Source organism: Polypterus senegalus, unplaced genomic scaffold, assembly GCF_016835505.1.
Source record: "Polypterus senegalus isolate Bchr_013 unplaced genomic scaffold, ASM1683550v1 scaffold_1660, whole genome shotgun sequence".
Lineage (NCBI taxonomy): Eukaryota > Metazoa > Chordata > Cladistia > Polypteriformes > Polypteridae > Polypterus > Polypterus senegalus.
In genome coordinates, this window is record NW_024384163.1 from 1 (window position 1) to 62,155 (window position 62,155).

The 62,155-nt window shown below is 38.8% G+C and overlaps 1 protein-coding gene across 1 annotated transcript; it reads left to right on the forward strand.

Annotated features, from left to right (window-relative positions):
• The first annotated feature begins 5,934 nt into the window (after positions 1–5,934).
• LOC120521840 (CUB and zona pellucida-like domain-containing protein 1) lies at positions 5,935–41,632 on the forward strand. Its single transcript, XM_039743162.1, has 11 exons — positions 5,935–6,068; positions 6,192–6,330; positions 8,611–8,926; positions 12,827–12,968; positions 16,247–16,405; positions 16,497–16,558; positions 20,616–20,794; positions 23,402–23,802; positions 33,945–34,041; positions 34,140–34,323; positions 40,902–41,632. The coding sequence occupies exons 1-11, from the start codon at positions 5,980–5,982 to the stop codon at positions 41,048–41,050; spliced, it is 1,917 nt and encodes a 638-aa protein (XP_039599096.1). The 5' UTR covers positions 5,935–5,979; the 3' UTR covers positions 41,051–41,632.
• The last annotated feature ends 20,523 nt before the right edge of the window (positions 41,633–62,155 follow it).

Here is a 62,155-nt window from a genome sequence, read left to right on the forward strand (position 1 = left end):
TACATTGACTGTTTCATTTTGTTCTGAAAATTCCGCTACAAAGTGCAATGCTTTTTTTTTTTGCTTGCCCCTTATCAACACTACTTTTTGCAATCACCATTGAGCCACTGGCAGTTCACTGTCGAAATGCTTATCAGATAAAGGGGATTATCGGAGAAGGACTTGAACAGAAAATTTATCTCTATGCAGATTATATGGTACTGTACTGTATGTAGCAGTCTTAATAGCACTTACAGAATTTAAAAAAGATTTCTGGTCTCAGAATTAATTTGACTTAAAGTGTGCTCTTTCCAGTGAATTCTCAAGCACACAATATTCGATTGGACACCTTCCCTTTTATCATTGCAGATCGTAAACATTACAAGCAAACATAAAGCTCTCTATCAACAAAATTTGTTGTCTGTATGGAAAAAATGAAGCAAGACTTGCATAGATGGTCAACCCTTAATCTCACTCTAGCTGGAAGAATTAACACTGTTAAGATGAATATCCTCCCTAAGCTTCTCTTTTTATTTCTAAAAATTCCAATATACATCAATAAATCGTTCTTTAAGAAATTAGATTCAACCATAACCTCATTTATTTGGAATTCAAAACATCCACATATCCAAATAGCGACCCTACGAAGGGCAAAGGCAGAAGGTGGCATGGCTCTACCTAACTTTCAATTTTACTACTGGGCAGAAAAAACACACAACATATTAAAACCTGGACATTGACACAAATAGATGAACATACAAAGGCTTGGTCTGCAATAGAAATAGAATCCTTCAGTTCCTCTTTATATTCCTTGCTTTGTACCTCATTAAATGCAAATTATACCCAATATACTAATAACCCAATAGTGCTTCACTCACTCAGAATATGAACCAAATTAGGAAGCATTTTAAGATAGAGAATCTTTTATCAGTGGCACCTCTGCATGATAACCACCTTTTTCAACCCTCACAAACATATGCAGTTTTTAATGTCTGAGATTAAATCACTTAGGGATCTGTACATAGACAACGTCTTTGCATCCTATGAACAATTACATTGTAGCTGCGTTTTTCCAAAGTTACCAAAGCTCAGCAGCTGTAACTCAAAAAATGGGATTTAACAAAAGCCTGACGCGCAGAAATGATTCCAAAGACAAACATCTTCGTTTTTAAAAGTTTAGTTAAGTTTCAAAGTAATACAGTTCACACAAAAGGAAAATTAAAATAGCAATAAAAGGGAAAAATTCTTGTTAAGAAAAGTTCAGTTCTAAGCTTAATCTTGTTACATCTCAAATCGTTACTATTTACTTATCATTTCTGAACCATTTCAAAACGGTCAGAAAACTATGCTTATCCCATCTCTGAGTAGAAAATGGGTCTTTTAAGCCCCTACATACTGGGACCTGTTCTAAACACAACTGAGCTTATTATCACACTGTTTCTCGGTTATAGCAAGAAGGTTCTATCTCTTACTGACTCATAGGGGGAAAAGACTATACCATTGTCTATGACTATGGAAGAAATTTATATTCTATTCAAATTAAGCAAACATTAATATGAGTTTAACTAAAAACTTTCTTAAACTGACTCTTACAATATTCTAAATGTAACTTTTCAGCAACACATTTCTTTCACTATCTTCAAATTAGAAACTTTGTTAAACAGAACCTGCCCGATTTTCCTCAGAAAAAATAAAATTCTCACTTAGAGGATCTGTGCAGAAATTTTTCAAAACCTGGCAGGATCTAATCAATAACATTTTATAATAAGCTTTTAAAGCACTGAGGAAGCAGATTCTCTCCCTATTCTCTTTTTTTATTCTTTTTCTTCTCCATTTATTCACTTATTCATTTATCTGTTTACTTATTTTTACTAGGTTTAAGTTTTATTGTGCTGCCCATGCTCTCTTTCTCAGGGGTCGGGGGTTGATTAGTTTTCAATCTTATTCTTGTAAAACTGATCTATTTGTATGGAATGTTGTGTGATTTCAATAAAACAATAAAATTAAAAAAAAAAAAACTTTGCAAACGAGAGAGGCTGTTGAGAGTTGCTGAGAATTTTTGGGTTTTCTGTGGTGTGAGAGTTAATTAAAACATACATTTTGCCCCTATAATCTTGGGTTTTGGTTGGCACTAAGAAATCTTGCGGGAATTTTTAAAGCTTTTGTCCCTTAAGAAGAGTTTTTTGCTTTTTTTCACCTGCACAGGAGCAAAAGTAGCGGGTGTTTGGAGGTGTGTTTGGAAATGTTCCTTGTTCTTGTAGCTGTTTTTGTTTTCTGTATTTGCATCTACCATCGAGGAAGCAGGGTAGAAAGCAGCAGTAACTGATACAGGCATCTATAAGTAAATAACTGCATTGAAACAATAAATAGTTAATAAGTAACTGAAAGTAAAAAAAGAAGTCTGCTGCTGACATCAAAGCAATAAAGGGGAAGGCTCAGCGGTGTGTAGGTAGGTGGCCAGATCAGGCACAAGGTGTTTTAGGAGCAGATAAGATAATAAGAAATGAACTGGCAGCAGATATTCACTTATCAGGTTTTATTTCTTTATTCATTTTGGATCGAACAGTTCCTAGTGGTCCAGAGGTAGAACAGTTAAGTGGACGACGGGGGCAGTTCAGAGGGTGAATATTACAGGAGCTTAAGGGGACAGAAGGTGTAAAATAGCAACAGCAGTTCTATAATCTATTTTCTTTGGCTAAATTTTTTTAGTTTAACCATTTTTGTCAAATCATTTCATTTCAACTTAAAAAAATTAAACAGTTAAGGCAGTTTTAGTAATCCTGAATCAAATTTTAACAATGAGGCCAGTGCAATGCAAGTCCTGTTGGATGTTGTACTTTTTAGACGACTGCTTGGAGGAGCCTGTAGTCGTCTGTGAGGGTGACTTCTGAAGGAGATGCCAGCTGATGCAGCACCTCAAGTGCAGGGTCACTGAACTGGAGGAGGAGTTGGCTAGCCTGCACAGCAGTAGAGAATTGGTCGACCTGGCACACTTGGTGTCCTTTATAGAGATAGTGTGCACCCCTAAGATGACATGGGAGGAGATTCCATACCAGACAAGTAAAGATAGGTGGGTCACAGTCACATAGTGTAAGGTAAAAGGTGCATATTCTCCGGAGCCATCAACCCGAAAATTAGAAGTGTCAAACCGTTGTCAGGTCCTAGCGGAGCTGGATGGTGTCTCTGAAGATTATGAGGTGATAGGCAGGGATGAGGAGCCCCAACGGGTCACCTCAAAACCAGTTCTCAGAAAGAGAGAGATAGTGATAGCTGGGGGCTCAATCAGTAGGGGGATTGAAGTGCAGGTTTGCTCCAGAGACAGAGAGTCTCGCACGGTGTGTTGCTTACACAGGTGGGGGACTTCCCTGGAAGGGTGGATCCAGTTGTAATTATCCAGGTTGTAACAAATGAAATGCATAAGGGTAGTTTGTCAGTTCTGTGATCCAAATTTAAAGAGTTAGGTGCCAGCCTGAGGAGCAGAACTGACAAGCTAGTCTTCTATGAAGTTCTGCCTATGCCACGTGTCAGTCCAGGTTAAGCTGAAGAGATTAGAAGGCTTAACGCATGGCTCAAATATTGGTGTAGGGTAGAAGGGTATAGGTTTATGGGGCATTGGGACTCCTTTTGGAACAGATGGGACCTGTTGTGCAATGATCGGTTTAACCTGAACTGGAGGGGCAGCAATGTATTGGGGAGGATTGTTTAAATTAGGGAATGGGTGGCCAGGGAGTTTAGGACAGGCCAAGTTTAGAACTATACATGTAGGAACAAACAATAATGTAAACATAAAAATGCATAGTGATGTGAATTCTAACCCAACATTTAAATATAGAAGGAGTAACACTTTAAAAATAGTTTGCCTTAATTCTAGAAGTATCAAAAATTAGGCAAGTGAGTTGGAGTTGTATGTATCAGAGCATAATTATATTAGAGCAACAATGGAAACTTGGCTAAATAACAAAGATATGGATGAGTGTAACATAGAAGGATACATATTGTTAGGAAGGATAGACAAAAAAGAAAAGGTGGTGGAGTTACTGTTTATGTCAAACAGAAAAGTCTACTTCAGTTGGACGATGAGCCCCATCTTAGTGAGGACATGTGGCTTCACCTGGAAAGCATTAGGGAAAGAAGCCTTAATTTAGGAGTGTGTTATAGACCACCCAATGCAGACAGTAAATTCAACAAACAACTTTTTATTCATATTAAAAAGGCAAGTTTACAAGAGGATATTATAGTCATGGGGGACTTTAATTATCCAAATAATAACTGGAATAACCTTGCAGATGGAGGAGCACAAGAGCAGGAGTTTTTAGAAGTAATCTGTGACTGTTTTTTAACACAGCGTGTTAAAGCTCCAATGTGGGGTGAAGCCTGTCTGGATTTAGTATTTTGTAATAATCAGGATAGAACTGAAGGTATAGAGGTGATTGAACCACGACGGTCAAGTCACCATACTCTAATACAGTTCTCATTGTTTTGTAAGAGTGCAGATGCAAAGATTAAAATTGTTAAGTTGAACTTTGGTAGGGCAGATTTTGAGCAGATGTTTCAAAGTCTAAGGAGGATAGACTGGGAAAAGCTTTTAAAGGTGGAGACAGTCGAGAGCAGTGGAACAGGTTTAAACATGCTTTACATATAATGCAGGACAGGTACATACCTAAATTTGGAATTAATAGGAAAGTTTTCAAAACTCCACAGTCTGTTAATAAAGAGTTAAAAAAAAGAAGCTACAAGGGACAAAAACAAACGAATAAGGCATATAAGACTAATAACTCCAAAGTTACTCGTAGGGCATTTGAGAACATGAGGGCAACCATTAAGAAGGATATCAGGGAGGCTAAAAGACAGTTGGAGAGGAATATAGCAGATAAGGCGAAAGAAGACTCTAAGAGATTCTTTCAGATTTTAGTAATAAAAGAATAGTCAAGGAGGAGGTGAAGTGCATAAGAAATAGTAAAGAGGAATTAAAAGATATAGACAGTGAAATAATGGATGCTCTAATCTTGCATTTTTCTGAGGTTTTCACAAGTTGATAACCTCCAGCAGTAACAGGGACTACTAAGGAAGTACTGAGGGATTTAGAAATTGTAGAGGGAGAAGAGCTGCTCAGATTAAATAGATTGAAATCAAACAAATCACCAGAATCAGATAATACTTATCCTCAAGTTCTTACCCTTGATGTACATTTTAGGACGTCACTGCACACTAGGGAGATTCCAAAGTGCTGGAAAATGGCAAACATTATCCTGTTATATAAAAAGGGTGATCGGGTAGATCCAAACAACTATAGGCCAAAAAGCTTAACGTGCATCACAGGAAAATTAATTGAAGGAATTATTAAGGATAAGATTGAGCAGCACATGACAAGTACATGAGTTATTAGGAACAGTCAGCATGGGTTCAGTAGAGGGAGGTCATATTTTACTAATATGCTGGAATTCTATGAGGAAGCATCAAAAAGATACAATCAAAGTGGAACAGATGATATCATTTATCTTGATTTTCAAATGGCATTTGATAAGGTGAGGAGAGGTTGGGCATCAAATTAAAAGAAGTGGGAGTTCAGTGTTATGTTTGTAGATGGGCACAGATTTGACTATTGATTACAATAAAGTATCTATCTATCTATCTATCTATCTATCTATCTATCTATCTATCTATCTATCTATCTATCTATCTATCTATCTATCTATCTATCTATCTATCTATCTATCTATCTAATTATTGTGTTCTCTGCTAAACTTATGAGAGCTACCTGTGTTAGAAAACCAGAAAGAAAACCAATTGTCAAAAACACATGAATACAAAATAGACAATTTCTTTCTTTCTTTCTTTCTTTCTTTCTTTCTTTCTTTCTTTCTTTCTTTCTTTCTTTCTTTCTTTCTTTCTTTCTTTCTTTCTTTCTTTCTTTCTTTCTTTACTTATTTATTTGTTTGTATTTTTAACAGAGAATACAGCTGCTGTTGGGTCAACAATTTATATGGATACCCTAGCTGGATGCTTTTAACTCACGTGGACCTGGGCGCCAGATCCGACACTGGAATTCCCAACAGATCTCCAGTCACAACACTCCCCCCAAAGCTAAGGTTTGGAATTAAACAAAATATACATTTATCAATTATTTTTCTTTCTTTCTTTCTTTATTTGGTAGGATGTTCATGGTAAAATTATCTATAATGTGTCTAACATGTGTTTCTAATCATATCAAGGGTCCCACAAAACTGCCCCACCACCTACTCACTGCTGGCTCATGATCCCGATGGTGACCTCGTGAAATGCAGATATGGACAATCATACAATAGTGAGTGCTACACCTGTGCTCAGCAAACTGGCTTTGGACTAAATGAGGTAAGAGAGCTGAAGGAAATTGGAAAATAAATAAATATACAGAGAAAGAAACAAATAAATAAATATGACCCCCAGGGAGTGATAACTTCAGGAATAGATGAGGTTTAGTGCTGGGAAATGCACTTCGGAAAAGCCATTCTGCAAACAGTAACAAAGCCAAAACAGCATAGTAACTACAACAACAAGAAAATGTTTGCTTAGTTAAACATACCAAATATACTTCATATGGTAAGAAGTGCAGTGATCTCCACTGAGATGGCTCTACTTAGCATTGTTGACTCATTACAGTAGGCTACACCTAGCAGCTCTGTCCTCATCCTGCTAGATCTCTTCACTGCCATTGACAATTCTGAAATTCAATGTTTAGGAATTTCCCCAGTATACAGTGAACATCCTTACATCCTTCACATCTTCTGCAACTCTGTGATGACTAGTATGGTGTGATGGGATGGTATTATCACATCAAGTGAAGCCCACTGAATCAACAAGCCAATTAAAAGGGCAGATTCAGTTATGCAACACACTCTGAGCCTCCTGGAGGAAGAAAAAGAAGAGAGAATGAAGACAACACTGAGTGCCATTATGAACAGTGCTGCACATCCTCACTCTGATACACCAACACAGAAGACATTCAGCCAATGCATCATCCAGCAGCAGCATTTCAAGAGGGTCCTTTATACCAACAGCAATACACCTTTAAAGTGCCTTACTGAGACTGTGACAGCTAAGTTAGACGTTTTCTTTCTTTTTCATTTTGTTGCTTTTTAGTCATTCTGGTGTATGCTCAGACCATAGCGTGTGTACATTTATATTTTTTAAATATGTATATATATTTACATTTTATTGTAATATTTTTTATTTATAGTAAAAATCCAGCTTTAACCCTGGGGACAAAAACGTTTTATCTATCTATCTATCTATCTATCTATCTATCTATCTATAAAAGCAGCTGGTGTGAATTTTTCACCTCATTTTTACTATTGTGACATTTGTCGAGCATTGCTCCAGTATTTCCAAATCCCTCCCTCTTTACTCCAGCCCCCATGAGAATATGTAAAAGTTAGGATATTAAACGCCAATGTCACGTACTGATATGGGGCTTCAAAATGCACATTTTTGATTACTAGATGGCACTGCATTACTTTGAAATTTCCATCCACCCATTTTCCAACCTGTTGAATCCGAACACAGGGTCACGGGGGTCTGCTGGAGCCAACACATGGCAAAAGGCAGGAACCAATCCCAGGCAGGTCGCCAACCCACCGCAGGACACACACACCCACACTAGGGACAATTTAGAATCACCAATCCACATGTCTTTAGACTGTGGGAGGAAACCCACACAGACACAGGGAGAACATGCAAACTCCACACGGGGAGGACCCGGGAAGCGAACCCGGGTCTCCTAACTGTGAGGCAGCAGCGCTACCACTGCGCCACCATGCCACCCGCACTATGAAATTTGGAACTTAAAATTGCAATATTATGTAATTCTTAAGGTTCATATTTAACTTTTTTGTTTAATTATTTTGAAAGTGCTGTCTGAAGCGATCGCCTTGTCACCTCAGTCCACATGCTGGTCAAGCCTGGCAGGTGTTGGTGGGGAGACATGACATGATATTTGGCGGGGGCGAAATGACCCCTATGGAGCCTGATCTGAGTGTCTGTGCATCATGAAAAGTGGTTTTCCTGTGTGATGCTCGTTTTGTTTGAATATCGCATATCTGTGTATGGTAAATATTCTCTGTTTAAGACAGGCATATCCTAAGTAATTGCATTCTCAATTATTTATTTATTGCATATTCGATATTACCAGAATAAGGTTTTGATGTTCAGCCAACACTGAAGTGGTAACGCAACCCTCGATTTTAACTGAATATGTCACAAACACTGATCAGACTGTTTGACTTGTCAGTAAATTACCAAATATACTGGGCAACTTGAGTCAGGGGATTTACTGTGTAAGAGTGCAGATCTGTAATCTGGCCATCTGATAATGAAGAACAGAATCCATAAGTCCTCAGCGCCATGCCTGCTCTAGTTTATGGTAGATAGATAGATAGATAGATAGATAGATAGATAGATAGATAGATAGATAGATAGATAGATAGATAGATAGATAGATAGATAGATAGATAGATAGATAGATAGATACTTTATTAATCCCAAAGGGAAATTCACAGAACATGTTCTTAACACCTGACTGCATTCTAAAAACTGCACATTGTATGAAACTTTATAGGTGAATTGTGTTCTTTGTTTTATTTTTTATTTTTTCAGATTTCTTGCGAACTTTCTTACTATGGCACACAAACTGGGGTGTACATGTTTGAACTTGTCATGGAAGATTTTCCGCAGCGGTACATTCAGTTACAATACAGTGATGGCTCGTCAGTGGGCAAAGCCCCCCTATATTCAACCTCAAGCAACGGGGGGTGGTGGAATGGACAGTCCACAACAGCAGCTCCTTCCACATCAACTCCAAGCAACTGGGGTTGGTGGTGGAATGGACAACCCACAGCAGTAGTTCAAACCACTTATACGACTACAAACCAAGACCCACTAAGTAAAATACCCATCCAGTTCCTTGTGGAAGGTCAGTCAATTTTTCTATTTGCTCAGTTTCTATTTTATTTAATTGCTTGTGTAGTTCACCTAAACTTGAAAAGGAATGCATATATTCAAACTAAAAGTATAAATTGCGATTTTATTTTAGCATCATACATTCAAAAATGAGTATGTGGATATAGTATCATGGTGAAATTCAAACAGACACAAAATCAAAGCTAATTAACTTGGAGGTGCAGTGCAATCAAACCATTGCACACCCAGCTCCATGACATAACAGAGAGTAACATTTGGGTGGCAGTGATGATTATGTTGGATTTGGCTGACGTCTTAATTCAAGTCTACTATGACCGACAAAGTAAAATACTTTAAAAGTAAAAAGGGCTTGAAAGTAGATGTGTCTGTGAAACTCAGAAAATCAGGCCTATGGCCCACACACACAATAAAGGCCAAGTCTATAAATTCTGAAAAGGAAGATGGGTGCTGTAAATCTCAGGCCCAGGTGAGATGACAGAATAATCTTTAGGATACATTTTATTAAAAAACAAGAAAAATATGTATATATATATCAAAGAAGGTACAAAACAAAATGTTACCTTCTTTGGGGTGACTCAAAAATGAACAACATCAAAAATACTGTTTTTGCATCCAAGCTTTTACACAAATCCTCCGAGAGACAAATAAAGTTCTATCTAAAAATACTAATAATTCTTCCATGAAGAATCATGCAATTTATTGCAGTTACAGAAAGGTAATTAGGGTAAGGACCTGCTTTCTCTCCATTTGGACCTCCAAGTTTTGATTTGGTGCTGCTCTTTTTTGACATATCTTGGCTCTAAACTTGGCTCTTCTTCTTTCATATTTCCCCTTATGCTCTTTGTCACTTGGTTCTCATTAAAGTTTGTCTTGCTCTTTATTAACCTTTTTTTTTTCATTACATGTTTAGCACTTAGTTGCTCTCTTCACGGGTTGTAAAGCTGCTACAGTGCCTTCCATATTGTTTGTGACAAAGACACATTTGTTTTGATTTACCCCCTCTGATCCACAGTTTAAAATTACAAATCAAACAATTCACATAATTAAAGTGTATGTTGCAAACTTTCATTTAAAGGAATCTGCAGACATTTTGGTCACATGACACTTTTTGTATTCAATCTCATAATGTTTGTGACACAGCAATGGCAGGTCTATTAAAGCCAGTGTCATATTTAGGACTTTGTCACGTATCCCTCACTTAAAGTGACTGCTTGAAGTCTGCGATTCATAGACATTAGGAAGGGCTGAGGGTCTTCTTTGGTGATGCTCTGCTAGATAGATAGATAGATAGATAGATAGATAGATAGATAGATAGATAGATAGATAGATAGATAGATAGATAGATAGATAGATAGATAGATATTTTTTTTTATTTTTAAAAACAAACTTTATTGACAAAAACATCAAATATACAACTTACACATTATTATAAATATATTTACATGTTCATTTTTTTTTTTTTTTTTTTTGAAAAAGATAGATAGATAGATAGATAGATAGATAGATAGATAGATAGATAGATAGATAGATAGATAGATAGATAGATAATGGAAGGCACTACATAGATAGATAGATAGATAGATAGATAGATAGATAGATAGATAGATAGATAGATAGATAGATAGATAGATAGATAGATAGATAGATAGATACTTTATTAATCCCAAGGGGAAATTCGCATACTCCAGCAGCAGCATACTGATAAAAAACAATATTAAAATAAAGAGTGATAACAATGAAGGTATAACAGACAGACAATAACTTTGTGTAATGTTAACGTTTACCCCCCCCACCGGGTAGAATTGAAGAGTCGCATAGTGTGGCGGAGGAATGATTTCCTCAGTCTGTCAGTGGAGGAGTCTGCCAAGCCATCTTCAGCTCCTGCTTGTTTTGGTGTGCTTGTCCTCTTAAGTTTTTTTTTCAGCATATGAAAGGCCTGATCATCCATCCATCCATCCATTATCCAACCCGCTATAGCCTAACTACAGGGTCACAAGGGTCTGCTGGAGCCAATCCCATCCAACACAGGGCACAGGGCACAGGGCACAAGGCAAGAAACAAACCCCGGGCAGGGTGCCAGCCCACCACAGAGCACACACACATACACACCAAGCACACATTAGGGACAATATAGAATCGCCAATATACCTAACCTGCATGTCTTTGGACTGTGGGAGGAAACAATACCTAATCAATCGGACTTAAATTAGTTGGCCATTCAAGGGTTTTTATTATTTTTTAGCTTTGAAAAGTCTTGTGTTGCTTCAGCAGTATATTTGGATCATTATCTTGTTGAATAATATAAATCTCTCCAATGAATTTGGAGGCAGATCAGATGTTTCCACACACCGCAGAATTCATTGTGCCACTGTGGTCAGCAGTTACATCTTCAATGAACAGAAGTGTGCCAGGACCTGTTTAACAGATGAGGTGGTCTACTTTAGATCTTGGGTGGTTTTCCTTTACTTTTCTCCACATTTTGCTCTTGCCATCACTCTGATCAGGTTCCTCTTTGTCTCATTTGTGCACAAAACATTTTCCCAGAATTCTGCAGGCTCATTGAAGTCCTTTTTCATAAACTGTAATCTGGCCATCCTGTTTTTGTGATTAACTAGTGGTTTGCATCTTGCAGTGTGGCCTTTCTATTTCTGCTCATGTAGTCTTGTGCTGATAGTCGTCTCTGACACATCCACATCAGCCCCCTGAAGACTGTCTCTGGTCTGTCAGACAGGCATTTGGGGCTTTTTCTTAACCATAATGAGTATTCTTCTGTCCTCGGCAGTGAAGGTCTTCTTTGGCCTACTGGGACCTTTGTGATTACTGAGCCCACCAGTGTGTTCTTTCTTCTTCATGATATTCCAGACAGTTGATTTTGGTCATCCTAAGATTTTACCGATGTGTCCAATGGTTTTATTCTTTTTTCTCAGCCTCAGAATGGCTTCCTTCACTTTTCATTGGCACATCTCTTGTCCTCAAGTTGAACAATGGCAACTGTAGACTCAAAATGGGTAAAAGTAAACCAAAGTATCTTATGAAGCCATGAAACCCACTTGTGGGCTATGGACAAATGTATATCCACTTTTCAATCAGCAGAACCAAACACATGTTACTTAAAAATCATAGGAGGGCTTGAAGTGGTACCTTACTGAAATAGGGCCTAGAAGACAAAGGGAAAGTTTAAGTTGAGCAGCTCTTCTCCCCTCTACAATTTCTAAATCACTCAGGACCTCCTTAGTAGTCCCTGTTATTACCTCGAGTTTATCTACATCCTAACATGTGATGACCTCAGAAAATTGTGACTTTAGAGGATCTGCTATTTCACTGCCTGTATGTTTTAATTTCCCTTTACTATTCCTGATGCACCTCACCTCCTCTTTGGCTGTTCTTGTACTACTAAAATACTGAAAATCTCTTTGCATCATCTTTCTCCATACCTATTATATTCTGCCCTAAATGCCTTTATTATCCTTTTTAATAGTTGCCCTCATTTGTTCATACGCCTTACGATTCACATTGGAGTTACTAATCTCGTACATCTTATTTGTCTGTTTCTTCCTTTGCATCTCCTTTTTCAACTCTTTATTAACCCACTGCAGTGTTTTTTTTTTATTTCCTACTAATTCCAAATTTAGGTATGTACCTGTTCAACATTATACAGTATGTAAAATATTTTTAAACCATTTCTACTACTCCTCAACTGTCTCCACACTTAAAAGTTTATCCCAGTCCATCTCTTTAAAATTTTCCACATCTGCTCAAAGTTTGCCTGCCAAAGTTAAACTTAACACTTTTAGTCATTGCATCTGCATTTTACAGTTTTAGATTTTTCTTTTATCCAGGCACTATCCACTGAATTTTAATTTTCTTTCCTTCTTCTTTTTGTCTTTTCCAGTTATTTCTTCAGTGCCCAGCTGCAACTTTGGGGATTACAGGCCTCAGTATTTGAGCCCTACACCTTTCAATGGACAAATTAAAAAAGCCTCCGTCAATAATCAGTTTCAGTTTACCATCAGAGCACAAGCATCATATGCTGTGTAAGTTACTTGGACCTTTGTTCTTTTGTCACCTTCAAAATAAAAAAATGTTCCATAGTGGACTGCCACACCAGTCTATCTACTGTACATGATTTATAACACCTTTTAGAATAAGTTCAATCTACATAAATAATAATAATAATAATAATAATAATAATAATAATAATAATAATAATAATAATAATAATACATTCTATTTATATTCTCTTTGCTTTCATTTTTTTGTTGTTTAGTTACTAGGTTTCCCTTCTGGTTTCCTATACCAAACACCTGAGTCTGTTTTTTCCATTGCCCCAAGTGGTAGTATCCTTCCAAAACAACCCTTAAATCTTTTGTGAAGTGGTAAACACTGCTCTCTTATGGAACTACCATCCCAGGCTCAAAATATGTACCTTCTTATTGCCAAGGTAAAGTGTGCCCACTGTCTCATGTAAATTCTGTGTAGGCTAACCTGGGCAACGAAGGACTACCGGATCAAGAAAAATGAAAAATGTCTGGGTATCCATGTTTTTCAAAAACAACACTCTTGATAGGCCAATCGAGTCCTCTCTGTACACAAGCTATGTCCACGGAACAAAGTTTTCATTTAATAATGCCGTTTGAAAACAAAACAATCTCCGTCCACATTTGCATTTTCACTTTTTTTATTAAAGTATCTCCGTTCCCACAGAAATGACCAAAAATGCATACAATGTAGACATTCACCTACACTGGGCAAGCATGCATCAGCAGAAAAATCCTTGACAGAAACGAAACACCACTAACTATATTATTTATCACAAAACTGTAGCAATCAGTAAATTGCTTGCCATTTGAGCATTCAAACTGAACAAAGGACAATTTACAGTAAATGCATACAGCTAAGCAAGACAGCAAGTGCTATGGAGAGAAACTCTTCTGTGTCCGCTATGTAGGAACATTTTTTCTTCCGTTTAGGGTGATATCTGGGACTGAGGTTTGTAATGAGCAGAATCCAAACAGGGAAGAACTAAATAATAATAATATTTTTTTACATATATATAGTGCTTCCCTCACTGCTCAAAATGCTTTCCATAGTTAAGTGGGGAGCCACTTCAACCACCACTAATGTGTAGCATCCACGGTACAACACCCTATTACTGTGGATAGGACTAGCGAGCTTTGTTGGGCTGAATGGTCTTTTCTTGTTTAGCTTGTTCTAATGTTTGAATGTTTTTGTCAAAGCTGCACTTTTATGTGTGTCGTGACAACGCTTGCGTGTTTGTTAGAGCCGGTGATAGTGAGTCCCAGTGTAGAGAATCTTTTGCAGAAAATTGCGGAGTGACTGGCAATTGTCACCACTCAAGACTTTGGATAAGATCATTGTGTGTATGTGTTAATCTTCAAGGATGAGAGTACAGTCATATGAAAAAGTTTGGGAATCCCTCTCAATCTGCATAATAATTTACTCGCCTTTCAACAAAACAGACAACAGTGGTATGTCTTTCATTTCTTAGGAACATCTGAGTACTGGGGTGTTTTCCGAACAAAGATTTTTATTGAAGTAGTATTTAGTTGTATGAAATTAAATCAAATGTGAAAAACTGGCTGTGCACAAATGTGGACCCCTTTGTGATTTTGCTGATTTGAATGCCTGTCACTGCTCAGTGCTGATTACTTGCAAAACCAAATTGGTTGGATTAGCTCGTTAAGCCTTGAACTTCATAGACAGGAGTGTCCAATCATGAGAAAAGGTATTTAAGGTGGTCAATTGTAAGTTGTGCTTCCTTCCCTTTGACTCTCCTCTGAAGAGTAACAGACAGCATGGGATCCTCAAAGCAACTCTCAAAAGATCTGAAAACAAAGATTGTTGAGTCTCATGGTTTAGGGGAAGGCTACAAAAAGCCATCTCAGAGGTTTAAACTGTCAGTTTCAACTGTAAGGAATGGAATCAGGAAATGGAAGGCCACAGGCACAGTTGCTGTTAAACCAACTCAGCAGGTCTGGCAGGCCAAGAAAAATACAGGAGCGGCATATGAGCAGGATTGTGAGAATGGTTACAGACAACCCACAGATCACCTCCAAAGGCCTGCAAGAACATCTCACTGCAGACTGTGTATCGGTACATCATTCTACAATTTAGCGCAATTTGCACAAAGAACATCTGTATGGCAGGGTGATAAGAAAGAAGCCCTTTCTGCACTCACACCACAAACAGAATAGCTTTTTGTATGCAGATGCTCATTTAGACAAGCCAGATTCATTTTGGAACAAAGTGCTTTGGACCGATGAGACAAAAATGGAGTTATTTGTTGAAAACAAAAAGCGCTTTGCATTGCGGAAGAAGAACACCGCATTCCAAGAAGAACACCGCCTGCCTGCTGTCAAATTTGGTGGAGATTCCATCATGCTGTGGGGCTGTGTGGCCAGTTCAGGGACTGTGGCCCTTGTTAAAGTTGAGGGTCAGAGGACTTCAACCCAATATCAATAAATTCTTCAGGATAATGTTCAAGCATCAGTTACAAATTTGAAGTTACGCAGGAGTTGGATATTCCAACAAGACAATGACCCAAAACACAGTTCGAAATCTACAAAGACATTCATGCAGAGGGAGAAGTACAATGTTCTAGAATGGCCATCACAGTCCCCTGACTTGAATATCATCAAAGATATATGGGATGATTTGAAGCAGGCTGTCCATGTTCAGCAGCCTTCAAATTGAACTGAACTGGAGAGATTTTGTATGAAAGAATGGTCAACAATACCTCCATCCAGAATCCAGACACTCATCACAGGCTATTGGAGGACAGCGTCGAGAGGCTGTTAGATTTGCAAAAGGAAGCTCAACTAAGTATTGATGTCATATCTCTTTTGGGGTGCCCACATTTATGCACCTGTCTAATTGTGTTATGATGCATATTCCACGTTTTCTGTTAATCCAATAAACTTAATGTCACTGCTGAAATACTACTGTTTCCATAAGGCATGTCACATATTAAAAGGAAGTTGCTACTTTGAAAGTTGAGCCAATGATAAATAAAAATCCAAAGAATTAAGAGGGGTTCCCAAACTTTTTCATATGACAGTAGATGAACCCAATAAACATTCCTGATTAAGTCTCACAAATTTCACGATAATGCACCATTCAACCTTATGACTGCTGCTGTCAGGACAGGCTGTACCTTCCCATAATACTATGGAATGATCAGGACTGAAAAATGAATGAATGAATGAATGAATGTGTTTGTGTGACAGGTTGCTAAAGTTTCCATTCACTTATACAAACGTTGTCGGTATTTCCTTTTTCTCCTTTATTCTAGCATACAAAACATCATGATCAGTGGCCCTCTGAATATAACAAAATCATACCAGTATGATTACCAGACACAAACTGGAAAAGCAGAAGTGACATGGACACCTTCTGAAAATGACCAAGGCGAGTCCGTCCCCATTTGTTTCTATGCTGAGACTCAAGAAGGGTAAGAAATGAGTTAAAAACTAAAAAACTGAAGGTAACGTAAAGATGAGCTCAAATGGCACTGGTCTCATTTTATTGTTTTTGTCTTTCAGATACCAGTCTGAGCTGAGATGCATTGTAGTGAAAGTAGGAAGACGTGAATTTCTCCCATTGAGTAAGTGCAGCAGAATAGTAAAAGAAGTTTATTGTTATTACTTTGGATTTTTGTTTTAATATAACAATTTAAGTTTAGATCACACCACACAGCAATCTGTAAAACAGCAAGCATTCAATCGATGTGCCACTCCCAAAAATTAACATTAGGGTGAATTAAGACGGGGTATCCAACTCTGATCCTGGAGGGCCATGGTGGCTTCTAGTTTTCCTTCCTTCCACTTTCTTCATCAGGGACCAATTTCTGCTGTTAGTTAACTTCTGTTTTCTTCATTTTAATTACTGTGTTTTTAAAGACTCCAATCCCTGAAATATGTTTTTTCCTTAAATGGCAGCCAAACAAATGTAAGATGTGAAGTGTGTAAACAAATGGCCAGCTATCTCCAACCTATTTCTCTCCATCCAGTTTCTTAATTAGAAGAACATTGTAGTTGTTAATTAAACTCGTTTTTAACCTCCATGGCTTGCTGGTGCTCTCATTCTGACACAGTAGACATTTCCAAAATGGTAGATGGTAGGAGAAACATCAGAATTTTTATAGACCTGAGCAGATCAACATAACTGAGGCCTTCACCTTTCTTTAATTTCAGATATTGTATGATAGTCACGGGTTATTTGGTCATGCAATGGCTCACGTTGTGCCCCATTATTGTTTGACTGTTAATTAAGGGAATAAAAACAATTAAATAATAATACATTTAATTTATTCATAGGCGTCTTTCTAAATACTCAAGGACACCAAACAATAGATGAAACACACATTATAAACAAAGAGTCTGCATCTTAAATAGCAAGTCAATTACAAATAAGACAAATGAAGTTAATTAGCAGCAAAAACTGGTCACTAATTAAGAAAATGGTTACAATGAAAACCTGCAGCCACGGCGGTCCTCCAGGATCATAAATTGGACGCCCCTGCATTAAGACATAATCATTCCCACTCCTACCCATCTTATTATGTCTTATTATTAGAACTGTTATTATTGACTGAATGTCAAGTCTAAAAAGATGTCAATAGAAGCTCTCAATAAATGTGAAAAAATGTATTCAATTTACCTGGGATCCAGTCCAGGCTTGGTTCCTGCTTTGTTCCCAGTGTGAATGGAAAAAGCTCTCTGTCCATATTTATCCAGCATGTCAGAATTTCACTTAAGGTCTGACTAGAATAAGAATTTTTCCTCAGAGTAGGACATGAGAAGTAGCTACGAAGTATCCTACACCCTCTCCTGGCTAGGAGTGTGAGTTTGTGTTTGATAATGAATGACGTTTACAATTTTAGGACACTCCAAGCCACAAAATGGCACTCATGGTGACATTTTTAAGTTTTCTGATTCTAATGCTAAGGCTGCATCTCAAAGATAATATTTATTATATTAAAAAAAAAAATAGCATTCAAAGTACTAGAAGAAGAAGAAGGCAACAGTAACGAGGTAGGATAGTAGGCTAAGCAGCACGTAACTCTTGATCTTGATCACAACAAGAACAATTCTGTAACCGGAATGGACAGACAGAAAACAACTTCTAAATCTAATAATGCTCCTGCTTATTTAACAATGAATGATTCTCAGTCTTACCTTCAGAAGAGTCGCCTTCTCGCTGATGTGGCCACAGGAAGCACCTCATAATGTAACAGTTATTGAAACTTGCCATGACTATAAGTCACATTCACTCCTCTAGTGTTTCCTGTCGTCTTACTTTGTCAAATGCCAGATCTCTCCCCATGACCCTCCACCTTATCTACTATGAGATTTTATTTATCTAATGCCTTGGGAAACACTGCCTGACTTCATGAATTTTTTCAGGCTTGTAAAGTGTAACACAAATGTTCCAGCAGCTCATGGAACGAAGAGCTCAACATACACAATAGGAATTCAGAAAATACGCAGTTGTTAAGAAGAGGGGTTAGTGCTGGGGCCGCTTCTATTTTTAATTATATATAAGTGATCTGGAGAGGAATATAAATAACAAGCTGGTTAAATTGGAAGATGGTACCAAGATAGATGGATTACCAGGTAATCTCAAATCTTTTGAATCTTTGCTGAGGGACTTGGACAGCATACAGGCTTGGGCAGATTTGTGGATCATTAAATTTAATGTAAGAAAATGTAAATTATTACATGTAGGAAGTAAAAATGTGAAATTTGAATATACAGTGGGAGGTCTGAAAATTGAAAGTACACCTTATGAGAAGGATCTAGAAATCATGGTGAACTCGACACTATCAACTGCCAGACAGTGTTCAGATGCCATTAAGAAGGCAAACAGAATGTCAGATTGATTTGTGGAGCACAAGTCCAAGGAGGTTCTGCTCCACTTTATAACACACTGATGAGGCCTCATCTGGAGTACTGGGTGCAGTTTTGGTCTCCAGGCCACAAAAATGACATAACAGCACTAGAAAAGGTCCAGAGAAGAGCGACTAGGCTGATTCAGGGCTACAGGGAATGAGTTAGGAAGAAAGATTAAAAGAGCTGAGCTTTTACAGTTTAAGTAAAAGAAGATTAAGAGGAGACCTGACTGAAGTGTTTAAAATTATGAAGGGAATTAGTTCAGTGGATTGAGACTGGGTGGCTGCTGCCTACCGTATGCCAAGAACGACGGTATCTACTATTGAGAAAAACAAAGACTTTATTAAAAAGTAAAGTGAGGTTAAATTTTCATTTATTTCATCTAATTGCTTTTGTATTTATGTATTTTATTATTAAGCAGTGTTTAAATTATTTTATACAACCCCATCAATGTATAATATGCGAATGACAATAGGATTTTCTTTCATGGGAACAGATAAATCATTTTCCCTTTACTTCTTATGGAAAAAATTCATTTGGTATACAGTATGTCCTGTTTGGTATAAGTCAAAGGGTCTGGAATGGATTAAGGACATATACTGAGGTACCACTGTATTGTTTACCATTGTAAAATACCCAGGGGTCCCAGTCATATGGTACATACCCATTCTATCACTCTGAAATATCTCTGATTGGACACCCCCCAGCCCAGGTTTTGAGGTTCGCACCTAACCCTTTTGCTCTAACACCGTCCCTGACTTTCAGGTGTGTCATTTTGTCTACCTCAGGTGTTGGGCTATTTATTTGGTCAAATTCACTATTTTTAAGCTTTCCTTGAGCTAGAAATTTTTACGGACCTGGCAACCTTGGTAGAGACAAGACACAAATGTAACCAGACCAAGACACTAAGTGACAATGTCCAGTTTCTAGCGGACCAGAGGACTTCTGGCCTTTTGTCATATCCCCAATGGGTCTTCCTTTTTCCCCAGTAGACAATTCCGTGATACCACCTGGTGCCTAAGATCACTTTCAATCTTTTGTTGTTCATTTTTGGCCACACTCAAGGACTTTGGTGGCGTTCAGGCACTGTTGTATTATTAATCAGGCAGTTAATTAGGCAGACCGGACAGCAAGGGACCTTGTGTTTTTCGTTTTGCAGAAGGGCTCAACGCTGTTAAGTCAACTCAGGAGTTGTAAGAGTGACTTGACGTAACACCTGTCATTTCCAACAAGTTTAAAATAATAAATTCAAAATTGAGAAAGTATTCCGACTGGTTATTGGAATATTACAGGCACCCATGACATTTGTTGGGCCACTGTCCTTCTCACGTCATGGAGAACATTGCATTGTATGTTTTCAGCCCATCCTTAAACCTCTTTTGTTTACTTGCACCACGCTTCTGGTGCAACCAGTATAAATACAGAGCATACTGCTCCCTAGTAGCTGGCTACTATATTACATTGGAATATGGTTCTCTTAAGTGCACCATTCTAGTAGTGCCTGGAGTCCATCTCAGCAGCATCAGGCATAAGGCAGGAGTTCATCATCACTTACTCACAGCGGGTTCAATTTTACAGCAGCTAACCTAATTTCCACATCTTGGGAATAAGTGAGGAACAATGGAGTTTACCTTGGTATTTGAGCACAGTCTACTGGAGTTATACTTTTCAATTAAATCAATATGAAAGAGTAAATTATTTTATAATTATGCAAATTATGCAAAATTTACATAGGTGATCACATTTGTTAAATATGAATATCTCTTGCAGATATTGAGGCCAGCATTGTGTGCACCAAGACGACGATGTCCGTGTTTGTGCTGAAGTCTTCGGCCCCAGGCCTTAATGAACAATACTTGCGACTTAATGACCCCCATTGCTCACTGACATCAAACTCAACACATCTGATCGCAAGTGTGTCGCTGAACTCCTGCGGTACTCGTTATCAGGTAAGGGCCTGGGCAGCAGACTATTGAGAATGTTTTCGGAAAGGGTGTGCTGTGCAAATGAAGTCCAAAATATACCAGAACAAGTGAGATTTTATGTAAGTTGAAGAGAATCAGAGACCAGTATCATGGGCCTCAATAATAATCGTCTGATTCTTCAGATACTCAAGTCAGTCACAGATTCTTTTCTTGACCTTCTTCAGTTTGCTCACCAAGCTAGTTGAAGGTGTAGCTAACATGGCTCTTCATTACATTTGATGCAAACTGGTAATTCAGCCCATCAAGCCTTCCATTCCTGTTTACTTGATTTCTGCAAACTAACATCAACTTTAGTTCTGAAGGTCACCAAAATGCTAATGTCTACCACACTATGTGCTTTACTTATTCACATGTTTCAACAGTTGTGTGTAACAAAAGCCATTCTAACTTTTGTCTAGAACCTACCCTTAACAAGCTTCCAATTGTGTTCCTGTGTTCTTGTCGTAGACCTCAAGTCATAGCTGGAATCCACTGTACTAATTGAACGCTTCAGACATGTTACACTGTTTTCGGTTTTCTTAAATTTAGATGGTTCAATCACTGCTTGATTGCCATACCTGCACTTCTTTTTTTTAGTATTGTTAGTAAATGTATGCATACTGGTGCTTACCGGCACTTCGCCCTACTACCTCCAAGGGGTAAACCCCCTTCCAATTTCAAATACATTTTATTAGTTCCGTGGTATCAGTACACTTTCACATCTCCAAATACATCAACACTCATACCTCCTGTTCTCCAAAATAATTTAACAATTTATTTGCGTCAGAGCAGTTCAGGAGCTTCCATAACTTCTTCAGGTGCACAATGCTGCCAGTTTCTTCCGTGCTTCTGTATTTCTTCAGAGTGCTGTGGCGGCTTCTTTGAAGAAGTCCTCAAGATCTGATAGGAGATCTCTCACTATATCATGAATGTCAAACTCCAGCCCTGGAGGGCCGGAGTGTCTACAGGTTTTCATTCTAACCATTTTCTTCATTAGTAACCAGTTTTTTGCTACTAATTTAGTTTTAATTGACTTGACTCAGGCCCCTTAGTTGTCGCTTTTTCCGTAATTAGCAGCCAAACTGTAAAGAGACACAAAAAGAGCCACCACATGACCAGCTCACCTGTGCCCATCATACAATATCTGAAAATAAAGAAAAGTGAAGGTTGATCTCTCAGCTCACCAAAACATTCTGATGGTGTTCTTAGAAAAGACAGAAAATCAACAGTTTTGGAAATGTCTGCTGTGGCAGAATGAGAGCAGCAATTAAATAAAGGGCTTTATTAACAACAAGAATTGGCTTCTCATTAAGAAACTGGTTGGAGGGAAATTGGTTAGAGTCTGATATTCTAATGTAGCTGGTCGTCTGTTGGCTTGTTTTACATCTCATTTCTGTTTGGCTGTCATTTAACGAAGAAAATAATCAATTCTGAGGACTAAATCCTTAAAAACAGGGCTGTTAAAATGAAAGGAAAAGGAGTTAAGTAGCAGAGAAAACTGCTCGCTGATTAGGAAAAGGGTTAGAATGAAAACCTGCAGCCTCTAGCATTGCCCTGTGGGTCCGCCCGCGTATTAGTGAAAAAGGACAGAGAGGAGGGCCACTCCTGACATCACGCTTCCCCCTCCCCTTTGCCCGCAGCCTCTGTCTCGGATTAGCGTGAATATATTGCTCCTGCAAGCGAACTATGATAGTTAGCGCAATGAGAGAAGTCGCAAAATCAACCGGAAAACCTGACCTAAATCCGTTAAGTAGTTCTCTTGTGAAAAGCGGACAGACAAACAGACAGATACACATTGGATTTTAAATATAGAGAGAGATATATAGCTTGTGTGAAATTTACACTGTGAGGAGACATTCTTTACAAAGTCTAGTCTCTGACTAGGCCTTTAATATGCTTCGGTGCCTGCTAGGTTAATTCTTTTATTAGAAAAAGGTGGGCATATTATAAACGCGAAGTATTGACTTTTAGACAGTTAGCTATGTAATTTAGTAATGAGTCACAGAGAGACAATTATACTTCGCACAACACATCTACTGACATGAAGCAGAAGACTTGACAACCTTTAAGAAAAATCTGGACAGCTTAGCTATTAGCTAAACAAACAGACTTGATGGACAGAAAGGTCTCCTCTCACAAATTTCTACGTTTCTTTGTGTTTCTTATGTAGCTCCTCACTGATTTTCATACTTTTTGTTCTCCTCTCCACCTACCATTTCCTTGTTATTATTTTTTCCACCAATCAGCCTGGTCAGGACGTTTCCTAAATAATATTGGGTAATTTTCTTAAGGTCATAGATAGCCAAATTCTTCAGGACATATTATATATACTGTATTGCAAACTCCAGAGAAATGCATACCAAACATGCAAAGGCAAAGCATGTTGGTGACACCGCTACAATGGAACACAACAGGATGTCATAGCAGCCCAGGAGAAAATCAACCTAAACCACTTGCTACAAATTGAAAAAATGCTGCAAAATAACAGTAAACTTGTCATTTTGAATTATTTTCTTCTGTTTGGGTGTTGTGCTTTCATAAAACCTCTTGGAAAATATTTAACTCGTACCATTTGTTTTGTTTTGTTTTAAGGAAAATGATACAGAGATCATTTTTGAGAATGAGATTACAACATTTGATCATTCCAGTCAAGTCATAAGCAGAAAAAACGAGATTGAGATTCCTTTCCATTGTTCTTACCCTAAAATAGGGAAAGCATCTGCTTCCTTCTCTCCTCACAAAGCCAACTACATGTTCTCTGAAGCCGGCTTTGGCTCCTTCACCTTTGTGTTTGAATTTTATGAGAGCAGCGACTACAGAAGCATCATCAGCCCCAGCGAGTACCCGATTGAGGTGGATCTTGGCGAGATGATGTACATGGAAATCAGTGTGGACTCACCGCTTGACAACATCATGTTGTTTGTTCAGGACTGTAGAGCCACGCCTCATGACGACCCCAGTGACCCAACCTACTATGACATCATTACGGACGGGTAAATGTCACCTTATTTTCAATCTGTTCAATTTTTTGATAGACTGGTGTTAAGTTAAAAAATGTATACTCTTTAGGATGGTCTCTTAATCAAATCTACAATAATAAAGGATATTGACAATTAGTTAATATCCTACTTTGGTTTTAAGAACTTTGAACCACTACACCTCGTAAAACTCAATAAACTTGTTGACATTTAAGAGTAAAAGTAAATTGAAGGGAAGTGAAACCAACACAGAAAGCAGGTGCAATAAAAAAAAACAGAGAATGCATGAAGATTTGAGGCACCCCCGTATAATTTGAGAAATAAAATAACAAAGCAATCTACATTCGTTTAGTAGTTACGTCTTTTCAGACGTGATTATAACCATAGAATTCCTGCAGATGGTGTTGGAACCAATTAAGAGGTCGATAGTGAGGAAGAGGTGGGATTAGGCATTCAGAAACTGGAAGTGATATGAAGACTTGTCTCGCTGTTGATCATCAGATATATGGTTGAAAACATAGGAGAGGCACTAGGCAACAGCGCCAACCCACGGTTGGAGGTGGAATTACAGTCAAATGAGCCATTAGGTTGTTTCCCAGGTACACATGTTGGATTTAGTTCTTAAAAGAAAGGATAGTAAGTGTTGTGACAATCACATCACATTGTCTACATTATGGGAGACATTTTTGAGGTTATTTGCCATTTTGTGGTTTATTGTACCATATATTTTAAACATTGACACAACCTGTGATATTATTGCACATCTGCTATTTATAGGAATTCTCCATCCAAAAGTGATATTTTTTTCCATGTTGTTTACCCCCGTGTGGTTTGTAGTGATGGCTGAGAAAAAATTTTAATCTCATGTTTTTGTGGAGAATGGACATAAAGTTTCTGATTTAATAATAATAATAATAATATTAATAATAATATGCAGTTTGCATGTTCTCCCCGTGTCTGCTTGGGTTTCCTCCCACAGTCTAAAGACATGCAGGTTAGGTGCATTGGCGATTCTAAATTGTCCCTAGTGTGTGTGTGTGTGTGTGTGTGTGTGCGCCCTGCAGTGGGTTGGCACCCTGCCCGGGGTTTGTTTCCTGCCTTGCCCTGTGTTGGCTGAGATTGGCTCCAGCAGACCCCCGTGACCCTGTGTTAGGATATAGTGGGTTGGATAATTGATGGATGGATAATAATAATAATAATAATACATTTTATTTATATAGCGCCTTTCCCATGTTCAAGGCACTTCACAGAGTTTAAGAACTGTATACAGTATATGGCATTGTACTAAACCAGATAAATAAATAAAGAAGAGTAAGATTGTAATTCAGAGAAAAAAAGCCTAACAGACAACATAATTGATGGTCTCACACACACACATACAGGTTACATGAGCATCTTGACATGGAGGTAAACTGAGAGAAGGGTAATGAAGTCAAGTAGAGCTAAAAGTCTTCCTGAACAGATGAGTTTTGAGTTGTTTTTTAAACGAATTCATGGAGTCAGCTGACCTGATTCATTTTGGTAGGTCATTCCAGAGTCTGAGCACTCTCTATACACTTGAAGGCCTTGTCACCCATGGAGTGTAGATTAGTGTGGGGCACAACAAGATTACCAAAGTCAGAGGACCTTAGTGGGCGGACAGGCACATAGTGATGGAGAAGGTCACTGATGTAGTTTGGCGTGAGGTTATTTAAGGCTTTGTAGGTTATTAGTAGGATTGTATATTCAATTCTGTAAGACACAGGGAGCCAGTGAAGATGGAGCAGGATGGGTGTGATGTGCTCGCTGCTGCTGATCCATGTAAGGACTCTTGCAGTCAAGTTTTGAATAAGCTGGAGCTGTGATATAAGAGTAGAAGTGGCACCTGCCAGCAGGGAATTACAATAATTAATGTGGGATGTGATAAAAGCAGGGACAAGTTTCTCAGCATTAGAAAAGTAGAGGAAGGAGTGAACACGGAATATGTGACGGAGGTGAAAGTAAGAAAGTTTCTTAATGTGATTTATGTGGGCAGAATAAAAAAGGGAGGAATCAAAACTGACACCAAGATTCTTTGCAGTTGAGGCAGGTCTGATGAGATCACCGTCAAAATGGACTGGGAAGGAGCTCATTTTATTAAGTTGTACTTTAGTCCCAGTTTGCAGGAGTTCAGTTTTGTTGCAATTTAATTTTAAAGAGTTCTGCTCCATCCATGTTTTAATTACACTGAGGCAGGTTGTGAGCTGAGAGAGCTCTGATGAAGTTCCACTTTTAACATTGAAGTAGAGTTGAGTATCATCTGCATAAAAATGATAGCCCAGTCCATAGCTATGAATAATATGGCCAAGGGGAAGCATATAAATACAGAAGAGAAGAGGGCCAAGGACAGAGCCCTGAGGAAATCCTTGTGTGACTGGCGCTGTGCTGGACCTGCTGTTGCCAAGACTAACAAACTATTGTCTATCAGTCAGATAGGACTTGAACCACTGGATGGCAGTGCCAGAGATATCCCAGCATGTTCTCCATTCTGGACAGTAGAATGTCATGTTTGACGTGAGTGTCAAATGCTGCACTGAGGTCTAATAGAATTAATATGCTGGTTTGTCCAGAGTCTGCTGCCATAAGCAAATCATTGGTTACCCGTAGCAGAGCCGTTTCACAGCTATGCTGCGCCCTGAAACCAGACTGAAAGGGTTCCATCAAATTATTAGAAGTTAAGTAGTTGTTGAGTTGGGAAGCTACAACATGCTCAAGAATATTTGACAGAAAAGGTAAGTGGAAAATAGGCTGAAAATTATTAAGATTGTCAGCATCAAGACCAGACTTATTTAACATTGGGGTTACAGAAGCGGTTTTAAAAGTGAGCAGCACAAAGCCAGTGTCAAGGATGAGTTTATTATTGTTCTAACAGTCAGGATTATGGCATGATATAACAGGAGCCAATGGTGATCACTGCTGCACAACAGCAAACAATATTAAAAACATCCATGAAAAAAATCTCATATTACTCAAGTCATACAATCGGCATGTCATAATCATATGCTCGTAGCATGTAAAACCTATATATTTTTTGCACATATATGGTAAACCAGCTGTCCTCCACAGCTCCACCCACGGAGCAATACAACAGGACAAACTTTAAAAATCAATAACAAAATAAAAAGAAATGTAATTCTGGCCAAGTGGAAGTTAGGTATGCTCCATCGTCAAACTTTGCCACTGCATTTGATCGTGTTCAACTCTGACGGGAGAGCGTCCCACGTGTGGGGAGAAAAGCATGTTGGCGTGATATTTCTGGCAATTAGCAGCTACCCTCTAAAACACACGTAGCTCTGATCTGCCTCTCAAAAATGTCAAACGTCACTCTTTAACAATCTCTAGATGACAATGTCTGTTGAACAAACGGGCATCGCTAGCTAAGCAGAGGCAAGGTACACTCAGACACGTGGTGAGAGGTAGGCCGACTCAAACAGAGGCTGGTGCATAATTGAGGAGTGCCCCGCCACACTCCTGTCAGCCCACAGTCTTTCTCTCGGATTCGCATAAATAAATCGCTACCACAAGTGAACTATGATAGCGTGATTGCGAAATCAACTGGATTATTCAAGCAAATGATCTAAATCTATTAAGAAGTTCCCTCGTGAAATGTGGACAGACATACATACATAAAGACAGAGGTTGGATTTATATATATATATATATATATATATATATATATATATATATATATATATATATATATATATATATATATATATATATATATATATATATACTGTATATATGTATATGTATGTATATATGTATATTTATATACACTCACCTAAAGGATTGTTAGGAACACCATACTAATACGGTGTTTGACCCCCTTTCACCTTCAGAACTGCCTTAATTCTACGTGGCATTGATTCAACAAGGTGCTGAAAGCATTCTTTAGAAATGTTGGCCCATATTGATTGGATAGCATCTTGCAGTTGATGGAGATTTGTGGGATGCACATCCAGGGCACGAAGCTCCCGTTCCACCACATCCCAAAGATGCTCTATTGGGTTGAGATCTGGTGACTGTGGGGCCATTTTAGTACAGTGAACTCATTGTCATGTTCAAGAAACCAATTTGAAATGATTCGAGCTTTGTGACATGGTGCATTATCCTGCTGGAAGTAGCCATCAGAGGATGGGTACATGGTGGTCATGAAGGGATGGACATGGTCAGAAACAATGCTCAGGTAGCCCGTGGCATTTAAACGATGCCCAATTGGCACTAAGGGGCCTAAAGTGTGCCAAGAAAACATCCCCCACACCATTACACCACCACCACCAGCTTGCACAGTGGTAACAAGGCATGATGGATCCATGTTCTCATTCTGTTTACGCCAAATTCTGACTCTACCATTTGAATGTCTCAACAGAAATCGAGACTCATCAGACCAGGCAACATTTTTCCAGTCTTCAACTGTCCAGTTTTGGTGAGCTCGTGCAAATTGTAGCCTCTTTTTCCTATTCGTAGTGGAGATGAGTGGTACCCGGTGGGGTCTTGTGCGTGTTGTGGCGTCAGAAATGCTTTGCTGCATACCTCGGTTGTAACGAGTGGTAATTTCAGTCAAAGTTGCTCTTCTATCAGCTTGAATCAGTCGGCCCATTCTCCTCTGACCTCTAGCATCAAGAAGGCATTTTCGCCCACAGGACTGCCGCATACTGGATGTTTTTCCCTTTTCACACCATTCTTTGTAAACCCTAGAAATGGTTGTGCGTGAAAATCCCAGTAACTGAGCAGATTGTGAAATACTCAGACCGGCCCGTCTGGCACCAACAACCATGCCACGCTCAGAATTGCCTAAATCACCTTTCTTTCCCATTCTGACATTCAGTTTGGAGTTCAGGAGATTGTCTTGACCAGGACCACACCCCTAAATGCATTGAAGCAACTGCCATGTGATTGGTTGATTAGATAATTGCATTAATGAGAAATTGAACAGGTGTACCTAATAATCCATTAGGTGAGTGTATATATGTATATATACATGTATGTATATATATATACTCAGCAAAAAAAGAAACGTCCTCTGACTTTCAACTGTTTTTACTTTCAGTAAACTTAATGTGTAAATATTCGTATGAACACTAAAAGAGTCAACACCATAAGACATAAACTAAAAATGTTTCACAATGTGTCCCTGAATGAAGGGAGGCTTAAAATCAAAAGTACCAGTCAGTATCTGGTGTGGCCACCAGCTGCTTGAAGTACTGCAGTGCATCTCCTCCTCATGGACTGGACCAGATTTGTCAGTTCTTGCTGTGAGATGTTACCCCACTCTTCCACCAAGGCACCTGCAAGTTCCTGAACATTTCTGGGGGGAATGGCCCTAGCCCTCACCCTGCGATCCAACAGGTCCCAGACGTGCTCAATGGGATTGAGATCCGGGCTCTTCGCTGGCCATGGCAGAACACTGACATTGCTGTCATACAGAAAGAGCACTTTTTGCCACTCCTGTCTGGTCCAGCGAAGGTGGGTTTGTGCCCATAGGCGGCGTTGTTGCTGGTGATGTCTGGTAAGGACCTGCCTTACAACAGGCCTACAGTACAAGCCCTCAGTCCAGCCTCTCTCAGCCTACTGCGGACAGTCTGAGCACTGATGGAGGGATTGTATGTTCCTGGTGTGACTCGGGCAGTTGTTGTGGCCATCCTGTACCTGTCACGCAGGTGTGATATTCAGATGTACCGATCCTGTGCAGGTGTTGTTACACGTGGTCTTCCACTGCGAGGATGATCAGCTGTCCTTCCTGTCTCCCTGTAGCGCTGTCTTAGGCGTCTCACAGTGGCAATTTATTGCCCTAGCCACATCAGCAGTCCTCATGCCTCCCTGCAGCATGCCTAATGCACATTCACGCAGATGAGCAGGGACCCTGGGCATCTTTCTTTGGTGTTTTTCACAGTCGGTAGACAAGTCTCTTTAGTGTCCTGCGTTTTTAGAACTGTAACCTTAAATGCCTACTTTCTGTAAGCTGTTATGGTCTTAACGACCATTCCACAGGTGCATGTTAATTAATTGATTATGGTTAATTGAACATGCATGGAAAACATTGTTTAAACCCTATACAATGAAGATCTGTAAAGTTATTTGGATTTTTAAACATTATTGTTGAAATACACAGTCCTGAAAAAGGAACGTTTCTTTTTTGGCTAATTATATATATATATATATATATATGTAGATTTACAAGTAAAAAGAGGTTCTGCTTAAGCTTTATAACACATTGATGAGGCCTCATCTGAAGAACCATGTTCAGTTTTGGTCTCTGAGCTACAAAAAATATATAACAGTGCTAGAAATGGTCCAGAGAAGAGTGACTAGGCTGATCCCAGGGCTACAGTGGATGAGTTAGGAGGAAAGATTAAAAGAGCTGAGCCTTAAAGTTTAAGCACAAGAAGATTAAGAGGAGACCTGACTGAAGTGTTTAAAATTATGAAGGGAATTAATCCAGTGGATCGAGACTGTGACTTTAAAATGAGTTCATCAAGAACACAGGAACACAGTTGGAAACTTGTTAAGGGTAAATTTCTCACAAACATGAAGAAGTTTATCTTCAGACAGAGAACAACAGACACATGGAAAAAGTAACTAAGTCGTGTGGTACACAGGAAGACTTTAGGGGCCTTCAAAAGTCGAGTTGATGTTGTTCTGAATGAATTAATTGGATTGGACTCGTGAGCTTTGTTGGGCTGAATGGCCCTTTTTTCATCCAGATTGTTCAAATTTTCTAAAAAACCTCAAAAAAATTACAGTAGTGCACAATGAGGAAGATCCTTCACATGGGATCACACTTTTGATTTAATGACCCGCCTCTACCCATAATTCATTGGTCAGAAGTTCTGTTTTCCTTTAAGAGTACATTATGGTATTCTAATCATCTTAGGTTTGAGATTTAAATAAAAACAAAAAAACAAAAAAAAACATTTTAAACATTTTTTTTCTAGTTACAAGTCCAGTTGGTGAAATCTACCTCTGAATCATCACCACTCTCTATCAGTTCTTCGTTTTAGCTCTCTGGCTTGGCTAGATTCTTCTGGCTTGGATCTCTCTTTCTGACTTAGATTAGATAAACTTTACTAGTCTCATTAGGAAATTCATATTCATACAGAAATAGAAACATAAAAAACAAAGATACAAACTCACAGGATAGCTAATATAGCTAATCAATCAATCCATTGATAAAGATTAAGCAGATTAAGATTAAAGATGTATATTGTACAGATATTTCAAAATGAATTTGGGAGTACAATGGGAGAACAAATTGAATTGCCTGGTAGCAGTGGGAACAAAAGACTGTCATGGCACCTTTTACCACACCATAATGGAAAGAACCTTTGCAAAAAAAAAACTACTCCTAGTGACAGCCCGTCCTGGGAGGGATTTTTCATGATGGCATCCAATTTTGCCATCATCCTCTTTTCCACAACAGCTTCCAGCGTGTCAAGGGTTCACTTGCTCTTCTGATGAGCTTGTTCAGGCATTGTGTGTCTTTTGGAATCAAGTTGCCTCTGCAGGAGACAACAGTATAGAATAGTACACTTGCTACTATGGATGGGTAGATCATTTCCAAGAGGTTTTCTGCACTCATCAAAAGACCTGGGTCTCCTTAGGAAGTCCAGACTCTCCTCTGGCCCTTCTCCAGAACCACTGTGTTGTCAGACCAATTCAGTTTGTTGTCTATGTGAAACCCCAGGTACTTGTAGGTCTGCACCACTTCCACATCCACCTCTTGAATGATGACTGGTCTTAAAGGCTCCTTGGCATGGAAGTCCAGCACCAGCTCTTATGTGTTGCTGATGTTGAGTTGTATGTTTTTGTCCCTGCACCACAGGAAAAAGTCCTCCACAACCTTCATGTACTCTGACTTATCTTGATTATTAATGCAGTCTATGATGGAGGAGTCTTCTGAAAATTTCTGTAGATGATAAGCGATGGTTTTGGACTGAAAGACTGTTGTGTGGAGGGTGAACAGGAAGGGAGACAAGACAGTTTCCTGAGGTGCTCCAATATTACACACTACCATTTCTGACACATAGTCCCTTAGTGTCACAAACTGCTGTTTGCTGGTCAGGTAGTCCATGATCTTGGAGACTGTGGTGGCATCAAGATTCTACACCTTGAGCTTTTTCCCTAGAATTCAAAACATTATTTGAGATTGTCTATTCCTTCTAACTCTTATACTACTCCTAGAGCTTCATGTGTAAAACCTGCTTACACGTAGAAATGTGTGGATCTCAGTTCTTATGTAAAACTCTGGATTTACAAAACAGGAACTTGGCAAAACAATTGGCTTAACGTTAAGGCAAATCTCAACCATCCCTAAGTCCTATGCAGACCTTTATATGGTGTTGCCATTTTAACGACTCCAGGTAGCAGGACATTGAAGTGAACAGAAAATCTCATTTCAATGATGCATTAGTCATATTCCAATATTCTTGAACTTATCATATCAGAGGTAAAGGACATGTCCTCACAACACAGCTGACTTCAGTGTTGGTAAAAATGCCTAATGCATATACTTAGTGCTAATTGCCTTAGTTTGTAGCCCATCTATTTTGTCTATTAAAAGGGTGTGCTGTATGCTGTATGACATAAGAGGAATTGGCAGCGTTCGCTGTCTTGGAAGATATCACCATTGGCAGACTATGCAAGGAATGAGTTTTCAGAGGTCACAATGATTTTTCGGCTCATAATGATGACTGGATTTAAAGATTTTAGACTTCCTTGAACCACCCTCTTGTAGTTGTGTGCTGGGTTGGAGCCTTAATTTCAGAGACCTTCATGCAGAAATCACGAGATCCCTGTTTGGTTAAAGGTTTTAATAAGCTTAGGGTATTTGGTGACAGGTGTCTTTTAGAAAGAATTGGCTGACTGGTCTGGAATCTCGCAGTCATCTCTGAGCCATGTCATGCCAAGTGGGCTTGTATCAATAAGATGCAACTCAAATACACGTTATTTCCCTATCAACATGGTGAGCAGGGCCGAGATCAAAAGGTAATCTTGACCTAATTGCTGCATATGTGATGTATTTAATTTCAATTTACTGTACACCTGAATGTTTAAAAAAAAATCAAGAAAATCAGATAAGTTACTCTCCAGTTCATCTGTTAATAAACACAAGTATCACAACATAGTTATAAAACTATTCTTTTCCAGTTAAGGTTATGTCCCATACTATTAGGTCTGAAATACTTACCTATACTTGCCTATACAGTGATCCCTCGCTATATCGCTCTTTGACTTTCGCGGCTTCACTCCATCTCAGATTTTATATGTAAGCATATCTAAATATACATCACGGATTTTTCACAGGTTCGAGGATTTCTGCGGACAATGGCTCTTTTTATTTATGGTACATGCTTCCTCAGTTGGTTTGCCCAGTTGATTTCATACAAGGGACGTTATTGGCGGATGGCTGAGAAGCTACCCAATCAGAGCACGTATTATGTATTGAATAAAACTCCTCAATGATACAGTATACAATATGCTTCCCCCACGGTGCTTCGCATTCTTAAAAGCCTGAACAGCATCTATTGATTTTTGATTGTTTGCTTTTCTCTCTTTCTCTCTGACATTCTCTGCTCCTGACGGAGGGGGTGTGAGCAGAGGTTCTGTTCGCACACTGGCCTAGAGGATATGGATGATCCTCTAAAAAATGCTGAAAGACTACCTTCAAATTGCTCCCATCTATATGGCTGCTTTGTCAGGTGGTGCTTCGCCTACTTAAAAGCCGAAAGCACCTATTGATTTTGGATTGTTTGCTTTTCTCTCTATGACATTCTCTTCTCCTGACGCGCACTCCTTTGAAGAAGAAGATATGTTTGCATTTTTTTAATTGTGAGACTGAACTGTCATCTCTGTCTTGTCATGGAGCACAGTTTAAACTTTTGAAAAAGAGGTAAATGTTTGTTTGCAGTGTTTTAAATTCCCTGTCTCTACAACCTCCTGTGTTTCTGTGCAAATCTGTGACCCAAGCGTGACAATATAAAAATAACAATGTAAAAGTATGGTTTTTTACTTCACAGATACACACCTTTCGCGGGGCGTTCTGGAACGCAACTCCCGCGATCGAGGAGGGATCACTGTACCTATTTTCCTCTTTTTTTTCAAATATGAGATTTTCATGTTGAATTCTGACCTTCCAGGTGTGTTCAGGATGACACAACAATCATCTTCCCCAGCAACCAAACAGAGTTCAGATTTGGAATGGCGGCCTTCACTTTTATCGGGGATTACAGCCAGGTTAGTGATGAGCAGACAAGACTGAGTATTCTGTCAAAATGTGACCACTTATACTCATTGCAGATTGATTATATATAGTATTGTTCTTCCATTTTAAGGTGTACATGACCTGTACCGTCATGGTGTGTACTACTGGAAGTCCCGGAACCCGGTGCTCTCAGGGCTGTGTTAACAGCACATCTACTATGTCCAGATACAGGAGATCTTCGGCTTCAGAAAGCCAGGAGCACTTCATCTCTCAGGGACCACTCTACCTTTCAAAAAAGAATCAGTATAATGATCGTAAGTTTGAATTTCCTACTCTTACCTAGTCTGATTTCCACCCAGTTAAACATGGCAAGCAATAATAATAACACGTTAGTTAATAGCTGAAAATGAAAAATAGATCACATCAACACCATGTGCAAATCCAACCCAATTAACACACAGAAAACACAACAACAAAAAGCAAACCTGTGTACTAAAGTAACAAGTGACATGGGTTTTGGTGCCACCTGGAGGAGTTATAAAAGAAGCACATGGACGGAGGAGAGCATGTTGAAGGAAGAGGTATCTTCAACAGGATCCATGGTAGGCGACACAAGCCACTGTGGTGAATACAAATGGACTTCTTCAATGGTGAGGGGAGGTTTCATGGTCATCTGGTGGTGTTGGCGACTGAAAAAAAATCTCTCCGCAAAGTTGTTGAGAGAGGCCCTGAAGGATGGTTTTTAATGTGAGGTGTTTCTTAAACCTTGTCACGCCCCTGTTAGATCTTGCAGCTTTTTCTTTGAACAGAAATACTAGAATGTTAAAACATTACAACAATCTAGAGGAGAACAGGCCATTTAGCCCAACAAAGCTCGTCATTCGTATTCAATGTGAATGTCAATGTGTTTATAGAGCACATTTAAAATAACATCAGTAGTGCTGTAGGCAAAGTACCTTACATTAAAAAATGCTTCTTCTTCAGCTGCTTCAGCCCTCAGTTAAGGGTTACCACAGCGGATCATTTTTTTCCATCTCTTCCTGTCCTCTGCATTGTACTCTGTTACACCCACCACCTTCATGTCTTCTCTCACCACATCCATAAACCTTCTCTTAGGCCTTTCTCTTTTCTGGCAGTTCTATCTTTAATATCCTTATTCCAATATACCCAGTATCTCTCCTCTGCACATGTCCAAACCAATGCATTCTCACCTCTCTGACTTTGTATCCCAACTGTCCAACTTGAGCTGACCCTCTAATGTCCTCATTTCTAATCCTGTCCATCCTCATCACACTCAATGAAAATCTTGGCATCTTAAACTCTGCCACCCCCAGCTCTGTCTCCTGCTTTCTGGTCAGTGCCACCGTCTCCCACCCATGTGACATAGCTGGTCTCACTGCCGTCCTGTAGACCTTCCCTTTCACTCTGGCTGATACCAGTCTGTCAAAAATTACTTCTGACACTCTTCTCCACCCACTCCACCCTGCCTGCACTCTCTTTTTCACTTCTCTTCCACAATCCCCATTACTCTGTACTGTTGATCCCAAGTATTTAAACTCATCCACCTTTGCCAACTCTACTCACTGCATCCTCACCATTCCACTGACCTCCCTCTCATTTACACACATGTATTCGGTCTTGGTGGTAATACTGAGCTTCATTCCTCTCCTCTCTGGAGCATATCTCCACCTCTCCAGGGTCTCCTCAATCTGCTTCCTACTCTCGCTACAAATCACAATGTCATCAGCAAATATCACAGTCCACAGGGACTCCAGTCTAATCTCATCTTTCAACCTGTCCATCGCCATTGCAGATAAGAAAAAAATAAAAATAAATAGAAATAGAAATAAAGTACAATAAAACAAAATACAGCCAGCAGTGAATTAAAGGAAAAGAAAGAAGATGACTAAGACTAGAGAAACCATCAGTGTCAGTGAAGATCACTGAAAGCTAGAGAACAGAATTGAGTCTTCAATCTCATTTCAAACAGATCAATTGAGGATGACTCCATAATGTAATGAGGTAAAGAGTTCCACAGATGAGGTGCAGCAGCTGCCCCCCTTAGTTTTACACTTATTGTGAGGGACTACAAGAAACAACTGACCAGTAGATCTAAGCTCTCTGGATGGCTGATGTATAACACACAATTCAGATAAACAGGTAGGAGAAGACCCATGCAATGAGATAAAAAGTGAAAAAAACTACATTTTCAAGTAATTTCTGATAATAACCAGTAGCCTGTGTAGAGCAGCTAATATTTGGGATACAAAATCAAATGTTCTTGCCCCAACCAAAAAATGAGCAGCAGCATTCTGAACCAACTGCAACCTGTGAATCAGGGATTTGCTGATCCCAGAATACGAGTTGCAGTAATCAAGCCGAGAAAAGATGAAAGCAGGAGTAGTTCTCTCAAGATCCCTAGGAGATAAAAAAAGGTTTGACTTTAGCTAAAAGACAAAGCTGGAAAAAGCAACTCTTTACTACAGAGTTAATCTGTTTCTCAAGAGAAAGGTTATTGTCAAAAATGACACCAAAATTACGGATTTGAGGTTTGCAAAAGTCAGTGAAAGAGCTGAAAAGATCAATACCAATTTGAGCTTTGGCAGAGGAACCGGCGATCAGCACTTCTGTTTTATTTTGATGGAGATCAACAAAATTGTCAGTCATCCAGGATCTTAGTTCAAAAAGACAATTGTGCAACCGATTAATTGCAAAGTTACACACAAGAATATAAACCTGTGTATCATCAGCATAACAGTGAAAATAAATATTAAATTTCCTGAAAATAGCTCCTATAGGATGAAGATATATAGAAAATAAAATAGAACCCAAAATGGATCCCTGAGGAACATCATATTTAACAGGAGCAGTAGACAAGAAAGAGGAATTGAAGGACACTGGAAAGTGCCTACCAGTAAGATATGACCTGAACCAGTTAAGAGCAGCCCCTTTAACCCCAACAAGATTTTCAAGCAAGATCTCATGGTCATTAGTGTCAAAAGCTGCAGAAAAGTCCAGGAGGACAAGGACTGCAGCCCCACCTGAGTCAGTAATGAAAGACATGTCATTAAATACTTTCTGGAGTGCTGTCTCAACAGCATGAAAACGCAGAAAACCAGATTGGTAGATCTCAAATAAATTATTGGAGTTAAGATGATCAACCAATTGATTATAAATAATTCTTTCTAATATTTTTTCCAGAAATTGTAATTGGAAAATACGAAAAAAATTAGCTAACACTCCAGGATCTGAATCTGGGTCGCACCACTGCATGTTTAAAAAATGACGGCACAACCCCCTCACTAATAGAAACATTCATAATAGCTAACAAAAATGGATCCAGAACATCATTGGCTTCAATGAAGAGGTGTGATGGAATAACCTCAAGAGGGCTGAAAGTTAATTTAAGTGTGTCAATAGTACTTTTTAGCTGTGAAAGTGAAACAACATCAAAAGATTCCAAAACAATGTCATGATTAACAACAGGAAGTACATAACCAGTAGGAACAATGCCAGAGTGGATGTTATCAATTTTGCGGAAAAAGAATGAGATAAACTGCTCACATGTAAGAGCCGTACTGGTTAATTCCATCTCTGAATGGGGACAAATTGCTTTAAATAAGACCCTATGTTTATTAGAATGAGTGGAAACCAAATCAGTGAAGCAATCATGTTTAGATTTCTTAACTTCATCCTGGAAGTTGAACAGAGAATTCATAAAAATCTGCTTAGGTACAACCAACCTATCTTTCTTTCAATACCATTTAGCAATTCCACAGGTGAGGTGCAGCTGCCGTGTAGTGTCATTAAGCCAAAGCATATTTTGAGGGGAGGATCTGAGTCTAAAATTGTTTTACATGATGAATTTAAAGCTAAGACAGAATCGTCACTAGTATAACACTGGCCTTGTATATCAAAACTGGAGAATAAGGTTTTAAAATCAGATATAATAGAAGTATATAAAAAGCGAGAATAGCATGGGGCATAGCTTGTAGTAGTAACGTCAACAGTAATATTCAAACCCATCGTTAAAGAGAAATGGTCAGTAAAAGGAACATCACATACAGTATATCAATATTATTAACTGAAATATCACGTGTAAGAACGAGATCAAGGGTGTGATCAAGAGAGTCAAATGGAGCATTAATATACTGCATAAAATCAAATGAATCCAATAATGATAAAAAGACCTGAACCAAAGGTTTAGATTGACAACAAAATGTGTATGTTAAAATCTCCAAAAATAAGTACTTTATCATTATTAATTTGTCCATAATAACATCAAGTTCAGTTTTGAAGAACCCTAAAGTCCTCGTGTCTACCACACTATTTGGTCACTTATTCCACATATCAATGATTTTCCACTTAAAGAAAAACTTCCTAATGTTTGTGTGAAATTTACCCTTAACAAGCTTCCAACTGTGTTCTTGTTAAACTAATTTTAAAGTCACCGTCTCAATCCAATGGACTAATTCCCTTCATCATTTTAAACAGTTCAGTCAGGTCACCTCTTAATTTTCATTTTCTTAAACTGTAAAGGCTCGGCCCTTCTAATCTTTCCTCATAACTCATCCCCTGTAGCCTTGGACTCAGCCTAGTCACTCTTCTCTGGACTTTCTCTAGAACTGCTATATTCTTTTTGTAGCCTGAAGACCAAAACAGCACCCAGCGCTCCAGATGAGGCCTCACCAGTGTGTTATACCTTTTTTTTTTAATTTATTAATTTATTTGTTAGTATTTTTGCACAAATAAATCTGCAAACCACATGTGCACTTCTTAAGTCTCTCTCTCTCTCTTATTACTGATCCACTGCTCATCGGTCCCAGTACTTGATGTCCGTGCCCTAGCACTAATGCCATTTAAGGACACATGTCATCACAATGGGTGACTGTAGATTGGCCTTGTTTGAGTGTATGCATGGGCTCTGCAGTGTTCTGGTGGCCTCTTCAGGGTTTCTTCATGCTAATGGGAGAAGGTCAAGTTCATTATTAATTTTCTTCAACTCTGACTCTGAAAATCTTAATAATTGGCCCACAACATAAAGCAGTTCATGTGAAACAGTCCTTTGGGTGTTTAGAAGCTAAAGTTAAATCACTGGTGTTCTTTGGCTCTAGTTTGAATTTTGAACCTTATGTGGTACAGTCATATTTTTACAAAGGGTTTCATTATAATTTGAAGACACAGAAAATATTATTCATACTTTTACCACATCTCATCTAGATTGTTGCCATTTTGATTTTGCTATGATTAGCAGTAATTCTCTTTTGCTCGGCTCCAAAGCCAATTGGCCACTAGGTGCCAATGTCAGCTTCATATTTCTTCAATTTTGGCCTTCCAACTCAATACTGAATTCATTATAAAATTATATGGATTACTTATAAGACTTTGATCGCAATTATGCTATGGATTTGCTGACACTGTAGCAAACAATGAGACCTTTAATGTTGTCAGACAAAGGCCTACTTATTGTTCCAAAATCTAAACTGAAGACTCAAGGTGACTAAGCTTTTTCTCTGATGACCCCTAGAGTTTGGAACCAGTTACTATCAGCTGGTCCCATCCCAGCTAGCATAGGGCACAAGGCAAGAGCAAATCCTGGACAGGGTGCCAGTCCATGAAAGGCTGAATATACACACACACCCACACACCAAACTCACACTCTAGGGACAATTTGGCATTGGCAATTCAGCTGCTTGTTGCTGGGTAATGGGAGGATATCGGAACACCCGGAGAAAACCCATGGAGAGAACATGCAAACTCAACACAAGGAGGACCTGAGAACTCTGGTCTCTCTACTGTGAGGCAGCACCACTACCACTGTACCACCTTGCCACCCATTTCCGATTATATTTTATTATTTTTCATCATTTTACCTGCTTTTGTGATTTGTTTTTACTTCTACTTATTTCCTTTGCTGGAGTTGTTTGTTTTATTTTGTGCTTTCAAAGGAGCTGTATAAATAAGGTTATTATTATTATCCATCCATCCATCCATCCATTGTCCAACCCGCTACATTCGTACACTGGGTCACAGGGGTCTGCTGGAGCCAATCCCAGCCAACACAGGGAGCAAGGAATGAAACAAACCCCGGGCATGGCGCCAACCCACCACAGGGCACACACACACACACCCACACACCAAGCACACACTACGGACAATTTAGAATCGTCAATACCCCTAACCAGCGTGTCTTTGGACTGTGGGAGGAAACCGGAGTACCCGGAGGAAACCCACGCAGACATGGGGAGAACATACAAACTCCTCACAGGAAGGACCTGGAAAGCGAACCCAGGTTTCCTAACTGCGAGGTAACACAGTTACCCATTGCGCCACCGTGCCGCCCTATTATTATTATTATTATTATTACTCTGAACTTGATTAAGCAAGTTTAAGAATATACATTGCCTTTTCTGCATGTGAACACTAGCACTTCAGAAAACAACTATTTTACCTGTAGTATTTTGTATTTCATACTGAACACCTTCAGAAAGCAGTATAAAACACATTAGACCTACCTGTACATACACAGTGGGCTTTATCCCAAATCTCTTTTCATAACAAATATATGGCACCTTACATATAACTTCATGTTTTACCAAAACCATCCCCACATGACCATGAAAACAATTTTACAGTCCTAAAAATGATGCACATCATTTATCAATGTACATATTTAAAAATGTCTGTCTCATTGCCTTCATTACTTTTCTCTTCCTTTCTTTATCTTTCTCTGTAGTCTTCAGATACAGATGGAATCTGAACACCATGGCCATCACATGCCCTTCACTGCCACAGCCTACTGCACATTTATTTATTTAAATATGTCCTTACCAGTGTGGTCATTTCATTTCAGCGATTAATTCTCCTTCTCTCCTTTTTTTTGTCTTTACAGAGGTCAGTCTGAATCCAAACACCCTCGTCACTGTGCTGGGCTTCATTGCAGCTGTGGCTACCGTGGCCGCCGTGGCCGGTATCGTGATTTATAAGATTAAAATGTCAAAGGTGGTCCGATACGAACGTCTTCCTCCTTCAGAGCTCTGAGCATCTTTGGAATGAGTTGTCACCTCAGTGGATTTGGGTGAAAAGAGGAGAAATTACTGGGAGGAGGCCGGGCCGAAAAATAGATGTTGACCTGATATATGGTGGTGAGAATCAGATGGAGATTGAGGTGTCTTTGAAAACCACAGTTAGATTACTTTTGATTATTTTTTGCTTTAAAATCTACAGGAATCCATTCACAGAGAGTGAAATATTGATAGCAAGGGCTCCACTTTCAAAACCAAACCTAATATATCATTAAAGTGGAAACTTAAGGAGCGATAAACTGATTAGTTTCAAGATTCATCCTTCCTATTAGGATGTTGGGTGTTTTGATCATCTCAATGCATTAAAAGAAAATAAGAGCAGGTTGTGGTCAGAACAGAAGAAGGGCAAAGTTGTTAACAGTTGTGGAGCCGACCGACCCTTTGAGAACTCTTACTTTTCAGTTGCTTTGACTGTGACAGTCCAACCTTAATCCTGCATCTCAGGTGGGTGTCTGCGTTTTCTGAAAACATTTCTACCTTAAGAAACTGTTTACTGCTCTGAATTAAAATGTGATTAAAAATATATTTTCAAAATGTCTGTTGTTGCTGAGATGCGTGTTCCATGTTCTACTTCATCTATTAAAACACTGCTTTTCATTACTCTCACTTATTTGAAAAACAACAATATGATAAAGGGGGTCCAGAGTGTGATGGCACTAATGGGAAATAATCCCCAGCCCTCTGTTTCTTGTCCTTGATTTTGGATCTCACAGAATATTCACAACACATTTGGAGCAATAAAACAAGAAATAAAGAAATCTTCATTGACTTGTACTTGGTAAACTACAATCTATTTTTATCGTTTTACTGTTTGTTCACTTGGATTCTGTGTAAGCAGATTTGTTTTTAAATTTTTTAAAAAGTCATCATTCATTGTAATAAGACTCAATCACAAACGTAAAGGTTTAAGGAATTGCATCCCCGTACACTCGAAGAAAAATACAAAATAAAAAAAAATTGTCTTTACAGACAAAAGTTCAAACGGAACTGAGGTAGGACGTGATGGTGGCAGATTTATATCATGAGAACAGGAAGGGGTGGGATCTTCAGTGAGCCAGAACCGGAAGTGATGTCATCATCAGGCGGGCTCTTGAGAGGTGGAAGTGATGTCGTTCAAAGACGGGTTCTGATGTGGGTCTGCAGAGGGAGAAAAAGGAGAGATTGTTACTGGACAGAGGCAACCCCTGAAAAACACTTACCTTTGAACATGTAAACAGTCTCCCATTTACACGCGTGTTACGTCATATAAATCAATTTAAATCAAGTACTTCAAACAAGAAAAATTGTAAGAGAATTAAAACAAATGTCTCTCCACAACTCTCCCACCCTAACACTCTGGGGTACCTAAAATCAGAACCTGGAGGGCCACAGTGACTGCATGTTTTCGTTTCAGATGCTCTTTTAGCAATTAACCAATTACTGTTGCTGGACTGGACTTTTCCTTAATTTTATTTGTTGAAGAGATTCGGTAAGAATTTAACAAACTAAAATAAAACTCAGACACTTTTATAATAATAATTTATTTTATTATAGGCGCTGTTCAAGGCACACAATGACGCCTTACAGAGCACATTAATAACAACAGTCACAACATAAAATTAATAAAATATTACAATAAAATAAAGCCAGAATAAATAGAAAAATAAAATTGAATTTGAATTTATCAGCTTAAATTATCATACAGAATAAGCCATGTTAAAAAGATGTGTTTTAAGAAGAGATTTAAAGGTAGGAAGAGTTCCAGAGGCAAGAGGCTACTTGACTGAAAGCTCTAAACGCCATGGTAGTCAAGCGAGCAGGAGTAACAGGGAGATTCACTCGAAAGAGGCCCTGAATATTCTGTAATAACTCTTGCTAGGACGAAACAACATGCAATGTGCATCTCAGTATATGGAGCTTCGAATAAGCCAGGATGCCCTTGCATCAGAGCAATGAAGTAAGCGTCAGACAGCCGTCGTGACGTTTAACCTCCATTTGCAACTTCTGGACACCTACCGCCTGTACCTCTTCACTCAGTCACTCAGGATGCCAGTGTACAGTATTGAGCAGAACGTCTTCATGGCACAAACCTATTGGGTCAGCAATTCATTTAAGCAATGTCAGAATCAACTGGATGATCATGAGTTTACGGAAGTTTACTTCCAGCAAGATGGAGCAATGTGTCATACATCGGCAAGGAGCATGGCAGAAATCGAGTCCTTCTTCAGCAACAGGATAATTTCAACGGGGCTTTGGCCACCACGGTCGCTGGATTTGACACCACCAAACTTCTTCCTTTTGGGTATGCACAAAGGTAAAATCTATTGGAGCAAGCTTTACATCATGGGAGATTTGAAGTAAAACATCCAACGTAAAATTGCTGTTTTCCTGAGACGTTTGCCGATACATTCAGGAAAATGGAGTGTCGCTTCGAAATGTGTCTGCCAGAAAACGGAAACCACTTCTAGTATCACATTTAATGCAATCGATTACACGTACGTCAAGGTACAGTATATAGCGTTTTTTTTTTTGGATCAGATTTCTTCATCCTAACAGGAGTTACAACAAAATATTTGGGGCCTCTTTCGACTGAATCTCCCTGTATAATAAGATTGACAGAGGAAGAAGATCTAAGGATACGAGAAGGAATGGAGATGTGATCTAAAAGATTAGGAGGTGCCAGATTATGGAGGGTCTTGTAAGTAATACGCAGAATCTTAAAATCAATGCAATAATTAATAGGGAACCAGTGAAGCTGCTGAGGAACTGGAGTAATGTGTTCTGTGGAAGAGGTTCTTGTAATAACATGAGCTGCAGTGTTCTGATCCAATTACTGTTTGTAAAGGAGTTTGTGAGGAAGACCAGAAAGGATAGAATTAGAATAATCAATACAAGATGTAACCAGAGCATAAACAAGAATAGCAGTGCAGGTAGCTGAAAGAGATGGACGTAAATGGCTGATATTACGTAGACAGAAATATGCAGACCGAGTAACATTATTGATATGCGCCTCGAATTTTAAGGTACTATTGAGAATAACACCTAAGCTCTTATAACCTGGGAAGAGGAATATATTAGAGAATTATCAATAGTCAATTAAATATTATCACATTTATCTAAAACAGACTTTGTTTTCCTACCAGAAGAACCTCTGTTTTATCACTGTTTAATTTAAGAAAATTAGCAGACTGCACTACTGGAATTGAAGGTGCAATGACCAAATGGGACTTCAAGACTCTGGAGCCCTCTATCCAAGGTCTGCGGAAAATTTGAAGGAAACCGTTATGATTTGAAAACTTTTATTTAGTTAGTTGTCCAAATCAAGGATTTTTCTTTATTGTTACTTACACAGACCCTAGCTGTGATGATCATGTGTATGCCTCATTCGTTTCCAGGCATGACCTTTTCTACAATTTCTTTGACATTTAATAATTTACATTTACTATGTATCTTATAATTGCAAATTCTCAAAATAAACAACCCAGTTATCGGAATAAATATCATCCTTCAGAAAACCTCAAGTCCATTTCAGACTGTACTTGTCAAACCCAGCGAAGTTGACATAAGCCAAAGTATGTTTCATTTCCTCCTATTTAGACTTAACTAATTAAATTAAGTATATAGATGACTTATAAAACAAAATAAAATACATGAAGTAAGTTTTTCCATTAGTTTGACTACCTTATCCATCTATTAATTATTACAATGCTGAGCACTGCCAACTTAATGATTACGCAGACCGTGTCAGGTGTGTTTTTCCCAAAAGAAGATTAAATAAAGACATATTTCTATGAGTGATTATGTGACTTCAAATAGCATGGCAAATTAAGCTTGTGAACCACTATGCTTGCACACAGGCCTTTGAGGGTCCCATAATTTCCCAAACCGTCCCCAAATCGTCCAACCGTTCTCCACGTTCCGCTCTTTTATGGCCTTTGATTCTTGAAAATTTGACGACCATACAGCACGTCAATTCCTTGGTTTCTAAGCTTTTCAAAGTGTATTTTTTTACTTAATTAGCACCCATCTTATATAAAAAAAATTAAATGTTAAGAACTGTATGTCTGTTATGTAATTATTTATGAACTAGTGTGGCAAGAATCTTGATCTTCATCTTAATCGAAAGCTTATGACCTGATATGTTTTTGAAATTCAAAAAATGGTAGGCAGTGTAAAATGAAAGATTTTGATACAAAAAGATGTTTGGGGCAGCCACCCATATACTTCAATAAGGCTGCAAAAATTGACGTTTGGTAGCACAGAAGTGTACAGGTTGAGTCCAAAATAAAACTGAATTCAAAGTGGGAAGTTGTCTTGCTTTTAAGGCAGGTTGGCGGAAGTGAGGTCAGCAGGAAGTGGGGTCATCGGGGCCGGAATCCGGATGTGAGGTCCTCAGGACCAGGCAGAATTTCCGGTGTCTGGTCTGCAGGGATAAAAGAGAAAGGTTTACTACACCACACCACCCCCTGGCCTAGCGTAGAATTAACTTGTTTGGGTCCTTCTAGCTACCTCCCATGCAAACGTGTGTGACAGTAGCCGCAAAGTGATTGAGAATCCAAAAGATAACCACAACATTGGCAGAAAGAAAAAGAACAGCAGTGACAGGCAGACGGCAGTTTGTGAGACTCGAGGACTCTGTGGACAACACTGGAGCACCACAAGGAACAGGCCTGTCTGGTTTTCTCTTCACTCTGTGCATCTCCGACTACAAATGTAACAGCAGGTCAGGTCACTTGTAAAAATTCTCAGATGATTCTTTTTTTTATATATAGTTACCATTACTCAATGGATGAAGCTTATGCCTTCCTACAATTATGCATCTCAGCTCAGACAGTTACCTGAAAGACCAGTAGGTGAAATGAGACCAGGGCCAAATGAACTCATCTTTTTGTTTCCTTCAGATTTTTATCATCTCAATAGTCTCAGCAATGAAACAAACTGAGACAGAATCATCTCAAAAATTTTCAGAAGGTGTCCACATCACCACTGCTTTGCCAACATGTGCCCAGCTTTCGTACTAGTATGATTTTATTATATTCAATGTGCCACATATCTTGATATTGTGTACTGTATGCAGGAAGGAAGAAGAAAGAAAACACCAGTGACATTAGGAAAATTTATATAATAGTTTGGGAATCTTCCCAACATGTCACACAAATACATCCATTCATTCATTTAAGGCAGGCTAGTCCAGGATGTAGGGATGAGCGGTGCCTGGTTTCCTTCAAACGTGATGCCAGGCATTCACACCAAAGAGTTCAATCTTTGTCTCATCAGACCAGAGAATTTTGTTTCTCACGGTCTGAGAGTCCTTCAGGTGTCTTTTGGCAAACTCCAGGTGGGCTGCCATGTGCCTTTTAATAATGAGTGGCTTCCGTCTGGCCACTCTACCATACAGGCCTGATTGGTGGATTGCTGCAGAGATGGTTGTCCTTCTGGAAGGTTCTCCTCTCTCCACAGAGGACCTCTGGAGCTCTGACAGAGTGACCATCGGTTCTTGGTCACCTCCCTGACTAAGACCCTTCTCCCCCAATCGCTCAGTTTAGATGGCCGGCCAGCTCTAGGAAGAGTCCTCGTGGTTTTGAACTTCTTCCACTTACGGATGATGGAGGCCACTGTGCTCATTGGGACCTTCAAAGCAGCAGAAATATTTCTGTAACCTTTCCCAGATTTGGACCTCGAGACAATTCTGTCTCGGAGGTCTACAGACAATTCCTTTGACTTCATGCTTGGTTTATGCTCTGACATGAACTGTCAACTGTGGGACCTTCTATAGACAGGTGTGTGCCTTTCCAAATCATGTCCAGTCAACCGAATTTACCACAGGTGGACTCCAATTAAACATCTCAAGGATGATCAGGGAAAACAGGATGCACCTGAGCTCAATTTGGAGCTTCATGGCAAAGGCTGTGAATACTTATGTACATGTGCTTTCACAGTTTTTGTATTTTTAATAAATTTGCAAAAATCTCAAGTAAACTTTTTTCACATTGTCATTATGGGGTGTTGCATGTAGAATTCTGAGGAAAAAAAATGAATTTAATCCATTTTGGAATTAAGCTGTAACATAACAAAATGTGGAAAAAGTGATGCGCTGTGAATACTTTCCGGATGCACTATAAGTTGGACTTTTTAGCACAGTTTACTAAAGGTTCACCTTACGAGATTGTTAAAAACTGTAAACACTTGTCACCGTTAGAAGGTTATCAAAAAGCCAGAATGAAGCGCGAAAGTCTTTATGGAAACCAGCTACGGAAAGCCGATGCCTATATGAGCAAAGACAAAGGGTGGTCGCAAAATAAAGCCAAACGATGGAGAAAGACAGAGCGATTATGCGAACTTTCTTGGCGAATGTACAAATATTATGCCCAACTTACAAAGCGGACAACAATTTGAAAGTAAGGATAACTTTCTGACTAAAGTCTGAAAACCTCCTCAAGACCTACTAGCACCGTGGCAATGCAAAGTACAGAGTATTGAAAGTACGGAGAGCAGGTCGAACCTCTCTCACCGATCCAGTGAACTTTCTTAACGAATAGACAACAACATCAGCTTTGGATCCCGCGTACAGTTCAGCTCCACAAAGCCATACCTTCAAGAAGGAAAAGGACAAAACTGATCAAGAGAATTATCCTTTGAAAGGCGTCCTGAGAGAAAGCAGCTTTGTTACAAACTTTTCTGCAGCGGACGAAAAAATGGATACAGACACCTCAGTCAAAACGGCGGAGACGGCTGGACGTACAAGCGGTAAGCACAGTCTTTTTTGTAATGAAAATCACGATCTTAACGAATGCAGTGCAATTCAGACATTAACTTATGAAAGTAAAATTGACTTTTTGAAATCTAAAGACTTATGCTTTAAGTGCCTAAAACAAGGACATTTTAGTAAAGACTGCGAAGAAAAGATTAAATGCCAAATGTGCTCTCAGTTACATCCAGGAATGCTGCATATGAATAAGGAAAAAGGCACTGACGATAAAGCCGCACCTCCAAAAGAGGAGAACATTATGTCGGAAGAGAAGAACATTTCTTCTGCCCATATTTCTGTTGAGCCATTAGAGACTTGTTCTGATACCGGGGCGGGAAATAGTGTCATAGCTGCGGTTCCAGTTAAAGTCATATCCAAAGGGAATGAAAAATATATTGAAACATATATGCTCTAATAGACCCATGTAGCTCAGACACATTTTGCACAGAGAGCTTAAGAGAACAATTAAACCTCTCAGGAAGAAAATCACACCTGTATCTCAACACTCTAGATAATCCAGAAAAACCATTAAAATGTAAAATCTTAACGGAGTTACAAGTCTGTGGGCTAGCAGAAAACACATTTTATGACTTACCAGAGGTATGTAGAGCAACTGTTATACCTGGACATAAAGATAAAATTCCTACTCAAGAAGATATCATGAAATGGTCTTACCTTAAAGATGTGCATCTACCGTCAAATAAACACAGAAGTAGGTTTGTTAGGCACAGACTCTCATAAAATCATGGAGCCATGGGAAATCATACATAGCGAAGGAGATGGACCTTTTGCAACGAGAACATTTCTAGGATGGATTGTTACTTGCTATACAAAGGAGTCAGACTACAAAAGTGTAAAAAGATGTTTAGTCAATTATGTGACAATAAAGGAAGTAGAGCAAATGTTACTCCAGCAATACAATATAGACTTTCCAGAGTGCAGTTGTGAAGAGAAGGAGGACATTAAATTCATGCGCATAGCTTCAGATATTGCATGGCTAGTAGATGGACACTATTACATTAATCTTCCTTTTAAAGATAAGACTCTTAAAGTGCCAAACAATCATTGTGTTGCAGAACGGCATGCTATTGGACTTAAAAGGAAACTCACAAAGTATCCAACATTCTATGAGGATTATAAAATTTTCATGAAAGACGTTTCAGACAAAACGTATGCCACTAAGGTACCCACTTAACAGTTAACCCTTGAAAAAGAGAATGCCATAAGAAGCACAGCTCCAGAGGAAGCAGTTAACACTGTGGTGCACAATTTCTATGTTGAAGACTGTTTAAACTCATTTGCTACACAAGCCATGAAATTGGCCAAAGATCTTCAAGCCCTGTGCTTAAAGGGAGGATTTTATCTTACAAATAAGGTATAAATCTTGGAACTTGTGGATTACAATGTAGACAGGTGCTTTAAACCGCCTGATTTGGTCAAATAATGACTGCACAAATGCATCATTTTGGAGATGCTTCAGAAAACGGGTATGGCACTGTTTCCTACCTCCTTCTGACTAACAAAGAAAATGAGAGACATTGTTCATTTCTAATGGGGAAATTTAAGAGTGGCACCACTAAAATCTGTCACTATAGCAAGGTTAGAACTTACAGCAGCAGTGGTTGCAGTCAAAATGGACAAAATGTTAAAACAAGAACTGCAGATTCCTCTGCAAGAGTCAATCTTTTGGACTGACAGCACCACAGTACTAAGGTACATCGCAACTGAAAGTGCACGCTATAAAACTTTTGTTACCAACAGAATCGCAGTGATAAGAGAGCACACACAACCCTCGCAATTGAGGTACGTTGCATCTGTGCAAAATCCTGCGGACCAAGCATCAAGAGGATTGACAATAGAAAGCTTCATTAAAAGTAAGACTTGGATACAAAGCCCGAATTTCCTACTACAGCCAGAGCACGAATGGCCTAAGAGACTGGATGAGATGGACTTGTCTACTAGCGATGATCTGGAAATCAAAAGGTGTGTAGTAAATTTTGCAAGTGTAGCAGAAAAAACTGAACCAGTAAAAAGACTTATAGAGTACTACTCAGAATGGTACAAATTAAAGAAAACAATAGCTTGGTTCCTTAAGTTTAAAGAAGTGCTAATGCGTTTGAAAGAAGAGAGAAAGGCAATGCAATATATAGTTAGCCAACCTGGACATAGCCCAGAAAGCCAAAAGAAACATATGAAGGAATACAAATCAACAATGAGACTAAAGCCATTGTCTCTAGATGACTTGTCTAAAGCAGAAAACGAGCTTATTCACCTAAGTCAACTACAAGCTTACCCAGAAGAAGTTAAAGCCCTATACCAGGGGTCCTCAATCCCAGTCCTGGAGAGCTGCAGTGGCTGCAGGTTTTTGTTCTGACCTGGTTGCTTAATTAGAAAGCAATTCTTGCCAATAAAGCACTAACAAGCTATGTCAGGTCATTCTCATATCCTAGATTTTCTTTCCCTTTCTATCATGCAAATGATTTGAAGGCTAAAATGGACGAGTAATTCTCAGTCCTTCACTTTTTTCTCTTCATTTTTCTTCCAAGTATTTAATTAAACCCAATAGTGCAGATAAATACACACAGGTGTAAATGTAAATAAGCTAAATGGAGAAATGCTGCTCTCTCTTGTCATTTGCATGTTAATGATAATAAGGAGCAATTAAAATAGCTGTTTAAGACAAAATTAAGCAATAAGGGATCAAAATCACTAGTGAACCAGAAGTGTTACTTTAGCAATAAGTGCTTTTTATTAAGCAACTGGGTTGGAGCAAAAACCTGCAGCCACTGCGGCTCTCCAGGACCGTGATTGAGGACCCCTGGGCTATACATAACAATCGGCCTATTAAGAAAAGCAGTAAAATCATCAAACTGGATCCAGTCCTACAAAAAGGAATATTAAGAGTCGTAGGAAGACTCAGCAAATCTGCTATGCCGAAGGAAGCCAAGCACCCTGCAATTGTTCATAAAAACTCGCATATCACTACGCTCTTAATCAGACATCTTCACCAAAAGCATAAACACTGTGGATGCAATTACTCTTTAGCAGAACTACGTCAAAAATACTGGATATCTCAAGCAAATGCAGCTATCAGAAAAATAATTTCAAAGTGCCCTATTTGCAGAAGATACAAAGCGAAAGCAGGTGAGTAAAAAATGGCAGATTTGCCAGAAGATCGCCTAGCACCCAACAAACCACCTTTCACTAATGTTAGAGTTGATTATTTTGGTCCCTTTTTTGTCAAAAGAGGACGAGGCTTAGTCAAAAGGTATGGAGTAATTTTCACCTGTTTAACAACTAGAGCCGCACACATTGAGATTGCGCATAATTTAGACACAGATTCCTGTATCCAAGCCATACTCAGATTTATGAGTATAAGAGGTCGGGTTAAAATCATGCACTCAGATAATGGAACAAATTTTTTTGGAGCAAAAAGAGAGCTACGAGAAGCTACAAAAATTTTGGAACATGAAAAAATCGGCAACGAAATGATGCGAAGAGAAATCAAATGGATTTTTAACCCACCATCAGCCTCTCATCAAGGTAGAGTTTGGGAAAGACAGATCAGAAGTATAAGAAAGATTTTAAATTCGACACTAAACCAACAAACACTTGATGATCAAAATCTTCATACACTGATGTGTGAAGTGGAATCAATACAGAACTCGATAACAGACCCCTTACAGAGACATCAAACGACCCTAACGATCTGGAACCGCTCACACCCAATCACTTATTGTTAATGGACACTCAACCCAAAATGCCACCTGAACTCGTTTCAAAAAACGAATCATATCCAAGAAGACGCTGGAAACAAATTCAATACATGGCCGATTTGTTTTGGAAAAGATGGACTAAAGAGTATTTGCCAATACTTCAGGAATGTCAAAAATGGCTAGCACCAAGAAGAAATTTTGAACCGGGAGACATCGTTCTAATCTATTCATATAAAGGAGAGTTAGGATCCGAGAGACTGTTTCGTGTGTTTGTGGAGGGATGGAGAGTTGAGGCGGGTGGGGGAGTCATGTGATCATCTCCCCTCCCATTCACGTCATTTCCTTCACTTCATTTCGCTCCGAGGTGAGCTCCGCAGCTGACGCGGTCTTGCCGTTCTTTTTCGTTAGTGTTTAGTCCTCTCTCCTTTACTGATTTATATAAAGGAGAGTTGGGATCCGAGACACTGTATTTGTGTGTTTGTGGAGGGATGAAGTGTTAAGGTGGGTGGGGGAGTCACGTGATCATCTCCCCTCCTATTCACCTCATTTCGCTCCGAGCTGAGCTCCGCAGCTGACGCGGTCTTGCCGTTCTTTTTCCTTAGTGTTTAATCCTCTCTCCTTTACTGATTTACTGTTTACTAGAAGCATTACTTACTGAATAGTATTTTTTCCTTTAGTGTTTCTACTTAGTGTTTCTTAGTGTTTAGTAGATGCGGTGTGCCGATGTTCCCGGCGGTGTTGCGGTTTACTGTTACTTTCTACTTCATTTTTGTACTTTAGTGTTTATTAGACTTTTACTTTATCTCATTTACTGTTTTTTTTTACTGTTGTTCCCAGCGCTGTTGCCCTTTTTTACTTTATCTCATTTAGTGTTTGGTAGACTTTTACTTTACCTCACTTACTGTTGTTCCTGGCGGTGTTGCCGTTTTTCCTGTTTCTATTTTTTTGTTAGCATGTTCACAAATTAGTCATAGAGAAAATGTATATATTTTGGCTCCAGGAGGACAAACCAAAAATGTTGTATATAAAGAAGCTCTATAAGTCGCATGTAGCTACGTAATTATTCCAACTACAGCGACTGCAGCGAAGCGCACAAGGTCTGCTAGTTGTGGATAAAGCTACACTGTAATGGGTCGAGTCATCAAGACGATGCCAGATGTCAAAGGTGCAGTCAGAAGAGTTTGTGTACAAACCAAAAACAGTACACTAGACAGACTCGTGAACAAATTGTGCCTGATCCAGGAAGGATCAAATAACTGAAATGACTCATTTTTCTCTTTGCATGCCTAATTTTAAAGCTTTTTAAATGTAGTGCGTGTGTTTATACATTAGAGTTTAAGTTTAAAAGTTTTTTTAAGTTTCGTATTTGTGTTTTTATAGTGGAAACTAAGTTTTAAGCTTCTGAAGGTTTGTTTTAAGTTTGGTAAAGTAATGAAGGCTCTTATTAAGTAAAGTTAAGTAATTGATTTCTGCCCTAGCATAAACAATTAGGGGCCGGGTGTGTAAGAGCCATTTTTCTAGTTCTATAAAATTCATGAATATTTTACTAGATGATGCATAAAATATGGGAGGTTCCTATAACCCCCATGAATAGAATTGTGTTGGTATTTTCTTGTCATTTTCTAACAGCTTTGAGTGAACAATGTTCTCAGTTAGTGTCTAGCCTTGCCTTGTGTAAGGTACAGAGGCATACAGTTTTTTAACCGTGTTCATGTTCCGTGACCGTGCCTGGGCACATGCCTATATGCCGATCGGCCTACGGGCCTTTTGAGTGTGAAGTAACTCGTAAAATAGCACTTTTATTTAAGTGTTGAACCGTATGCTTAGGGCATACAGAAGAAGAAATTAAGAACCTTTAAGTATAGAAAGAAGTAAAGAACATTTAAGTATAGAAATAACTAAAGTTTCACAAGAAAAGCAAAGTTTATAGAAGATACATTTTTTCCTTTTTTTGCCTTTATTCTACAGTGTATAGATGTAACTATTTTTCCTTTTATTCTTGTGTGGATTATTTGCCTTTAACTTTCACTAAATATTTTAAAACAAAATTTTGGACTGTGAGATTTCTTTGACACGCGTCTTACCCATGCCTAACTTTGCCTTATACATCGGCGGCTACACACCATTTTGGATTGATGTCATGATCTGAAGTCGGACAACCTTCGGGCTCGTTTATACTTCATGCTCTGAACATGTACTGCACGTGCATGCATCATGGCTGCCACGCGTTCCCAGTGTTCATTTGATGCATCCTCTCAGCACGTCCTCAGAAATGAATGCGCTGCGAGCACAAATTGCAGTACCAGCAAAAAGTCAGGGGGAGCCGTGTGATAAAACTTGAAATTTGACATCAGGGTCTCTGTTTACTATCTACATGTGACAGAAAGCCGCTTTGAGGATTCTCCGGGATCGATGTGCCTGCTTTGATGTTTCATGAATGGTTCGATGTGGTGAACCAATATTATCTTAAAACCGCCCCAGTGGTTAATCGTTTTGTGCTTCTGAGGCTTCCTCCTGAACTGAAAGCAGCAATCGCCACACACAGAACACGTTACATTTATGATATTCAAGCTTTCTGCAAAGAATCCTTAGATTTATACTTGATGTCATTTTCATGATCAAATGCATTAAGGCATGCACTGTATGTTACATTTTACAGATAAGTTGTTAACTTCATTTAAATAATGAATGCTGATAATAATTACACATGTTGCAGTATACTGATAAAAAAAACAATATTAATTAAAGAGTGATAAAAATGCATGTATAACAGACAGACAAAGCAAAAAAGAAACGTCCCTTTTTCAGGACTGTGTATTTCAACAATAATGTTTTAAAAATCCAAATAACTTTACAGATCTTCATTGTAAAGGGTTTAAACAATGTTTTCCATGCATGTTCAATTAACCATAATCAATTAATTAACATGCACATGTGGAATGGTCGTTAAGACCTTAACAGCTTACAGAAAGTAGGCATTTAAGGTCACAGTTCTAAAAACGCAGGACACTAAAGAGACTTGTCTACCGACTGTGAAAGATGCCCAGGGTCCCTGCTCATCTGTGTGAACGTGCATTAGGCATGCTGCAGGGAGGCATGAGGACTGCTGATGTGGCTAGGGCAATAAATTGCCATGTCCGCACTGTGAGACGCCTAAGACAATGCTATAGGGAGACAGGAAGGACAGCTGATCATCCTCGCAGTGGAAGACCACGTGTAACAACACCTGCACAGGATCGGTACATCCGAATATCACACCTGCGTGACAGGTACAGGATGGCCACAGCAACTGCCCGAGTCACACCAGGAACACACAATCCCTCCATTGGTGCTCAGACTGTCCGCAAGAGGTTGAGAGAGGCTGGACTGAGGGCTTGTAGGCCTGTTGTAAGGCAGGTCCTTACCAGACATCACCAGCAACAACACCGCCTATGGGCACAAACCCACCTTCGCTGGACCAGACAGGAGTGGCAAAAAGTACTCTTCACTGATGAGTCACGGTTTTGTCTCACCAGGGGTGATGGACGGATTCGTGTTTATCGTCGAAGGAATGAGCGTTACACCCAGGCCTGTACCCTGGAGCGGGATCGATTTGGATCGATGGCTAGGACCATTCCCCCCAGAAATGTCCAGAAACTTGCAGGTGCCTTGGTGGAAGAGTGGGGTAACATCTCACAGCAAGAACTGACAAATCTGGTCCAGTCCATGAGGAGGAGATGCACTGCAGTACTTCAAGCAGCTGGTGGCCACGCCAGATACTGACTGGTACTTTTGAATTTGAGCCTCCCTTCATTCAGGGACACATTGTGAAACATTTTTAGTTTATGTCTTATGGTGTTGACTCTTTTACTGTTCATACATATATTTACACATTAAGTTTACTGAAAGTAAAAACAGTTGAAAGTCAGAGGACGTTTCTTTTTTTGCTGAGTATATATGTCATCGTAAAATGAATTAATGCCATAAATGCATTTTATAAAAACAAAAAGGAAAGTTTATACTGTATATATTATTTTACAAAAGATGTATTGGTTTAGAATGGCATCGACTATGTCAACTAACCGTGGCAGCCCTACTACTCGGAGTGTAACAATACACGACAACACGCTTGGTTTGGGTCACATTGTGATTGAGTGAATAGAAATAAGCTTTAAGTCTAACATTGCTGACGTATTCCAGTTTCAAAATAATACATTCAGGGAGAAACTATTCAGCATAAAATCAAGATATATTAGATTTTTATATAGTAAAATTGACACAGAATCAGTGTTTCTTAATACTTTTTCATCCATAGTGTGAGAAAAGTAGAATCACACGTCATTGAAAAAACTGCAACAACATCAAAAAACTCACTTAATGTGTTGCTGCGCCAAGCATTGACAATAGCAGTTTTGGCAGTGCCAAGGCAGTGGGAGGCCCCCAAATCTTGTTCTGTTTAGGACCCCATAAAGGCTTGGGCCGGCCCAGGGCGTTCCAGCTGAAAATTCCAATCAGTGTCTGGGAAATGCCAGCTTGAAATGGATCGCATCGTGTGCGCTCACATGGTTTTTTCCACCGTCTGTCTGAGAGCACGTGAACCCAGCATTTAAGATGGCGCCCGTAAAATGTTAAAAAATGTGCTGCAGTCGAGATATCTCAAATGAAAAATTAAACTTTGCCAACAGATTCCCTCTAATGACACGTGTTGCAAATTTCAACAAATTCGACACGCTCTGAGCTGAGTAACCTGAGTTGATTCAGTAGACAGCTGGACTGACTGACATGACTTGAGTGGATTGTGATGTGATTTACAACACACACGGTGCCTCCAAAGCCGGGCTGCCTGGAGTGAATAAAACATGCAAAGAAAACAAATCAGCTCTAATAGATATGGTGGCAGTGAAACGAAACATAAGAAGTCTGGTCTGTTCTCAAGAAACGAAACTTGTTCTCGACAGTGCTTTGTTATGTTAAAGAAAGTCTGCATTCCTCATGCACCTTTTTATCTTTTCAAATAAATGGGACACAAATATTCTCATTTGCCTGTACAAATATGTCACGTATCAATCATTAACGTGACTTATTTGTGAAGTTTTGACAAAACAAAAAGAAAAGTGAAATTGTTTGGTAAGATGTTGTCCTTAAAACACACTGGTTAAACATAAAAATAAAGGATTTTCCGGTTTCTCGATAATGAAAGCTGAAAGTTTGCATGTCTGGCTTCTCTCCATTTTTTCTAATAGGCTTTTAAAAAAAGAAAGAGAAGGAAAGAAAGCACATTCTCAAATCTGGAAGGCACAAAAGATAAAAGAACAAAAATAAATACTGTAGTAATGTCTCAATGTTGAGACTTGTGACATATTGTTTAAAAATGTCCAAATAAATGACACATTTGGGATATGAATGTAGGAAATATTGTAATGAATTAAGTGCACAAGAAAAGGAAAAACAAATAGAACAAAAGAAAGAGAAGGAAAGAAAGTGCAGTCTCAAATCTGAAAAGCACAAAATTAAACACTGTAGTAATGAACTCTTGTGGCATAAAATGAATAAATAAACGACACATTTGGGATTTCAATATAGGAAATATTGTAATGAATTAAGTACAGAAGAAAAAGAAATAACCGCAATCTGAAATCCAAAAGGCTCAAAAAAAAAAGAACAAAATTAAACCTTAATGAATTGTTGACACTGCCAACGTACTGCTTAAAATAATTAACGAATTATGTACATAAGAAAAGGAAAGAAAAATAGTAAAGTGCAGTCTTAGATTTGAAGGACCCCAAAACAAAAGATCATAATGAAACACTGTTGTAATAGATTGTTAATTCTATCGACATATTGTTTAAAAATGTATAAACAGATGACACTGGAAAAAAGGAACAAGCCAGTAATGAGTCTACGAAAGCAGATCAATATGCAGTCAAGAACATGAATTTAAATGGGGGTTAACTTTGTACATCTGATTGAAGTTGATTTCACTCAAAATGATCGCATTACCTGGTAGCTGGTTCTAGTTTTATTGACATAAATCTCTCAGATGCGTCACATTAACATTAATTGATGTTGAAAAATTAATTATGGGTCTTGAACACCTTTCACCTGTGACAAAGGACTGAAGCCGACTAAATTTGAACTCCCAGTTGCATCCACCAAGAAAAGTTATTGGGCAGCTGTCTTTTGGATGATGTCATGATTTCTCAGTAAATGATATTATCTAACCATCTGGCATACAGCACATTACACACTTTGGTCAATTTCTACTGGCAATTTTGTGGTCTGAATAAATCTAAAATTCTAAATTCCTGGGGCCTCATGCATAACAGCGTGTGTAGAATTGACACTAAAACCTGGCATACAAAGAAAAGTTGAAATGTGTGTACACACAAAAAAATTCAGATGCACAAAACCGTGCGTAAGCCAACTTCTACGCACTTCCGCTACATAAATCCCGGTCAGCGTGAAATGTAATGCTTGTGCACGCACCTGCCGCCCCTCCCGGACTCCCAGAATTATGCAAATCAATATAAATATTCTCTTAAGTTCAGCGTTCTGTGAAAAGACAATTAGATCCTGGAGTTTTAGCCAACTCTCACCCAATTTCCCAATTGCCATTTCTGGCTAAAATTTTAGAAAGAATTATTTATAATCAATTGGCTGATCTCAAATAAATTATTGGAGTTAAGGTGATCTACCAATCTGGCTATAGGCGTAATCATAGTGTTAAGACAGCTCTCCTAAAAGTATTCAATGACATCTCCATTATTACTGACTTGGGTGGTGCTGCAGTCCTTCTCCTCCTTGACCTGTCCGCTGCCATTGACACTATTGACCATAAGATATTGCTGATGCGGCTTGAACATCTTGTTGGGCTTAAAGGTGCTGCTGTTAACTGGTTCAGGACATATCTAACTGGTAGACACTTTTCAGTGACTTTAAATTCCTCTTTTTCGCCTACTGCTCCTCTTAAATGTGGTGTTCCTCAGGGATCCATTTTGGGTCCAATTTTATTCTCTATATACCTTCACCCCATTAGAGCTATTTTTAGGAAATTTAACATTTCTTTTCACTGCTATGCTGATGATACACAGGTTTATATTCCCGTCTGCAACTCTGCAATAAATCAACTACACAACTGTCTTTTTGAACTTTGATCCTGGATGGCTAATAATTTTCTTGATCTGAATCAAAATAAAACAGAAGTGCTTATAGCGGGTCCATCAGCTAAAGCCCAAATTGGTCTTGGACTTCTCAGCTCTTTCTCTGTCTTTTGCAAACCTCAAGTCCACAATCTAGGTGTTATCTTCGACAGTAACCTCTCTTTTGAGAAGCAGATTAATTCTGTTGTCAAGGGTTGCTTTTTCCAGCTTTGTCTATTAAGTAAGATCAAGCCTTTTTTATCTTCTAGGGATCTTGAGAAAGCTACTCATGCTTTTATCTTTTCTCTCTTTGATTACTGCAACTCGCTGTATTGTGGGATTAGCAAATTCCTGATACGCAAGTTACAGTTGGTCCAGAATGCTGCCGCTCGCTTTCTGGTTGGGGCAAGAAAGTCTGACTCTGTTTCTCCAAAATTAGCTTCTTTACACTGGCTGCCTGTCAGTTTTCGAATTGATTTTAAAATCTTGTTGCTAGTTTTTAAATCTTTACATAGGCTTGCTCCTGCCTATTTATCTGAATTGTGTGCTTTACACCAGCCATCCAGAGTGCTTAGATCTTCTTGTCAGTTGTCTCTTGTTGTCTCTTGTTGTCCGTCGTACCAAGTGTCAAACTAAGGGGGACAGCTGTGGCACCTCATCTGTGGAACTCTTTACCTCGTCACATAAAGGAGTACTGTTTGTATGAAAATGTCTACAATTCAAAACGAGATTAAAGACTCATTTCTATTCACTTGCATCCCATGACTTTTAGTAATACTGATGGTTTCCTCACTGTGATTATGTAACATTACTTCTGTTTATTATTTATTTTATTTATGTTAATTGTATATTTTTTTCTTTTTTTCTATTATTGTAAAGCACTTTGGCCACAGCATTCCTATGTTGTTTTAAATGTCCTATATAAATAAATTGACATTGACGTCTGCAGTATACTGAGCTCCTTGTCTCTGCTGCTGATTTCCTGCTTTTGGCATTAAAAAGAACTGTTCACAGAGCGCTTGCCAGTTTATGTGCTACTTTAATGCCTGGAGGGGATGCATGCTGTAGTTTCAGATATGTTTGGTGATAATTATCTGTGCCAGGTACAATGGGAGATCGGGTTGGTGCCAACTGTTTGCTGAAGTCTGGGACGTCTCCTAAGTAAGCATTGTTAGATAAATGTCTGGGTGTAGCCATTTGATGTAAACAGATGGAACAGACAACGTCTTTTTCATTCTTTTTCGTTTCTTTTTCATTACAGTGTGTCCTTTTGAACAATGTCTTGGCACAACTCCATTTATGTGATAAGGTGTGACTGGTAGCAAAGTGTAATATTTTGACCTTTTATGATCGTTGCTATAAACTCATATAATGAAAGTGGCATTGTTTCTTTCAATGGAGATATCCAGGAAGTTAATGAATCCACTCGTTGTTTATCTTTCCATGGTGAAGTGAATTGCAGGGAAAGTCGAGTAGATGACACTTTGCTAATCAGAATCTGCCCCTCCCACCTATTTCTATTCCAGAAGAGATATTGATCAGTCTTGGGGAATTCACAGAGCATTTTTATAAAGTATATAAACATTTTAAAGGCCCTTTCATTTAAAGATCCCAGAGTACAGAGGGAAAGGATCTCTTACTCAACATGTCAGAAACAGAGAAGAAGGCAGCCATGCACAGAATTGACTCGAGCTCCATATGTGCAAAATATTCAATTTAAAATCTTTTATCAAGCACATCTGTCTCGTATGAAATTATCCAAGATTTTTCTGGGGCAAGATCCAATCTGCGAATGTTGCAATTGAGCCCCAGCTTCACTGGGCCACATGTTTTGGGCCTGCACCAAATTAACATCATCCTGGACAAAACATTTGAAATGCCTATCAGACAGCCTTGGGGTCAAACTCCCTCCTAATCCATTAAGAGCTGTGTTTGGTGGGCTCACAGAGGGGCTTAAACTGGAGAAGGACAAACTGAAATTGCCTTTACTTCACTATTAGAACATTGTCTTATCTTGCTAAACTGAAAGAATCTTAACACACCTCTTTAAGTATGTGGGTAAAGGATGTTATATAATTTCTGAAATTTGGAAAAAAAGCTAAATACTCACTTGGAGGATCTGTTCAAAAGTTTTTTTTAAACCTGGTAAGATCTGATCAATAATATATTAGAATAAGCATTTATATTGGGAGAAAAGACTCCTGTCTTTTCAGAAGGTAGAAAATACTTGGGTGGACCTCTCTGGCAGTGTCTTAAATTGGTTTGAGTCCTACCTAGTATGTAGAAAATACTTTGTTAGTTGTGGTAATTATACTTCAAAGACACAGGATATTCTATATGGTGTTCCATAAGGCTCTATCCAGGGTCCGCTGCTCTTTTCAATGTACGTGCTTCCATTAGGTCAGATTATCTCGGGGCATACCGAGCTACCACAGCTATGCTGATGACACACAGCTGTATTTATCAATAGCACCTGATGACCCCGACTCTGTTGTTTCACTAACAGAATGTCTTACTTGTGATTCTAAATGGATGAATAGTAATTTTCTCAAGCTAAATAAAGAGAAAACTGAAATTTTAGTGATTAGCAATAATGGATATAATGAGGTTATTAGAAATAAACTTGATGCATCTGGATTAAAAGTCAAGACGGAGGTAAAGAATTTAGGGGTAATTATTGACTCTGACCTGAATTTTAAATCACATATTAATCAGATTACTAGGACAGCATTTTTTCACTTAAGAAATATAGCAAAAGTTAGACCTCTTGTAACATTGCAAGATGCTGAGAAATTAGTTCACGTTTTTGTTTTTAGACGGCTAAATTACTGTAACCCACTCCTCTCAGGACTACCAAAAAAAGACATAAATCGATTACAACAAGTGAAGAATGCAGCTGCTAAAATCCTAAATAGGAAAAGAAAATCCGAGCACATTTCTCCAGTTTTGATGTCACTACACTGGCTACCTGTGTCATTTAGAATTGACTTTAAAATACTGCTTATGGTTTATAAAGCCTTAAATAATCTCGCTCAATCTTATATTTCAGAATGTCTGACACCTTATATTCTAAATTGTAACCTTAGATCTTCAAATGAGTGCCTACTTAGAATTCCAAAAGCTAAACTTAAAAGAAGTGGTGAGGCGGCCTTCTGCTGTTATGCACCTCAAATCTGGAATAGCCTGCCTATAGGAATTCGCCAGGCTAATACAGTGGAGCACTTTAAAAAACTGCTGAAAACACATTACTTTAACATGGCTTTCTCATAACTTCATTTTAATTTAATCCTTATGCTCTGTATATTTAATTAATTATCATTACTATTCATGATGGCTCCAAAATCCGTACTAACCCCTGCTCTCTCTTCTGTTCTTTTTCCGGTTTTCTGTGATGGCGACCTGCACCACCACCACCTGATCAAAGCACTGTGATGCCCTTACATTGATGCATTAAAGGCCATAAGTCCACATGACCATCATCGTCAAGTCCTCCCATGAGC

What these genes read in the sequence shown, in the direction of transcription:
- LOC120521840 (XM_039743162.1), top strand. Translation starts at nt 5,980, where the DNA reads ATGCTTTTAACTCACGTGGACCTGGGCGCCAGATCCGACACTGGAATT. An exon ending in ACGTGAATTTCTCCCATTGA is followed by an intron (nt 16,559 to 20,615) that starts GTAAGTGCAGCA and finishes TATCTCTTGCAG; the next exon opens with ATATTGAGGCCAGCATTGTG. An exon ending in CCTGCGGTACTCGTTATCAG is followed by an intron (nt 20,795 to 23,401) that starts GTAAGGGCCTGG and finishes TTTTGTTTTAAG; the next exon opens with GAAAATGATACAGAGATCAT.